Here is a 72,089-nt window from a genome sequence, read left to right on the forward strand (position 1 = left end):
GGCGGCTCCCGAGCTCGATGTGTGAGGCGTTGGTGGTTCCTCTCCTCAAACCAGGAAGGGACTCGTCCGACCCGGGGTCTTACCGCCCCTTATCGATGCTGACGGTGGACTATAAAATACTGAGCAGTATCTTGGCCTCGAGGCTGCTGGGACACATGAGTTCCCTGGTGCATGAGGACCAAGCGGGTTTTATCCCAAGGCGTAACACGACTATGAACATTCGCAGGTTGCTCCGTTTGCTAGGGGAACCGTTTGTGGATGCCCCGTCCCCGGTTGTCTTATCGGTGGACCTAGAGAAGGCCTTTGATAGCCTGGAGTGGGACTACCTTTACACGGTGCTGCGGAGATTCGGCCTCGGTGAGGGCTTCATCAGATGGACCGCGGTTCTCTATGCCTCTGCATCGGCCAGGGTCCGGGCGGGACCACTGATTTCCTCACAATATCCGGTAGAACGCGGCACGAGGCAGGGGTGTTCGTTGTCCCCACTTCTCTTTGCGCTGGCGGTGGAACCACTCGCGCTGCATCTTCGATCGGGAGCCTACTATATGGGCCTATGGACGCCTTCGGGCCCGCACTACGTCTTGCTGTATGCAGACGATCTGTTGCTCTTCCTAGAGGACCCGCTCGACGCTTTACATGGAGCGGCGACGGCACTTACGGAGTTTGGGGAGGTTTCGGGCCTCCGGGTGAATTGGTCCAAGACCTGTCTTTTCCCGGTTCGTAAGGGTGCCCCCGCCCCTACTTTAAGCAGGGAGATTAGATGGGAACCCGACTGCTTTAAGTACCTGGGGGTATTCGTCTATCACGACCCATCCGACCTCCTGGATGGGAACATTGCCCGCAGCACTCGAGCACTTCGAGGCTGCATGGACTTTTGGGCCACGCTGCCGCTCTCGGTGGCGGGACGGATCGCTCTGCTTAAAATGGTGGCGCTTCCCCGGCTATTATATTATTTCCGGACACTACCGATCTGGGTCCCACCGGCCACGTTTCGACTATTACGAACTATGATGGTCGGTTTCCTCTGGGGCTCGGGCCGCCGTCGGGTGGCCCTCAATACCCTGATGAGGCCGAAAGATGAGGGGGGGCTTGCGGTGCCGGACTTCGAAAAATATTATCTGGCGGCGCAGCTCCAGACCTTCACCCAGGAGATCGTCCGAGAATTCCGGGGCCCGGAAGACAGAAGGGGGACGGGCATGGCCAGGCATGTTCTCTCCTTCATAGCGCTGCGACAACGTTTGGCCCTGCGGGATCTGTCGCTGGAGGAGCGGACCGTCCGCCTGTGTTGGAATCGGGCTCACGCCTGAGGCCATCTGAGAACACCGTATGCGCCCGAAATACCTTTGGGGATGCTGACGGCCCTCCCCCATGGAGGCGATTGGTCACGATTGGCGGCCTGGGAGGACGCCGGCTTACAGCTAGTTGGGGATCTGTATGAGGACGGGGCGCTCTTGCCCTTCCAGGATCTTATTGACCGCTTCGAGATCCCCCGTGGTGACTTTCTGTTGCACTCGGCCATTGTCCGAGCGATCCAGGCACACTGGAAGAGCGGGCAGGAGGAACCCGCATTATCTCCGGTGTGCCAATACGTGATGATGTCTGCGGGCACGGTGAAGGCGGTCACTTGCCTTTACGGTAGATTGATCAACGAAGGGTTGGCTCCTCTCACTACTTTGAGAAACCGCTGGGAGGAGGACATTGGCAGGGAGATACCGGAGACGACCTGGTCCCAGTTAGTGCGGCGAGCCTGGAAGGGCACACGCCACGCCCGTTTTCAGCTGGTCCATTATTACGTTCTCCATAGAGCATATCTGACCCCAGTGAAAATTAAGCGATATTTTGCCACGAATTCGGCGGACTGCCCTAGGTGCCCAGCTCAGGAGGCGGACCTCCTCCACATGTTATGGGCCTGCCCGGGATTATCATCCTACTGGGTGGAAGTGGGGAAGACCCTGGAGGAGGTGACGGGGAGATCCTTATCATTTGATGCGGCGGTGGGACTCCTACACTGGTTCCCTCATACCCCCAAGAATAAAATTTCCAGCAAATTTATCGACCTAGGGCTCCTCCTTGCTAAGCGAGAGGTGACCAGGAACTGGAAGGCACGAGTTGGTCCGACAGGAAGCCGATGGCACAGCGAGCTCTTGAAGTGGGCGGCGGGGGAGAGCACACTGAGATACCAACTGGCTTGGAGGCAGCGTAATGAGAAGGCGCAGGAGGCAGCGTTGGAGTGGGAAATGTTAGTACAGGCCCTCAGGGATTATTGCGCCCCCAGCGACTCTGAAGGTGAAGAAGCGACTCGCCCCGAGTCCCGTTAAACATTTGCACCATTAGTCCTGTTGCTTTCCCCGTGGGTCCCATAGCAGATCCTGTTGCGGTAGTTCCCAGGCGCTGATGGCGGGGTTGGGTGGGGTTTACTTTGGTTAGTAGTATTTTGAGGGTGGGGGTTTTTCCTTTGGGTTTATAGACTTGTTTGGAAAAGCAGATGACGGACAGTGGATCATCCGGACCAGCTCTGACATCCTTCTGAGCCCCCATTGAATTTCGCCGCCCGACCCCAGGGTTGTGGGCTGGATGGCTGTGTACGGAACTTACGGTGCGGGGACAGAGGGTTGTATTTCGCTGATATTGCTTGTGATATAATGCTGGTCGATTTTGTAACGATTTACTAATTCCTGCAATAAAAATATATTTAAAAAAAAAAAAAATCAGGTATAATGTATGCAGAGGGGGCGTTCCCCCGCAAAAAGACTCGTAATAGTGACGCAGTGAAATCTATGAGATTTCACTGCGTCACTTTTAGGACGCTGTTGCGTCAAAATCTTGCGCCTGCCTCACAGCAGGCGTAAGACTGACGCAAGCCCTTTCACTTGGGGCTTTCCCCATGTGAAAGGACGCATTGCTGGAGCTGCGTCACTTTTGTGACACACTCCAGCAATGCGTCACTTTTGCGCTTACAGATACGTCAGAAATACTGACGTATCTGTAACTCCTTGCGACATGATGCGTCATACATTAAATATGACGCATCAGGAATGTCGTAAGGAGTGCGCAGTGAAAAGTGACGCATCGCTGTTTTGACGCAGCGATGCGTCACTTTTCATAAATGAGGCCCCAGGTTCCTTAGCTTCCCGCTCTGCAGCTCTGGTCATTATGCCACACCCTTGTGCTTTAGGGAGATTGCCTACTATCGCGTTGTGTGCATATGTTCCATTTTTGTACAGGTCTATTGCAGAGAGGGCTACTGTGCCCCTTATATTCTGTGCAGTGGGCCACAGTGATGCAACGCATCAGGTGTTAGTGGGAAAGGAGGGGTCTGGGGACACAGTGAGGAGCAGCTGGTTATAGAGTCTCCAGAAGTGTGCCCCAGGTGGTCTACCCCTCTCGTTCTTTAGTATGCCAAAGGCTAATAAGGTATCCGATACATTGGCTGAACTGTTCCGATCTCAAACTCAAAAAAATAAACGAAAAAGTAGAGTTTCACTGTAAATGAGTAAGATTTAGTGGCTGTCATTTTGTCAGCGGAAAAAGCTGAGGCACAGAGAAATGGGATGAACTATACACACCAGCCCCCTAGACACACGCCCCCTCTCTCTCTCACACACACATGCGCACATTCCCTCTAAGGCACGCACACTTGTTATTATTCTCTCTCACACACATGTGGCACCTTACACATATTCTCTTACTCACGAACATAGGTAGGCACACACACAACACATTCTTTCACACGTGTGTGCACACACATACTCTCACAAACCTATTCACTCTCGCCACCTCCATGCACACTCACTCTTATAAATGGACACACACCAGCCCCAGACACTCACACTCTCTCTCAAACACACACACACACACACACATATTCCCTGTCTGGCACGTACACATACTCTCACCCACGTTTACTGTTATTGTCTCCCACACATAGTCCCTTACAAGTCTTTCTCATGCACATATGTATGCGCACACACAACACATTAAACCATGTGCACACACACAACACAAATATTTTCTCTCACACACACTTCCTCTAATTCTCCCACATCTCACATAGATATATAGTCGATCACAGACACTCGGCCACATGCATACACACTGACACACTCATTCAAGCACGCACACACACACTCACACCTGAGCTCCCTCTCTCTCCAGGCACCAGTAACTCACCAGGGTCCCCAGATTCCGGTGTGAAAGTTGGAATATTTCGGTGGAGGTAAAAAGCACAAGGACACACTCTCATTCAAACACACACGCACTCTCGCACGCACACCTGAGCTCCCTCGCCTCTCCACGTGGCAGTAAGTCATCAGGGTTCCCAGATTCCGGAGTGAAAGTTGGGATATTTTGGTGGAGGTAAAAAGCACAAAGACACACTCTCCTTCAAACATGCACGCACACACGCACTCTCTCGCATGCACACCTGAGCTCCCTCGCCTCTCTACGCAGCAGTAAATCACCAGGGTTCCGAGATTCCAGGGTGAAAATTGGAATAGTTCGGTGGAGGTAAAAGCACAAGGACACACTCTCATTCAAACACTCAGGCACACACACACAAAGCTCTGGCAAATGAAACATTTACCATGACAAACGAAACATTTACCATGACAAACATTGTAATTACCAGCAATATGGTGTAAATAGAGGTGCATGTGTTTTTCAATTAATGCGCAATAGAAGAGATAAACAGTTCACGACACAGCAGAGGAACCAGAACTGTAATTTGGTGGTGCCATGTAAACACCCCCAAATAGTACACCATAGCACCTCTTGCTGCCTCGACAAACAACTGCCTTGCATAAACTTTTCACAAAACCACAAAGAAGCCTAAACCAAGCACCGGACAAAGAAAAGAAACCTCTTTGCCCATGACAAAAGTGCAGCTTCCCACCCTGCTCTCTTCCGCGGGCAGCACAGAGGAGTCTGAACCCATCCCCCTCACCTCCTTCCTCACGTCGACCAGTAGTAGTAGTGCTCAACTCTAATAAAAATGATTAAAGAGCAGCTGAACAGCGTCCGCCCCAGTCGGCGCACCGCTACCTGCCCAGCCCTTCAGCCTGACCAGATGACACTAGACTGGCTTAACTGACGCCACTGGCCGCGCTGAAAATAATTTATTGGACCAGCACCAGTATGGTCAGCGCGCGCTAGCGCTATTCATTTAATGGAGATTTTTAGCTCCAAAAGAGGAAGAATTGAGGCACTCACCTACTTTGCGTTGAGAGACACAGACAATTCATATAGGCGGTCTCATGATCATCTCTTCACGGGCGCAACGACTCTCGCGGCAATCACCGGCCCGCATATGAGCTCAGCAGCTTCATGAAGAGACAATGGTGGGATCCGAATCAGTCTAGCATCATGGTCGCCACAAGTTGTTGACTCATCTGCAGGATCATCATCTTAATGTCAATCATCACAGCACAACGCAGTGCGAGGAGCGCTGGAATGAGATTGCCAAAATGTTATTCAACTGCAGCCGCCGGAAGTCACTTCCTGCAGCTCCTATTTGTGTTGTGCAGCAAAACTCGTACCGGACGCCCATCGACTGCTGAGAGGGCGGCCCGCCACCCCCTATCATTTCATTGTTTCACTATGAAATGGATCCAAAAAGAAAATAATCCCGCGAGTGGTGCGCGCACCACAGCGAGACACGTGGTTTCAATTATTGCGCCCGTGCCTGGGCACGATAATTGAAACCACATGGACGGCTGTGCACGTAATAGACACCAATAGGCCGTGGGCAGAGCTAAGTGACCGCCTTTGGCCTATTGCGTGCCGTCTTGGTGAACCATACACACACAAAGACCAATCGCGTGGCATATAAGGAAAAGCAAACGCACAAGCGTGTGCGATTCCTAGGTCAATCTCCTAAACCCCGTTTATGCCTACTAAATGTCTTGCGCTGCGCGAGGAGTGCTGCGCACTGCACTGCTAGGCGCAAGACCTAACAAAACCCCTCCCTCACAGTCTCTCAATAACCCTTCTTCCTCAAGAGAGAGAGAGGAACAAAAGAATATTCCTTACTAACTGCACCATAAGTAATAAAGGCTAAAACTTTAGGTTCTTACCTGTGCTGCTTCTTCTTTTCTGCCAAGGGAACCGGTGGACAGGAACTCGGAAGACCCTGAAAGAAAAATATGTATTATAACTGCTTTGCCGTGGCGCACTTTTCGTTGTGGGGCAGGAGAATTTGGCGCGTGAGAGCCGTCCGACAGACACGTCCACTGTGTCCGACGCATGCAAGTGGATAAAGCCTATATAATATATTTATGTTTCTTTTGGGTACAAATAAAAGAGAGAATAACTTTTTCTGGTGTTTTCTGGACTGATTGTCCCTGTAATTGGTGACAGTGGCAAATGCAGCGAATCCATAATTATGCGGGAAATGCTGCAAAACATCCTAATTCCAGTGGCCCTGCCCGGATGTCACTGAGTAGTGGGTGTGGTGGATGCACCAGTGTCTGCCTGCTCCTTCGTACACTGCATCTGTGGGCGCTGCATGTACTGCCGACAGCCTTGCAAGCTGTATCACCGAGAGGCTCATCCTTGAGTAAGCGAGCAGGCACAGCACACATACTGAAACCATCCCTAGAATATAAATAGCATTATTTATTGCACACATCAGACATCCCCATGCCTTCCCTCCCTCTCTCTTTCTTAATGCAGCGAGCGAGCTGCATTACAATGATCCCATTAAAGATGACTGTTCGAGCCTGCTTAAACGACATGTCACACGAGTAATTTATTTCTCACAAATGTGAATATTTAAACAATGCAATATTCAGAAGCTGCCAGGCGTACTGATGTTCTATGAATTAATACATATATCAAAATTCTGAATGTGGAGTGGGGATCGAACGATATCAGGGTCTCTGGTGTAGTATTTCCCTGAATGTGGGGTGCTGCAGTCGCAGTCTGTGCAGGCAAGAGCGGTGGGGCCGGGTTGGGGGGGATTCGACAGCCGACCATAAGGAAAAATTAAATAAATAAATATTTTTCCTTAGTCGTTTGTCGAAACCCCCCCCCCACCCGGCTCCACCGCCCTCCGCTCTTACCTGAACGGGCCGTGGCTGGGGTGCTGCCCTGCTATTCGCCAACTCTCACCTGGTCATTAGTGTGTTATTGAACCGACAGGCCTGCCTTTACTGGAGAAGTGTGGCTCAATGGTTAGAGCAGGCAGACCTCGATGCAGAGCTCTTGCCAGGGACCAGGGTTCGATTCCTGTCTCTGCGGGTCTCGGGTTCATTAATTCCCCTGATCGGATATTCTCGCCTCAGTGCCTATTCTGATCATGGGTCCCACGCCGCAACTCTGGGCAATAGCTTGCTTAGCCTCCACAACGGCCCCCACAACGCGAGGGATGCCTGGTCTGCACCATGGGGGTGCCCAGGAGTGGACACTTCACAGGGAAAGCCAGGAAGGGTTCCCTTGCGGTATTCGTACAAGCACCGGGAAACCCACTGCGGGTAGCTGTGCGCTATACAAGTACAAAAACATTTACATTTACTTTCTGAGATTTGGACACACTATTTTGTATTTGCCACACAAGATTTTAGATCAGAGGAATGTTGTCAGATGGGATATAGAGAAGTAAGGGTGTGTTGATACTTGTACCCCCTGCAAAGCAGGCCCACCTTCCTGACTGAAGTGATAACATTCAGGAAGCTGATTTACGAATGGGAGCGTGGAAATGCAGACTTGCTACGAGTAATAGGTATTGATGTTATGTTATGTTACAGCTGCTTATATAGCGCAACGGCTGCCCCAGCGAAGGGGCGTCCCGGCGCTGGACCAGACAGGAGAGCGCGCAACATACCACAAGCTTTAGGGTCAGCATAGCAGAACAAGTGGGTCTTAATTGCCTTTCTAAAGGATAAAATGTCATTTATGCTTCAAATCCACAGTGGTAGTGCGTTCCATAGTTTAGCAGCCATATATTGGAAGGAACGTGTGAAATAAATATTATCTGGAAGTCCAGTAGAATGAAGTAGTTATGAAGGTATGAGGAATGGAGGAATAAGGGATAAAGTACATCTCACCATCATGAAATCAGATCTGGGGTTGGAAAGGTCTGAAGTCAACCGTCACTCAGGTATCATAGGTAGTTATCCAACTGAGGACCATCAACATAGTGTGTACCAAGACTTGGTGAAATGGGGCAATTTATAACATATTGCTGCGTGCATACAGCCCTTTTTTGGTGCGGCCATGATGCAAAATGTTATTTGTGATTTACAAAGTCACACAAATCAGATTTGCATGGGATTTTTCCCTAAAAAGTAGCACAAGGCAGCATATAGCTCTGCCTTATGTCACTTTGCGTTAGAAAGGTGTTCCATGGGTGTTCCCATGCATCCACCCATGGATATTGGCACATTTCCAGATTTACTAAAACTAGCAAACCTGGGAATGCATCAAAATGTTGTGCCTCCCTGTACCAGGCATAACAAGGAGAATTATTTTTATTTCTCCTCGGTTTGTCCTCTTTCTATGTGCGCTTAGCTAGCAAGCTAGTTGGATCGATCCTGTGTGCAGGGAAAAAAAAGGATAATAAGGAGAGTAAAAAGGTCCCTATGGTTAAGGTATGATCAGGAGGGTCTAACTAAACTAAATAAACTAAGGAAAGAATATAAAATGCTGGTAAGGACTAAAAAGAGAATTTTTAAAGAAAAATGTTGGGAGAATTTACTGGACACAATAGAAACAAAAAAGGTGAAAGGGTTCTGGAAGTTGATCCAGGATGCCTCAGGTCGGACTCCTGTAACTCTGAGCTGAGTAGTCGACGAGGATGCTTGGGAGGAGCACATAGGTCAATTATATATGGCTAGTAAGGTGCCAGTAATAAGCAAGGGTAAGGTCCTTAAAGGATTGAAGGTAAAAGAGCTAATTGCATCCTTCTCAGTAGAAAAAGAGAAGGAAATAATTAGGAAGCTAAATCTAACTCGAACTGCTGGGACGGATAATTAAAACTCAGCTAGACTGGTGGGCACAATTCCTTCCCAAGATGTTCTTAGCTGTTTTGGAGTCAGGGACTATTCCAAAATCCTGGAGGGGGCCGTTATTAGGCCTCTGCACAAGAAAGGTGATAGATTAATTAATCTGATAGATATTGGAGTGAAAGTATTTTCGAAAATAATTTTGGGCAGATTAAAAGACTGGGTGGATTCATATTTGATCGTACGGTCGAACAAGGCGGCTTAAAAGAGAGGCACTCAACTATAGATCATTGTTTTGCCTTATGGGCATTAGCACGTTATCTATCGAAAAGCAGGGCAGATTATACTGCTGCTTTGTTGATTTCCGTGCAGCATTCGACCTTGTAGACAGGGAGTGCCTTTGGAAAACACTAAGAAGGCATAATATTCTGGAGGAGCTCCTAGCAATAATTCAAGTGTTGCGTGAACAGAACTGGGCACAGGTCATTAAAGATATAAGAGGGGGTTTGGCTCTGGAAATAGATATAAATAATGGCCTTAGACAGGGTTGCGTTTTAGCCCCACTTCTATTCTCGATATTTCTCGCAGACCTACCATCTTCCTTGATGACCGATAGAAGTGCAAACCCAAAAGTTCGTGGAAATCATGTATCCTGTTTGCTGTATGCAGACGACTTAGTAATATTAGACCAAGCAGAGTTGGGTCTGCAAAGAAAGTTAAATGCGTTCAATACATACTGTGCATCTAAACGCCTTAGAGTGAATATGGATAAAACAAAAATTCTGTGCTTCGGTAAGAGAAATCAAAAATCTAATTGGACTTTGGGGCAAACGAAATTAGAAATTGTTAACCATATACATATCTTGGGATATGGTTTGACAAGTCTCTAAAATGGACTACGCACCTGGAGGCCCAGAAAGTTAAAGCCCTAGCTTCAGTCTGCGGGCTGAAAAATGTCAATAGTAGCTATGTTGACATGTCCCATAGACCCCTGTTGAAGGCATTCAATGCAATGATCCCCCCCACAAATGCAATATGGTGCAGAAATACTATGCTTATGAGGGGAAAGTACCTAGAACAGAGAAGAGGGGAAATGTTTAAAAGCACTATTGTCATTACCTAGCTCATCAATGTTACAGTCAATTAGGTTAGAGCTAGATGTGACTTTGTGGGATGTCCAGGTACAAGTAGGTTTGTTAAGGTTCTGGAAACGGCTGGGAACAGGAGAAGGGATGAAAGTGTCACGATGGTGTATGAGGAGATTCAGAAGAGTAAACTTAGGTGGGCGAATGAAATAGGAAAGAAACTGTACTCCATCTGTGATAATTTAAAAGTGGAAATGGACCCGCAGTCCCTGTATATTGCAGAATCAAAGAGTGAGCTTAAACTCTTAGGGAAGGAATTGCCCAAATCAAACGATATGGAGTATCTGTTAAAAAAGAGTCTGTGCAGCCCTTGATAAATAGATGGAGGAAAGAAAATTGGTATCCCCACTTAGACACCCTGCCAAATCTGGGGTTTAGGATGGAACTTTTTTTAGGGTGAGAACTGGGATTAACCCAGCTCGGTCAAATGACAAAATAAAAAAGCAATTGTTGGGTCCAGAGGGTAGATGCACTTGCAGGATTGGTACGAAATGTAATTGCTTGCATATATTAATAGACTGTCAAAAATTAGTAGTCCAGCGAAAACAGTTTTTACGACCCATATTTGTAAAATATAGCATTGGGTCCCGGCTGCAAGCAATTGAGCTCCTCACAGACATGTATCACCTTGATATCGCCATTGTGGTGGCAAAGTTTATCCAAGCTGTTAAAAAGTTGTTGATGGAATAGGAAATGGAGAATCAGATCGAGTAATGAGGAATAGAGAATTAAGTTTTATTCTTTTAATATCTTAAAACAGGTTTTAGTGAAGTCGATCTACCCTTAGGATGTTTTAATGTATTTTACTTGTTGTATGAAATTGTTTTTAATATAACTATGATGGAGGATATGGAACTTCATAGTCCTTAAGGGAACGAGATGCGGTTTTAGTAATTATTTTAAGAATTTTAAAATAAATGTGTATTCTTTGTGGTTTAAAGATCAATGATCTAAATAAACTTAAATGTTGTCTTGACTTGACTATGTGTGCTTAGAAAGTAAATTCTGTCAGTTACTTGGGACCGGGGTTGCTGAAATTCACAATGAAGTAAATGTTTGAGTATCTCTGATCGACTGGAGCCTTCTTTTGGTCACTTGTGCACGAGGGGACAAATGCACTTGGGTTCATAAGGTGCATGACAAATTATGAGAGATATATGGATTTTGAGCAAAATATAGAGGTCGCATATTTACACGCCCCTATTAACACCAGAACGTCACTTTTTACGATGATAGGAGCTTCGCCTGTATACAAGGCAGCGTTAAGCCACTTAACGTGGCTTAATGCTGTCTTATAAATAAGGTCCCCTTTCACTCTATACTTAGCGTGAAAGGGGAGGGCAATGGGTGTTGTGGTGGGTATTCCACCGTAACACCTATTGATTTGGACGCTGACCCATATTCACAAGGGTGGCGTTTATATAGGGCAGCACCAAAATTAAGACCAGGGAAAACCTGGCCTTACCCTGGCGCAACAAACAGAAATGTTTAATTTCTCCTCGGTTTTGCTGTTTCCATGTGTGCTACATTGTGCAGCACACATGGAAACAGCAAATCGTTATTGAGTGTTTATGTGCAGGAAGGTGTCCCTTCCTGCACATAAATAATCATTAAATAAAAAATGACATTTTGCAACTTCTGTGTGTGCTGCATTAAGCAGAACAGCACACATAGAAGTTACAAAACACCATTTCAGATTGTTTATGTGCAGGAAGGGACACCTTTCTGCACATAAAGAATCTTCCCCTGCAATGCAGACACCCTTGCACTATGGTGCAAGGCAGTGGTCGAAGTGGGGAAAAAAAGTAGGGGAACTGTGGGCGGAGAATCAGAGGGCGGGAATAACCTGAGGATTGGATCAGTGGGCGGAGATAGAGGTGTGGCCAGGATGCGCAAAACATCCCAATCTTTAGTATTTGTGTGGCATTTCACTGACCAGTTACAGCTTATTATGTTATGTAATTCAGCCAATGGATACACATGATTATTTAATGATTAATATGAGCTATTGACATTAGAAGCATATTCCACTTTGTGAATTTATTTTAATCACAGAATGTCCCAAAAAAATGCTTAAAAGTGGAAGCACAAGCCATTTGTTTCCGAGCCATGGAGTTTCTGTTGTCAGCAATAAACACAGAGATAATCAATTTTATGTGTGTAAATTACTGTATAGGTAATGTTACATAAGACAAAGGACTTCAAGGTGTAGGAGTCACATGATAACCATACTAGTAGACAGTATAGTTTAATAGTGATTGGCCTGGAGAAACACAAACTCAGAATTTAAAACTTACTACCATGATTGGGGGTTCTCTTTAAAAATCATTATTGATTTGTATCAAAAATAAGACTTTTTGCAACATTAGGATAAGCAAAGGCTTCGGGAAAAAACCATAACGCTCTAGTTTATACCTTGCAGTTTGCATGCAGCTCTTAGATGAAAGTTGGTAGCTCACTGTTTGTTAGGATTTTAACTTATAAACTGCAAGTAGCAAAAGGATCTCACTGACAAAAACAGTAACCCACTGACCTATTTACAATATGTGCACTTTGTGATGGGCCTGGTACATTTTCTTTGCAGCAGGCACATTAACCTTCTGCGCTATCTTTCCTTGAGTCAAAACTTCCACTAGACAAATCTCCGATCTCTCTCTAGGAAGAAGTTTACTCATCAGAGTTATCATGACATTTTTATTATTGCCGAAAATAGCTGGCGGCCAGGAAGGAGGCAGCAAGTGCTTTTAAAACCATAATTTACTCCGCCCCCACTGAAAGTCAGCGCCTGTTGCGGTCACACCAGTCGCACCGCCCTAGAGCCAGCTCTTCTCAGGGGTCCTGTGACCTCAGTGACAGAGTCACTGTTGCTCTAGGGCAGAGGTCTTCAAACTTTTGTAGGTTGAGCCCCCCATCTGAATTTATTTAGATGTCGGGCCCCCCCACCACTTGACAAAAAATTCTGGAACCTGGTATTCTACATAATCGACCTTCATCCGCATTTCCCAGTCCATATCTGGCTAATCATGTTAAACACAGTAAGAGTGTTTAGAAAACTGCAGGTTTGCGAGTTGGTGCGGTGAAATGACAGAGGCTTACTACACAGTCCAAAACTATATTTTACAAGATAAAATGTGTGCAAATTGTAACGGGTTCTCCACTTAATTTTTGCAAAGCCTCCTAAAAGAAACTTCTGTGGTCAATAAAATGAGTACCATTCAAAGGACTATGCTCTCCACTGAGAAGCACTGTAGAGTTACATTTATGTCACCGCATTTATTTAGGCTGTACTTGCATGTTTCCAAAGCCTCGTGCTTGTGTTTGGCATCGCAAGAACCTCCGGAACAAAGCCTTGTGCTTATGTTTAGTTTTTCATGCCGTACTTGCATGTTTTCAAAGCCTCGTTCTTGTGTTTGGCATCGCAGCATCCATGCATCCATCCACCCACCCACCCATCCATCCATCCATCCATCATGCACCCACCCATCCACCCATCCATCCATCATTCATCCATCCATCCATCCATCATGCATCCATCCATCCCCCCATACATCCACCACCCACACATCATGCATCCATGCACCCATCCTTCCACCCATCCATCATCCATCCATGCATCCATCATGCACCCATCCATCCATCATGCATCCATCCATCATTCATCCATCCACACATCATGCACCCATCCATCCATCCATCCCCCCATACATCCACCAGCCACACATCATACATCCATCCATCCATCCGCCATACATCCACATGCACCCATCCATCCATCCATCATGCATCCATCCATCATTCACCCATCCACCCATCATGCACCCACCCATCCATCCATCCCCCCATACATCCACCACCCACACATCATGCATCCATGCACCCATCCTTCCACCCATCCATCATCCATCCCTGCATCCATCATGCACCCATCCATCCATCCATCCATCCATCATGCATCCATCCATCATTCATCCATCCACCAATCATTCATCCATCCATCCCCCATACATTCACATGCACCCATCCATCCATTCATCATGCATCCATCCATCATTCACCCATCATGCACCCATCCATCCATCCCCCCATACATCCACCAATCAATCAACCAATCAATCAAAGCATTTATATAGCGCACTACTCACCCAGAGAGTCTCAAGGCGCTGGGGGAGGGGGGTCCACTACTGCTCGAACAGCCAGGTCTTGAGTTGCTTCCTGAAGCCGAGGTGGTCCTGGGTCAGGCGGAGGTGGGTCGGGAGGGAGTTCCATGTCTTGGCGGCGAGGTAGGAGAAGGACCGTCCCCCTGTGGTGGCTCTTCGGATGCGAGGGACGGCGGCGAGGGCGTGGCCGGTCGATCGAAACTGGCGTTTGGGAGCGTAGAAGTTGAGGCGGCTGTTGAGGTATCCTGGGCCTTGGTTGTGTAGGGCTTTGTGTGCGTGGGTGAGGAGTCGGAAGGTGATTCTCTTGTTGACCGGGAGCCAGTGCAGGTCTCTCAGGTGTCAGGAGATGTGGCTGCGACGGGGGATGTCCAGGATGAGTCGTGCTGAGGCGTTCTGGATCTGCTGGAGTCTCTTCTGGAGTTTGGCGGTGGTTCCGGCGTAGAGGGAGTTGCCGTATTCCAGACGGCTGGTGACGAGGGCCTGGGTGACCGTCTTCCTGGTCTCGGTGGGGATCCACCGGAAGATCTTACGTAGCATGCGCAGGATGTTGAAACACGACGAGGAGACGGCGTTGACTTGTCTGGTCATGGAGAGGGAAGAGTCCAGGATGAAGCCCAGGTTGCGTGCGTGGTCTGTTGGTTTGGGTGCGCTGCCTAGGGCGGGGGCCCACCAGGAGTCGTCCCAGGCGGAGGGTGAGGATCCCAGGATGAGGACTTCCGTCTTGTCCGAGTTCAGTTTCAGGTGGCTGTTCTTCATCCATTCGGATACCTCTTTCATCCCTTCGTGAAGGTTGGCTCTGGCGGTGGCGGGGTCGTTGGTGAGGGAGAGAATCAGCTGGGTGTCGTCGGCGTAGGAGAGGATGTTGAGGTTGTGCTGGCGTGCGATGTCTGCGAGGGGGCTCATGTAGACGTTGAAGAGGGTTGGACTGAGCGAGGAGCCTTGAGGAACGCCGCAGATGACTTCGGTGGCTTCAGATCTGAACGGGGGGAGGCGGACTCTCTGTGTCCTTCCGGCGAGGAAGGAGATGATCCACTCCAGTGCCTTCTTCTGGATTCCGACGTTGCTGAGTCGCTGCACTAGTGTACGGTGGCAGACAGTGTCGAAGGCCGCGGAGAGGTCTAGGAGGATGAGGGCTGCTGTTTCTCCGTTGTCAAGCAGTACTCGGATGTCATCGGTGGCTGCGATCAGGGCGGTCTCGTTGCTGTGGTTGGCCCGGAAGCCGGACTGCGAGAGGTCGAGGGATCCGTTCGTCTCGAGGAAGGCGGCCAGCTGCTTGTTGACGGTCTTCTCGATGACTTTAGCAGGAAACGGGAGCAGCGAGATGGGGCGGTAGTTCTTGAGGTCGGTGGGGTCGGCTGATGGCTTCTTTAGTAGAGCGCTGAGTTTGGCGTGCCTCCAGCTCTCCGGGAAGGTAGCGGTGTCGAAGGAGGTGTTGATGATGTCCCGCAAGTGGGGTGCGATGACACGTTGAAGACGTGGTGAGGGCAGGGGTCGGTAGGAGATCCGGAGTGGATGGAGTTCATCGTGCGGACGGTGTCTTCGGTGCTGATCGGGGTCCAGGCGCGGAGGGTGGTGGTGGGGGGCGGTGGTTCGGTCGTGGCGTGCGTTGGTTGAGTGCTGAAGCTGTTGTGTATGTCCGCGATCTTGTTGTGGAAGTAGGAGGCAAGGGAGTTGCAGAGGTCTTGCGAAGGGGTGATGTCGTTGTTTCCGGCGTTGGGGTTGGAGAGCTCTTTAACGATGTTGAAGAGTTCCTTGCTGTTGTGTGCGTTGTTGTCCAGTCGTTCCTTGAATGCGGTTTTCTTGGTGGCGTGGATGAGTAGGTGGTGTTTTCGGGTGGCTAGCTTGAGGGCAGTCATGTTGTCCGATGTTGGATCTCTGCGCCATGTTCTCTTGAGGGCTCGGCAGTTATTCTTGGAGCTCTTGAGTTCGTCGGAGAACCATGGGGATTTCTTGCTACCGGGTCTGCTAGGCGGGGTCTTCAGAGGGGCGAGGTCGTCTGCGCAGTTGCTGATCCACTTCGCGAGGTTGGTGGCCGCCTGGCTTGGGTTTGTTGTGCTGGTGGGAGGGTTCATGCTCAGGGAGGTCGCGAGCTGGTCGGCTGTGATCTTGTTCCAGCTTCTGCGTGCAACCTGTTGCTGGTGGTGGTGGATCGTGGTCCTTCTGAAGCTGAAGTGGACGCAGCTATGGTCCGTCCAGTGGAGTCCGGTGGCGTGGCTGAAGGTGATGTCCTTGCTGGATGAGAAGACGGGGTCGAGTGTGTGTCCGGCGTAGTGGGTGGGGGTGGTGAGCAGCTGCTTGAGTCCCAGGTTTGCGAGGTTGTCCAGCAGGGTGGTGGTGTTGCGGTCGTTGTTGTTCTCCAGGTGGAAGTTGAGGTCCCCGAGGAGGATGAAGTCAGCGGAGAGGGGGGCGTGCGGGCTGATGAAGTCGGCGATGTCTTCACTGAATTGTGTGCGTGGTCCCGGGGGTCTGTAGATGAGGGTGCCTCTGAGAGGGTGGTCTTGGGGTTGATGTGGACCTGGAAGTGCAGGTGCTCAGCGGGTGCAAGGGTGTCGTCGGTGTTGGTCGTGATGCGGATAGTGTTCCTGTGGATGATGGCGATGCCTCCTCCGGTCTGGTTAATGCGGTCCCTTCGAATGATCTTGTAGCCGTCTGGGATGGCGATGGCGATGGCGATGTCGGGCGCTGAAGAGGCGTCCATCCAGGTTTCCGTGAGGAAGGCGACGTCTGGTGAGGTTGTGTCGAGCAGGTTCCAGAGCTCGATGGCGTGTCTGTGGACGGAGCGGGTGTTGAGCAGGATGCATTTCAGGTGGCTGCTGCTGTTGCTCGTCTTGCTCTTGGTTGGTGCAGGAGTAGTGCTGGTCCGGATGCAGGTGAACTTGCAGGCGTTGCAGCAGAAGGGTTCGTGGGTGCGTCTCGGGGTGGCTCGGTAGCATCCTGGGATTCGGCCGGCGTTGAGTGCGTTGAGGGTGGCGGCGTCGTACGTCCGGCGGGTGGGCTGGGGTCTGCGGGGGCCAGGGGTCCTGGCACTGGGCGCGGTCCAGGCGCGGACGGGCGCAGACGGGCTTACCTTTGGCGCACCTTCGGCGCTCAATCGGCGCTCCCGCCACACATCATGCATCCATGCACCCATACATCCACCCATCCATCATCCATCCATGCATCCATCATGCACCCACCAATCCATCCATTCATCCATCCACCCATCATGCATTCATCCATCATGCATCCATCCATCCATATATTCCATCATTCAACCATCCATCCATCCATCCCCCCATACACCATCCACCCATCCATCATCCATGCATCCATCATGCACCCATCCATCCATCATGCATCCATACATCATTCATCCATCCACCCATCATGCATTCATCCATCATGCATCCATCCATCCATATATTCCATCATTCATCCATCCCCCCATACACCACCCACCCATCCATCATCCATCCATCCATGCATCCATCATGCACCCATCCATCCATCCATCAGGCATCCATCCACCCATCCATCCCATCACCCATACATCCACCACCAACCTCTTGGCACACAATAATGTAATGCAGAATGCTACTTATTTCATGCATAATTATAGTTATTTCACAAAGCCTTGTGCTTGTGTTTTGTTTTTCATGCCGTACTTGCATGTTTCCAAAGCCTCGACCAGAGCAGGAACCTCTTGTGCATTACAATAAGTTGACACTGCAGGAACCTAGCCTCGTGCTTGTGTTTGGCATTTGACACCGCCGTTGTCGCATGCATAGTAAATGCATGGGATTCAAACTATACTGCGATGTCAAAGTCGTGGTGTGATGGCACCTGCGATCTTTTGACATCGATGTAATGGGTGTTTCCGTCTTTTAAAGACCTTTTGACTTGTTAATGAGGTGTTGATAGTCTTCACCCCTTCTTGGGGCCCCTGCAGCTCCACTCTTCCTCGCCGCCGTGGGAAACAATGAAAGGTGAAATTTTATGGTGCTGGTGGAATGCGCGCTCCCCCTGAGATGGCGTCGCGCCCCACCAGGGGGGCGCGCCCCACAGTTTGAATAACTCTGCTCTAGGGTCTGCTACTTCGTAGGCCTGCCCGCAAGACTGGAGGTGAACTTCAGTATGGATTGTGGTGGGCAAGCATTCAAGGTGAACCCACACTTGCCACTGCTAGGGTCCACCTGATGGTGCTAACACACCAGGGCTTTTCTGGTGCCTTCTAGGGTCTGGCATGGGAATGTGCTCCCTCAGGAGAGTGGTCTGGAGGACAGGTCATGAAGGCTGAACCTGGTTCCCCAGTTCTTAAATTTAGCAGCTCTGCCCCCAGTGCCACGTCTGCTCCCTCACTGAACACCATACTGCCCCACTGAGAAAAACTCCTACTGCCTTCAACTACAATCCAATTTGACCTGCTATAAATAACTGGATGCGACTCAATTCAAATTACACACTAGGCAAGAGCAATATGATGCCTAAAAGAAAAGGTAACAACATCCTGGAAGAAGCAAACACTCATAAGGAATGAAAGATTTAATAAAGCATGTAAAATGTAAGCAGGAACATGGTGAACTTAACACTTTTACAGTCAATATTCTGAAATCAACGAGTTTTTTTGTCTGAAAAGTTAAGGACCTAACTACAGGGCCCAGAGAGGACCCATTTCATTGTCCACTGCTTATATGCTTACAAAACGTAAGCAGTATGGTTTCAAAAGACCACATTTGTGAACACAGAGTCGTGGTACACATTTTGTTTTCCAATCCACCCATCAACCAGGTATTGCGGTACCTCCAGGCAGGGCCAGTCCTAGGATTTTCGGGGCCCTGGGCAAAAGGGAATGTGGGAGGCCCCTGAAATCTACATAAGTGACACCTTCTGATCTCAGGGAAACTGCTTTGTGCAAACTCCACTTGGGCCGCAACTCCTCCTCTCAGCCACCTCAAGCACCTCTTGTACAGCCCATTTCGAACTGAAGGTGTGAGAATTGCTTGGGGGCTGAGTTAAACTTGTGTGGGCTAAAGTGCTGACAATGGGCGCCCTGCCGAGTTTCTGAACTGGCTGCCTGAGAGGTGTACCCTCCCCTAGGCCTTCCTACACTATCCCTTAGAGGCCCCGGGAGGGCCCCACCCCCCCTCCCATGAGCCCGTTTGTGAAGCATTTCTTTCACTCTGATCGGCAGACATACACGAGGAGAAGTGGGGAGTTAATTGAAAGACAAGAAAACAAAAGTAGCGCTTTAATGGCAAACTCTGTAAAGTGGCACTAATGTGTTGGGGTTTGAAAAAAATTATCTGGCCACTTTAAGAACACTCCATCTTGCTTTATTTAATTATTATTCAGAGTTTGAACATTTTATTTCCTAGGCTGCACTTTGGAATAGAAAAATGTCAAAGCGGCATTTCCAGCAAAAGTGTTTTTCTTTTTTGCATCCATTTCACAAGGGTACAAATGGACGACAGGAAGAGACGGTGAGAACCAATTCTTGATTCATGGTTTTCGGAAAAGTGAGAAGGAGTTAGAACGAGAGGGAATAGGAGTAAGCAAGCGGACACCTTCCTTGTTTTGTCTGGGCAGGAAGTAAGAGACAGAGACCTTTTCCTTCTCTGCTCCCCGCCCGTCCACGAACAGAATATTTCTGTCGTCCAGGGATGCATGTTCATAATAAAAAAGTAGGGGAACGGAATCTTCAGAATTAAAGAAGTAGGGGCACGCCGTGCCCTGCCGTTCCCGCCCACTTCGACCACTGGTGCAAGGGTGCCTGCGTTGGCACTAGGCAGCTATATTTAGTGCCAGTGCAGGGAAAAAAGCAGGGCTGAACCAAATTGTTGTAAATATGGTGCACCCCACATTTCTGAAGTAGCAGAGCGTGTCGTTAAGCCAAGGAGGCTCACACCGTGCTCCGCCACTTTGATTGTAAATATGCCCCAGAGTTTCTGAGCTTTCTAAAGTGGGGTAAATCAGCGGCTACAGACGGGATCCCTAACAGAATATATTTAAGAGATTTGTCCAAGGGGTAATTTCCTGCAATTAGCATTTTAAGGAAGCCAATCGGATATGGAGTCCTAAGAGTGGGGAATTTGTATGACCGATTAACCCAAATGGACTACAAATGATACCGCCAACTGATGCATGCTGGGAGGGGGGTTGGACGTGGGGCATTTGTGATCCTTTAAAATATATCAAAGAGTGGCTTCTTAGCAAAAACCAATTGTCTTCTGATCAAAGAGAATTCATGCCCTGGAAGTCAACAATAGATCATTGCTTTAGTGTTAACTGGACGGTTGAAAAGAAATATATAAGTGAAGAAAGGGAGCGTTTTTAGGTCTTCCATTCTTGTAATAATGCTTTGACACAACTGATAGTATTGTCACCCAGTGCAGTCTGTGCTGTTCCTTGAGGCACACTGTTAGGATTCTCGTCAGCAGCCTGTACTGTGATGGGGAACAGTCGGTACTCCTGTCCGGTGCAGGCTGTGACGTTTCCAGACACGTGAGTCATGCTATCTGGGGTCCCTCCTGTTTCTAGGAGCAGTCTGTGGTCCATATCAACGAACGCATTCTGCCATAGACACAAAAAAAAGAGAAACACTTTGATATATCAGGTCCTATATTCGTTGTTGCTGCCTGTTTTGTTCCCTGGAGCAGTCTGCATGTTTGTAGGAGCATCTGTACAGTAGTTAGAGCAGTCTCAGCATTATTCCTAGCAGCAAGGCCGGCTTTAGGGTGTATCCCCAGCAGCAGTCAATGCAGTTTCTCCTGCAGCAGACTGTGCGCTGTCCTCAGCAGCAGCAAATTAGTGCAGTTTCTCCTGCAGCAGTCTGTGCACTGTCCTCAGCAGCAGAAGTCAGTGCAGTTTCTCCTGCAGCAGTCTGTGCACTGTCCTCAGCAGCAGAAGTCAGTACAGTTTCTCCTGCAGCAGTTTCTGCACTGTCATCAGCATCAGCAGTCAGTGCAGTTTCTCCTACAGCAGGCTGTACGCTGTCATCAGTAGCAGCAGGCAGTGCCGTTTCTCCTGCAGCAGGCTATGCGCTGTACTCAGCAGCAGAAGTCAGTGCAGTTTCTCCTGCAGCAGGTTGTGCGCTGCCCTCAGCAGCAGCAATCAGTGCAGTTTCTCCTGCAGCAGGTTGTGCGCTGCCCTCAGCAGCAGCAGTCAGTGCAGTTTCTCCTGCAGCAGGTTGTACACTGCTCTCAGAAGTCAGTGCAGTTTCTCCCATAGCCGGCTGTGTACTATCCTCAACAGCAGCCATCAGTGAAGTTTTCCCTGCAGTAGGCTGTGCACTGTTTCTAGAAGTAGCCAGCGCAGTTTCTTCTGCAGCAGGCTGTACACAGCCCTAAGCAGCAGCCGTAAGTGCAGTTCCTCCTGCAGTAGGCTGAAAACTTTTTTAGCAGCAGAAGTCTGTGTTGTTTCTCCTGCAGCAGGCTGTGCATTGCCCTCAGCAGCAGCAGTCAGTGCAATTTCTCCTGCAGCAGGTTGTGCACTGCGCTCAGCAGCAGAAGTCAGTGCAGTTTCTCTCGAAGCCAGTTGTGCACTGCCCTCAGCAGCAGCAGTCAGTGCAATTTCTCCTGCAGCAGGTTGCGCACTGTCTCCGAATCAGCAGTCGTGTAGTTTTCCCTGCAGTAGACTGTGCACTGTCTCCAGCAGCATTCAGTGCAGTTTTTTCTGCAGCAGACTGTGCACTGCCCTCAGCAGCAGCAGTCAGTGCAGTTTCCCTCACAGTAGGTCGTGCACTGTCTCCAGCAACAGTCAGTGCAGTTTCTCCTGCAGCAGGCGGTGCTCTGGCTCATCAGCAGCAGTCAGTGCAGTTTTACCTGTAGTAGGCTGTGCTCTGTCTTCAGCAGCAGGTGGTGCAGTTTCTCCTGCAGCAGGCTGTGCACTTTTCCCAACAGCAGCAGTTGGTGCAGTTTTCCCTGCAGTAGGCTGTACCCTGTCTCCAGCAGCAGTCAGTGCAGTTTCCCCTGCAGCAAGCTGTGCACTGTCCCCAGCGCAGTCAGTGCAGTTTCTCCTGCAGCAGGCTGTGCACCTCCTTCAGCAGCAGCAGGTGGTGCAGTTTTCCCTGCAGTGGGCTGTGCACTGTCTCCAGCAGCAGTTGGTGCATTTTCTCCTGCAGCAGGCTGTACACTGCCCTAAGCAGCAGCCGTAAGTGCAGTTCCTCCTGCGGTAGGCTGAACACTTTTTTAGCAGCAGAAGTCTGTGCTGTTTCTCCTGCAGCAGGCTGTGCATTGCCCTCAGCAGCAGAAGTCTGTGCAATTTCTCCTGCAGCAGGTTGTGCACTGCGCTCATCAGCAGAAGTCAATGCAGTTTCTCTCGAAGCGAGTTGTGCACTGCCCTCAGCAGCAGCAGTCAGTGCAGTTTCTCCTTCAGCCGGCTGTGCACTGCCCTCAGCAGCAGTTTGTGCAGTTTCCCAGCAGCAGGCTGTGCGCTGCCCTCAGCAGCAGTCAGTGCAGTTTCCCTGCAGCAGGTTGTGCACTGCCCTCGGCAGCAGTCAGTGCAGTTTCCCTGAGGCAGGCTGTGCACTACGCTCGACAGCAGCAGTCAGTGCAGTTTCCCTGCAGCAGGCTGTGCGCTGCCCTCGGCATTAGTCAGTGCAGTTTCCCTGCAGCAGGCTGTGCGCAGCCCTCGGCAGCAGTCAGTGCAGTTTCCCAGCAGCAGGCTGTGCGCTGCCCTCAGCAGCAGTCAGTGCAGTTTCCCTGCAGCAGGCTGTGCACTGCCCTCGGCAGCAGTCAGTGCAGTTTCCCTGCAGCAGGCTGTGCGCTGCCCTCTGCTGCAGTCAGTGCAGAATCCCTGACGCAGGCTGTGCGCTGCCCTCGGCAGCAGTCAGTGCAGTTTCCCTGCAGCAGGCTGTGCGCTGCCCTCTGCTGCAGTCAGTGCAGTTTCCCTGAAGCAGGCTGTGCAATGCGCTCGACAGCAGCAGTCAGTGCAGTTTCCCTGCAGCAGGCTGTGCGCTGCCCTCTGCTGCAGTCAGTGCAGTTTCCCTGAAGCAGGCTGTGCACTGCGCTCGACAGCAGCAGTCAGTGCAGTTTCCCTGCAGCAGGCTGTGCTCTGCCCTCGGCAGCAGTCAGTGCAGTTTCCCAGCAGCAGGCTGTGCGCTGCCCACGGCAGCAGTCAGTGCAGTTTCCCTGCAGCAGGCTGTGCACTGCGCTCGACAGCAGCAGTCAGTGCAGTTTCCCTGCAGCAGGCTGTGCGCTGCCCTCGGAAGCAGTCAGTGCAGAATCCCTGATGCAGGCTGTGCGCTGCCCTCGGCAGCAGTCAGTGCAGTTTCCCTGCAGCAGGCTGTGCACTGCGCTTGACAGCAGCAGTCAGTGCAGTTTCCCTGCAGCAGGCTGTGCGCTGCCCTCTGCTGCAGTCAGTGCAGTTTCCCTGACGCAGGCTGTGCGCTGCCCTCGGCAGCAGTCAGTGCAGTTTCCCTGACGCAGGCAGTGCGCTGCCCTCAGCAGCAGTCAGTGCAGTTTCCCTGCAGCAGGCTGTGCGCTGCCCTCTGCTGCAGTCAGTGCAGTTTCCCTGACGCAGGCTGTGCGCTGCCCTCGGCAGCAGTCAGTGCAGTTTCCCTGCAGCAGGCTGTGCGCTGCCCTCATCAGTAGTCGGTGCAGTTTCCCAGCAGCAGGCTGTGCGCTGCCCTCAGCATCAGCAGTCAGTGCAGTTTCTCCTGCAGCAGGCTGTGCGTTGCCCTCTGCTGCAGTCAGTGCAGTTTCCCTGAAGCAGGCTGTGCACTGCGCTCGACAGCAGCAGTCAGTGCAGTTTCCCTGCAGCAGGCTGTGCGCTGCCCTCTGCTGCAGTCAGTGCAGTTTCCCTGAAGCAGGCTGTGCACTGCGCTCGACAGCAGCAGTCAGTGCAGTTTCCCTGCAGCAGGCTGTGCGCTGCCCTCTGCTGCAGTCAGTGCAGTTTCCCTGAAGCAGGCTGTGCACTGCGCTCGACAGCAGCAGTCAGTGCAGTTTCCCTGCAGCAGGCTGTGCTCTGCCCTCTGCAGCAGTCAGTGCAGTTTCCCAGCAGCAGGCTGTGCGCTGCCCACGGCAGCAGTCAGTGCAGTTTCCCTGCAGCAGGCTGTGCGCTGCCCTCTGCTGCAGTCAGTGCAGTTTCCCTGCAGCAGGCTGTGCGCTGCCCTCGGAAGCAGTCAGTGCAGAATCCCTGACGCAGGCTGTGCGCTGCCCTCGGCAGCAGTCAGTGCAGTTTCCCTGCAGCAGGCTGTGCACTGCGCTCGACAGCAGCAGTCAGTGCAGTTTCCCTGCAGCAGGCTGTGCGCTGCCCTCTGCTGCAGTCAGTGCAGTTTCCCTGACGCAGGCTGTGCGCTGCCCTCGGCAGCAGTCACTGCAGTTTCCCTGCAGCAGGCTGTGCACTGCGCTCGACAGCAGCAGTCAGTGCAGTTTCCCTGCAGCAGGCTGTGCGCTGCCCTCTGCTGCAGTCAGTGCAGTTTCCCTGCAGCAGGCTGTGCGCTGCCCTCTGCTGCAGTCAGTGCAGTTTCCCTGCAGCAGGCTGTGCGCTGCCCTCTGCTGCAGTCAGTGCAGTTTCCCTGACGCAGGCAGTGCGCTGCCCTCGGCAGCAGTCAGTGCAGTTTCCCTGCAGCAGGCTGTGCGCTGCCCTCTGCTGCAGTCAGTGCAGTTTCCCTGACGCAGGCTGTGCGCTGCCCTCATCAGTAGTCGGTGCAGTTTCCCAGCAGCAGGCTGTGCGCTGCCCTCAGCATCAGCAGTCAGTGCAGTTTCCCTGACGCAGGCTGTGCGCTGCCCTCAGCATCAGCAGTCAGTGCAGTTTCCCTGACGCAGGCTGTGCGCTGCCGGCTGCTCTCTGCTGTCCTTCCAGGCTGTGCGGCGTTATGAATTTACTGTAAACTGAGCCCTCCCCGTCGGGCTGTCTCCTAATTTCATCTCCGTGCACTCAGGGAAGGTCGGGGTCTCACTAGGGCCTCGGAGACGCCCCGGGGGCCCCTCCGCTCTCGATTCAATATCACTAAGTGCTTCAGGCAGACCTCGGAGCCTGGGGGTGGGGATGGGAGGGGAGAGGGGAGCAGAAGGGGGGCTGCTTCAAGGATGAGTCAGTGTCACCCGTGGGAGAAGGGAGGGGGGCAACACCTGCCGGAATATTCAGCCTTCCCCACCCCCAACCCGGACGTGTCCCAATACTGTGCCACCCACTCAGACGTCAATACTTCCGCTGCATTGACGGCTTCTTCTCCGACCTGGCTCTCTCGTCTGCAGGGTAGCACCGCCCACCTACACCTCACCATATCAGGTGCACCGCCTGCCATGACCGACGTGCATTGTGTGTGCAACGTATTATTTATTTTATTTTATTTTAATCGTTTTTATATAGCGCGGACTTTACCTGAAGGCGTCAGAGCGCTTCACAATAGGAACAGTAATGATACATGAGGAGAAAATTACAAGTGAACAAATTACAAAAGCAAACGTTAAGTTACATGAGACCAAAGTGACAAATGTGAGCAAACAAAATACATGAGGTAGCAAACGGTACATTACAGGAGGAAAAACTGGCATGTGCAAGTTACAAAGGCGTACAAAGTACAATTAGACGCATAATACTGCAATAAATGGCAGACACTCAAACACAAGAACAAACGTTACGTAGGCAATGGTGGTACTTGTGCAAGTATCTAACGCAAACAAAGTGTAAGAGGTAGCAAACAGTGTGTTACAAGAGAAAAGTGACGTGTGCATGTTACAAAAGAGTACCAAACACAGGTAGAAGGATAATGCTGCAATACTTGGCAGACACTCAAACCACAAGAACACACTGGGAAGACACTTCCATAGTCATGGAGAATAGAATTTTCTATAATGGAAGGTCTTCCATCAGATAATAGAGAGGGTGTGAATTAAATTTGGAAGTGTCTTTGAAGGAAGAGAACTTTGAGGTCAGTTTTGAAGGCCTGGGAGGTGGTGGTGGTCCGTAGCTGAGTCGGAAGTGAGTTCCAGATTCTCACCGTGTTGCCTGAAAAGGATTAGGCCATCGATCTTTCCTTCTTGAAAGTGGGAGGTTCAAGCAGTATGTGATGGTCTAGAGCCTCCAGAGAGTTTCAGTTTATTCACCAGGTAGCGAGGAGAGGAGGAAATCAAGGCTTTGTGGGTGATACAGGCAGTCTTGTAGATAGATCTTGCCTCGATGGGAAGCCAGCGGAGGGTGGATAACATGGGTGTGATGTGGTCGCTTCTTTTGGCCCCAAAAATGAAATGAGCTGCTGACTGGAGAACAGATTTAAGGGGGGACAGATGGGATTTGGGGAGGCCAGTAAGAAGAGAATTGCAGTAGTCCAGTCTGGAGAGGACCAGCGATTGGACCAGGGTTTTACGGTCTTGCTCCGGGAAGAAGCGATGAATTCCCCAAAGAAGGCACAGTTGGTATCAACCAGACTTTGCAATGGAATTGAGGTGGGAGATTAGATTGAGTATTTTGTCTAGTATGACACCAAGGGATTTTGCGCTGTCGACAATGATGGGTTTATTGTTAAGTAGATTCATCTGAACCATCGATGATTGAACCAGGGGAGAAGAAAGCGAGGAGGAATTCAGTTTTGGAGGGATTCAGAATCAGTTGATGAGTTGACATTCAGTTTTGAATGGAGTCCAGAGTAGAGCTTAGGACGGAGAGATCGTGAGTGGAGGCAACCTTGAGGTAGATCTGAGTGTCGTCTGCGTAGAGATGATAGTGGACCCCGGATTTACTTAGGAGATTTCCCAGTGATTCTAAATAGAGATTGAACAATGTGGGTGCAAGTATAGAGCCTTGAGGAACACCTTGACCTACCGCCAAAGGAGATGAAAGACTGTTCGCTATTTTGATCATTTGGGATCTATCAGAGAGGAAGGAAGCAAACCATTTAAGCACAGTGCCCTCCATGCCCATTCTCTGTTGGAGAGTGTTGAGGAGGTTGTTGTGATTGACAGTGTCAAAGGCTGCGGAAAGGTGAAGGATAATAAGAAGACAAGACCCCCCCCCGAATCGAGTATCCGCAGCGCATCATCAATCACTTGCAGCAGGGCTGTTTTAGTGCTGCAGTTTTGGATAAAGCCGAACTGCAAATTATCAAGGAGTTCATTGTCCTTGATATGACTAGAGAGTTGTTTCGCTGCACATCTTTCTGTGATCTTAGCAAGAAAGAGTAGGTTAGTGATGGGGCGGAAGTTGTTGAGGTCATTCGCATCAGCAGTGGGTTTTTTAAGCAGAGGGGTGACCTGCCCAGTTTTGAAGGAGACAGGAAGGGAGCCTTGACAGAGGGAGAGGTTGACCAGAGTGGAAAGAGAATGAGTAAAGAAGTCAATGGCAATGGCACTAGGGATGGGATCAAGAGAATGGTTGGAGGGTTTTGTTTCGAGGATGCAACTGAGGAGGGCATCTTCAGAGATGGGGTCAAAGTTCTGCGAAATGGCTTAGGATTTGCGCTCCTCTGGAGGGGTAGGATGAGCGACCTGATCCACCAGTGATTTCACTTTTTCTTCAAAGAAAATAGCGAAATCCGCTGCTTTCTTTGTAGAATCCTCCATCTTGGAGGTTGGGGGAGAGCAGTTAGGATTCTTGATGAGATCGAATAGATTTTGGGTCTATTTTTGACAGACTGGCACCCACCCTCAGTGCCAAGGTATGCGACAGGGGTCACTCTCGGTCCTGGAGTCTGACCGGAATCAGCCGCATATCCTCTGTGTCACTGACCGTGCCTGACTTGGATCCACCGTCCTCTCTTTGTGCTCTGGTTGGAGAGTAGGGTCAGGCCTCCACACTCATTGTATGGAATGTCTTACGGGAATCACACCTCCGTCCTTTGGGGCCAGGTGTCTAGTGGGAATAACCCCTCATTCAACTCGGTCCAGGGCATTTGACCAGAATTTCACAGCCAGGTTACGTGTCTCGGAAGAGTCTGGCCAGGATAGTCCTTCCATCATCAGTGCCTGGGATCCGGGGTCTGACTAGAATACATTCACTCCTCTGTGTGTTTGGGATGTCTGACCATGAAACACCACGTAGAAGTCACCATCTCGCTGCAGCTTTACACACCAAACCTTCTTGAATCACATCTCACCAAACCTTACTGCAAAGAGTCACACTGCTCCACCTAAGAAACACCACACCATAACACTGGAAGACCCCTCCACACCATGACCTATCACGAGAATTACCAGGACAATCCCTCCATCCTCTTTGTGAGATATCTGATTGGATCACCCCCATCTCTTCCAGATGTCTGACGGGATCACCCCTCCGTCCTCTGTGTTTGGGAGGCCGACCAGACTCATCGACAATTCTTTGCTCCCGGGTGTCTGACCCCGGTCACCTTCTGATCCTCGGTGTCTGACCATAATCACCTCCCCCTTGATAGAATTCACTTTTCGATGCTCTAATTACCCTATGATGACGTGTGAGTTAGCATCATATGACTAACTAATGCATTTCGTATATGCACTTATGCTGAATTCATATTCTTACTTATTACTTATATTCAAATGTATGCGTGACCATATTAGTTTCTTAGCTTAGCCTGTGTGCCACCATTTTGTGTAACTCTCTGTGCCTGCGGGCTCTGCTCGCTCATGCCCCTCCCGCAGGAATACAGAAATATACTAAGACAGCAGTTTTCGTTTCTCGGCTCACTGTGACCGAAACTAACAATTCTTGTTATCTGTAATGTTCTCATGCCCAGAGACGCCGAAGCCTAGCTCCATGGCCTTGAGCAGAGATAATAATGTATCCCTTGCAGGTGCAGATGCCTGCTGTATGAGAGCATTGTCCACTGGCCTGAGGCTCGGTAACTTTCCACAAGGGGCGTACCCCATTTACTGTATTGCATTATAATGTATTGCTGTGATGCAGAGAGTCAGTCCTCTCGTTCGCACTCCTAGGAGTGAGGTCGGACAGGGCCCTCTCATATGAGTGTTGTTTATGGCCTAATAAAGACTTTTGTTTATACTTCTCCACTGTCCGGCTGACTTCCTATAAGGTAATTATAGGTGAGTGCTGTAAGTCACTCCGGTGGATTTGAGCCACGCTTATCAGATGGCGCCCGAATAGGGACCCCGCGATAAGGATCTTTCTCACCCGTAAGTGGGTTGCAGAAGACCGGGGACCCGCTGGTTGGCACGGTGGGCCCGGGATCCCATTTGATGCCGAGCTTGGTTCTCGCAGCGCTGCCCCACCCTGCTGATCGGGAGAGGTCCCGGTTCGGATCTTACGCCGGGGTCCAGAAGGCGGAACTTGAAGCTGACCGTGTTGGTCCTGGCAGCCGGAGGTGGAGAACGGTAGAGGTCGGTGCCGCCTACGGAAGGTGAGTGGTCCACCTGTGATTGCTGCAGGAACGGGAGTGTTCCGGGAGACTAGAGTGTCTCCGATGGTTTGAGGAGCCGGTGTGCTCCTGGGGCTAGTGTGCTCCGGGGAACTCAGAGTACGAGTTGGTGCTCTGACAGACTTGACGGGGTTGGGGACGTATTTCGAGGTAATTGTTTGTAGCGATCCGACCGAATGGTACTGTGGTGAAGGCGTGGCTCATTGTGGGTAGACTCTGGTGCGCTTACCCTGAACTCCTAGTGTGGTGATTCAGTGGAGGTGTGATCCGGGTTTCCCGCGGTAAAGTGCGCAGCGATCCATAGTGCCACACGGGTGGCGGATCTGTTCCCCGTCCTCAGAACAGTTGGCGTACTGTTCGGTCTGCGGTAGAGTCCAGGTTCCCCAGGACTTGGTCGACGGGCCTTGTCCCATTTGGTAACACGTGTTTGGAGATATTGTATATGTGTACGTGGTTCTCTGATGTCCGTCTATATGTTTGTGTGTGAATGAACTCGAGTTGTGATTCAAGATAAAGTAAAGATGCCGTGTTTTAGTAAGTTACGATGTTTTGGATGCTGTTGTCGACCCTCAGATACTAGACTGGCCGAGAGCCAACCTGCACCCCCTGAAGGGACACCGAGTTTTGATATGTATGTTAAACATGGACTGGTCCCGATTTTGTTTGGTACTTTGTGGCATCGGTACACTGCTGATAATGTGGATTTACAATGGCCTTTGACGGGTTCTTTTGACGAAGCTAAATTGGATTATTTGCAAGACAAACTGTTTGCTAGGCGTAGCCGCCAGAGTATGTTTGACTCTTTGCGAGTATGGCAGAAAGAGGCCAGGAAACGTAAGATGCGAGAGGAGAAAGAGGAGTATAAAAAGTCCACCCAGACTATGGCGCAGAAAGCGAAGGAGCAGGTGGGGAATGAGAATGCACTACGCATGGAGCGCGCAGATAGACTTTGTAGGTTGAAGGAAAATAAAAGTTACGTAGTGAGAGAGGACGACCCAGACGAGATGGAGGACATTTTGAATGCCCGACCCCCTCCCCCTTATGCCCCGCAGCCCTTGTACCCCTCCTTGCCACTTTCGGCCCCTAGTAGTGCCATTCCAGGTCCTTCAGCGAGTGCCCCCCAACTATCCCTGCCCTCGACACCCCTCGTTTCTCTACTCCAGACCACTTCACCTGCCCCCTCACCATTTTCTTTAGCACTCCCTACTGTTTCAGCTAGTACCACCCCCAGTCAGGAGATGCCAACACCGAGTCGCGGCGCAGGTAGCGGATTGTTTTCACAGGTACGGAAGCTGCTTACACGTTCTACAGTTGGTTTAGATGAAAAAAGTATGGTGGCTAATCAGGCATGCCAATGGGCCAGGAATAATATTTATTCGTTCGAAGACATTTGGTCCACCATGAAAGATTTTGAGCCCTTGATGCAGCAGCACGCTTTGTGGCACATGGCTGGTGTATTGATACCGCTATGGGAGCAGGGATATGGAGGTGTGGCTCCGGCGGTTTTACGGGATATACAGGCTGGAGCGTACAGGACGAACACGGGGGTGAAGGAAGTGATGAGTAGTCTGCGCGCGCTATTGCAATACAGGAATGAATTGCCCTCTGTCGATACACCCCACTTCCCAGGTCTCCACCCAATGCGAGAGGTGCACCCTATTTTTCATCCTGAGGTCCCCGAGTTGTTAGACCCAGTCACGAGGGCTGTTACAAGGAACAGAATTGATGCGCATTTTCAGGAGCAATGGGTGTATACGCCATGGAAGAGAAGTGAGGTGTTGTCATTGAAGGCTCAGCTGCCGGATTCCAGAAAGAATCCGACCGCCTATTACAAAGAGCTTACGGAAGCGGCGTCTTCTACGGTGATGACGTTGGCCGATGTTGAATTGTTTTTCGGGCTTTTGGTCCCAGTTGATGTGTGGCGGCAGGTGAAAGGCACGGATCATAGGGAGGAATTGGGAGGTACATGGCAGGAGTTACAGGACTGGGACAAGGAGCGTAAGCCCGGGGAGAAGCCGAGGGCTGAAATATTAGCTTTACCGGGGCGCATAATAAAGTATATGCACTCCCTTATTCCCCCGAAAAAGGTGGATTGGGACAAGTTGACGGCTTGCAAGCAGAAAAAGGATGAGGCGGTCTCAGATTTCTTTACGAGGTTTGAGGAGACGTTCATGGATTTTAGTGGACAGGATGTGTCACAGGATGGAGGGTTACGACTCTTTGTTAACAGGTTTGTCACAAATTTATTGCCTGAAATATCAGCTAGACTGCAAGCGTCGGAGAGCACGTGGACGACGTCCTCTCCTTCGGGAATACTAAGTATGGCGCAATATTACGAGCACAGGGAAAATGAGAACAAGGACAAGCAGGAGAAGAAGGCTAAAGATTTGAAGACGAGGGTTTTGTTGCAGCAGGTGGCAAGAGGCAGAGGAAGAGGTGCGGCGCTGAGTCGCGGAGGTGGTTTTGGGAGAGGTGAGAGTAGGGAAAGGCTGGGACCGAACCAGTGCGCCAAGTGTAAGCAGGAAGGGCATTGGTGGCGAGACTGCCCGCTGCTCCAGTCAGGTACCGGTCCAGGAAGAGGACGAGGACGAGGTAGTGGTGATTTTGGGAGACAGGCTGCGCGATCAGAAGGAGGCGGGAGACCGGGAGGCAATTACTTTGACAACGGGACAGATAGACAACAGTCGCAGAGGAGCGGGGGCCAGTATTACAACGATGATTATTCGGTGGACGATTTGACAGGGTTCTCCCACAACTAGGACAGCGTAGGACAGAGCATGGGACCGGTACTTATGGAAGTTGATCAGAGGGGACCTTATGTCGAAGCCGACTTACTAGGGTCTCAACAGAAATTTCTAGTGGATACGGGTGCAATGAAAAGTTCAGTGGCTTGTTCTCGGGTCCCAGGGGCGGCTCTGTCTGGCAAGAATAACATATCCGTGGGTTTCGCAGGGACTCCGGTGATTAGCCCCATTTCTAAACCTCTTACGTTAACGATTGGTCCTTTTACTGTTGATTCACCGTTTTTATTGACATCAAATTGTGGAGAAAATTTGTTGGGGTTAGATTTATTGAAGAGATTGCATGCCACCATTTATTGTTCTCCGGATGGCGTGTACCTTACTCTAGGCCCCAATGTTGCCCGCCCACTGCAGTGCTTTTCAAAAGACGACCCGCTGCCACCTGAGTTTCGAGGCATACCCGACAGCTTGTGGGCTGTCAGTGATAATGATGTAGGGAGAATGGATATTGCCCCGGTGTCAATAAGAGTGAAGGTGGGAGCCAAATTGCCCAGAATTCCACAATACAGAATACCTAGGGAGGGTGAGAAGGCCTTGTTACAAATAATTCAAGATTTAATACAGTCTGGAGTAGTGGAAGAGACTGATTCGAATATATGTAACAGTCCTATTTTGCCTGTACTTAAAAGACGGTCACCTGATGCTACTGATAATACTCCTGATGTTTATAGATTTGTGATTGATTTGCGGCAAGTAAATAGAGTAGTGGAGCCACAGTATCCGGTGGTCTCGGACATCACTACAATATTGACTATGATTCCACCTTCGGCCAAATATTTCTCTGTCCTAGATTTGAAAAACGCTTTCTTCAGTATTCCAGTACATGAGGAAAGCCGTTATCTCTTCGGATTCTCATTGGCTGGCCGAAGCTTCCGCTTCAAGAGAATTCCTCAGGGGTACACTGAGAGTCCTAGTATATACAGTCAGGCTCTAAAGGCACAATTGGATGATCTGGAACTTCCACCTGGCAACGTAATGTTGCAGTACGTGGATGATATCCTAATAGCATCGGATGATGAGCAGGGTTGTCGGGATGCTACTGTAAAATTGTTACACCATTTGGCAAAAAGGGGGCATAAAGTGTCCCTTCCGAAATTTCAATACTGTCGAACGGAGGTCACCTACCTCGGTCACCTCCTTTCGAAAGTGGGGAGGAGATTGACGCCAGAGCGCATAAAGGCGATCACTAACATGCAGGTCCCTAACACGCAGCAAGAGGTGCGCGCGTTCCTAGGCATAACATCGTATTGTCGTCAGTGGATACCTAACTATGCGTTACTAACAAAACCCCTATTGTATCTGACTACCAAAGAAGTGCGCGAACCCCTACCCTGGACCCCCGCATGTCAGGAAGCGTTTGAGTCACTAAAAACGTCCTTGTGTTCTGCGCCAGTTCTTGGAACACCTGATTACCAGAAGCCTTTTGTTCTTTACGTGCACGAGGCGGAAGGTTGCGCGTTGTCTGTCTTAACTCAGTGTTTTGGGGGGAAGCAGAGACCGTGTGCGTACTTCTCTGCAATGCTCGATAATGTGGCAAGAGCGCTGCCGAGCTGTCTGAGAGCCACGGCGGCTGCTGCGGTCTCTATAAGACAATCGGCAGGGCTCGTGCTGGGATCAGATCTCACAGTAATGGTACCGCATGCTGTGGACATTTTACTGAACAGGACGCAGACGCAGCATTTAACAAGTGCTCGTCTGACGGGTTACGAGATGACTCTTTTTGCACCCCATGTAACAATTAAAAGGTGCGCCACATTGAACCCCGCCACCTTGTTACCTATCCCCACAGATACTGACACAAATGATGATGACATACATGACTGTTTGTATAGGACTGAGGAGGAGACAAAGGGGAGGGTGGATCTGACAGACAGGCCCATAGAAGAACCAGACGGGGAACTGTATGTCGATGGATCCTGTTTTAAATTACCAGACGGTACATCGACAGCAGCATATGCAATAACAACATTACAGACGGTGGTAGAGACTTCTAGAATACCTTACAATTCTGCTCAGGCTGCCGAGATTATTGCCTTAATGAGAGCATGCGAGTTGAGTGAGGGGTTGGATGTGAACATTTACACCGATAGCCAATACGCCTTTGGCGTGGCTCATAATTATGGGCGACTTTGGGCAGAACGGGGATTTCTGACGTCTCACGGACAACGAATACAACATGGCCCACTGATATTACGACTGCTAACGGCACTGACATTACCCAAAAGATTGGCTGTGATAAAATGTAGCGCACACAAGACAATAGTGGACGATGTCGGGCGAGGCAACGCTTTTGCCGATGAGACAGCAAAAGAGACTGCTAGAGAAAAATTACCACGAATGTTTGTGGCAGGGCCAGCACGATGGGTCCCAGATATTCATATGTTCGCAGACACGGTACAGAGTGTCAAGAACATACAGGGCAAAGCGACAGATGAGGAATTGAGAGCATGGAAGGATGGGCAGGGACGACTGGATGCGGATGAATGTTGGACGGATGTGACAGACAAGAGACGATGGATGTTACCGAATGCGTATGTCCTTCCAGTAGTGACAATGGCACACGGGCCTGCCCATGTGAGTGCCAAGGGCATTTGCAAATTGTTAGACCCGGTGTGGAGCAATAAAAATATCTCTAAGATGGCCACCAATTTGGTTCGTCAGTGTATGGTGTGTTTGAGACACAATCCTGGAAAGGGTACCCCTGTCCCAACTGGAAATTTTGCACCCCCCTCTTTCCCTTTTGAGGTGATTCAGATGGATTACATCGAAATGGAAAGAGTCAATAACTTGAAGTACGTCCTTGTAGTCGTATGTGCTTTTAGTAGGTGGGTGGAGGCGTTCCCAACGAAAGACTGTACGGCCATGTCCACTGCGAAAATGTTGATAAAGGAGTATTTCTCCCGCTTCGGGTTACCTAGGGTGATCTGGAGTGATAATGGCACGTCCTTTAATGCAGAATTGGTGAAACAAATTAGTAAAGGTTTGCATATATCGCAGAAATTTCATTCAGCCTTACACCCTCAGGCAGCAGGACTCGTGGAGCGGTTTAATGGTACGCTCAAGCTCAAGATGGCCAAAATATGTGAGAGTACAGGTCTCCGTTGGCCAGATGCACTTCCCTTAGCTTTGCTTTCCACGAGAGTCACTGTAAATGCAAAAATGGGCGTCTCCCCACATGAAGTGGTATTCGGCCGCCCGGCCAATATCTGGGGGGTGCCTAGGCCTAAATGCTTCACTGAAATACCTTACCCTTTGTTGACAGATTATCTGTATGCTTTGACTAAAGATCTCCGTTCTATTCATCAGCAGGTAGCAGACACTCTGAAGCCGCTGCCAGAGGGGCCTGGACACACCATCCACCCGGGGGACTGGGTCGTCGTCCGAAGATATCAGCGGAAGTCCTGTTTGGAGCCGAGATGGTCAGAGCCTCGTCAGGTGCTCCTCACTACGCGCACGGCACTTCGGATTGACGGCAGAAAAGCGTGGACCCATGCCTCTCATGTGAAGAGGGTCCCGCTCCCGTTGCCCTATGATCAATGGGTACAAGATGGCATCGCTGACCAGGAGTTCGAACATATCCCGAGGTATGTTCCTTTCTCGGATGCTTCACTGATTGGAGAAGAGCGAAGCGGAATTGAGAATACTGTGAGCTCTACCACTCCTTTTGTTGCTAGCAAAGAGATATCGGAAAGTTCAGCATCTGCCACTGATACACCTGCTTTGTTTTCTGACCCCGAAGTGCCAGGGAGCACTCGCTATAATTTGCGGCCCCGAAGAAAATAAGTACAGTGCTGGAATATGATGGACTAAATACTGGAAGAAGGGCTTAGTGGACATTCTGAAAAAGAAGATTTAGTGGTAGGGATGGACTTGTAAGAGCCCTGGTGTTTAGCCGAAGATTGTGTTCTTTGAGACTATAGAGTGGCGCGGGGCCCGAATTAAGTGCTTCCCTTGTTTCAAAGTGTTGACCAGCGACGTTGGAGTAGGTATGGACGGTAAAAGCCTGCCTGTGAGGCTTTGAAGGACACAGGGAGAAGATCCCTTTTTAAGGGTTGAAGAACCCCTCTGGCCGGTTGAGGATTGTCTGGGACTATTTTTTTAGTAACAGTGTGATTTTTATCTTTTTGATTTTTGATACTTTTGTACGATTATTAGAAATGTATCCCTTTGGGCGGCCCATCCCTGATGAAGAGCAGCCTTTTGCAGCTCCCCCGAGACGTGAGCCTGATTCCCCCTGGTTGGCCCTTCCCCGAAAGGGTAAAATAGTAGTCATCATAATTGTTTTAATTGCCTTTCTGGTGACTCTTGGTATACTGTTTTTCCTAGATAAACATTATCCCGTTCATACATTTGCACCCACACCTACTGCTGTTCCGGAACATAAAATGATAACTGTCGATTATGGTGAGAGGATGATACGCAAAAATTATAAAGACAATGTTTTTATTAAGACTTTGCATCATGCACATGCCACTACCAACATGACAGATTGCTGGGTTTGTGGGCTTTTGCCTTCTGCTGCTTATAAGAAAGATAGATTTCTTGCCCTTCCTTTGACTCCGGTAAATAGTTGTGTGGGATGGTACACCCTTATAGGTCTTGTTAAATATTTCCAACAGCCAGATTCCTTGACTCCACGGCTGCAGAATAGGGGGTGGACAATGACAATGCGAGTACGCCCTTTGCCTTCAGCTTCCCTTGGACGAATATATACTGACGGACGTTTTGACCAGACTTTTATAGAGACATGTGAGAAAAAGTTGGGTCGATTCTTGACACCTAATGATACTGATCGACTCAGGGATAGTTTCATGAAATTGAACGCCACTTTGTCTTATAGGCATCCCCCTAAGAGTAACGACAGCTCCAAGTCTTTGATACCCCTGGCTGTGGTGGGTCCTCCTCCATTTTTCTGCATAGGGGGAAGGGGTCCCAGCAAGGTTGGAAATAGCTCTTGTAATGTGACTGCTTCAATACGCCTGCCCGTTATCCCCTCTTTGATTGCCCCACCCAGTGTCTATTTTGTTTGCGGTGAAAATGGATACTTATGGTTGCCCGAGGGTTGGGGTGGGGTGTGCTACCTGGCTTATATGATTCCTCCCGTGTATGTGGCCCCCTCTGATTACCACAGAACTCATCGACGATTCCCCAGTCCTCAGGTGCAGCCGCAAGAGCAGCGTAAAAGGAGGGAACTTCAGGTAGAGGACGTTGATCAGACAGATACCTCGTATCAGCAATGGACTGATTTTTCTAAGGGTCTGCTTCCTTTCTGGGGTCCTATATTCAACAGTAGAGCTATTAGACGACTCTCTAGGGTAATGGAAAAGGTGGTTCTGGTTGAGGCTGACATTACGACTAACATCTCTGTTGAGGTTCAGGCTATGAGATTATTTACGATCCAGAATAGGATGGTCTTTGACGTCATACTAGCTGATAGGGGCGGGGCCTGTCGCGTCATCGGGACCTCTTGCTGTGTTTATATCCCTGACTCCGCCCCGACTGTTAACTTGGCAGTGCAAAAATTGCATAGATTAGCGACTGAACTGCACCAAGATAATGGGACATGGTCTCTCCAAGGGTGGCTCTGGGGTGCCTTCTCTTCCTGGGGCTGGAAAATACTGATGGGTTTGGTTGGAGTGGTGAGTGTAATTCTGTCATGCTGCCTTTGCATATATTGCCTCCCTCCATGTTGTTCAATGTGTGCTGCAAATATACGTCCGAAAAAGAAGTTACATGGTCAATATGCCACTTCTATGATTACTGAAATTCCTGCTGATGCAAGTTGGTTAATGTTTATTGCAGAAGATGTTCTAGACTGAAGTAGTAAAGTCCTGCCCCTAGAATGGATGTCGGCACTACCTTTGGCAAATAAATGAGGCTATAGTTAGCCAATGATGCTAAAAGGAGGGTCTGATAGAATTCACTTTTCGATGCTCTAATTACCCTATGATGACGTGTGAGTTAGCATCATATGACTAACTAATGCATTTCGTATATGCACTTATGCTGAATTCATATTCTTACTTATTACTTATATTCAAATGTATGCGTGACCATATTAGTTTCTTAGCTTAGCCTGTGTGCCACCATTTTGTGTAACTCTCTGTGCCTGCGGGCTCTGCTCGCTCATGCCCCTCCCGCAGGAATACAGAAATATACTAAGACAGCAGTTTTCGTTTCTCGGCTCACTGTGACCGAAACTAACAATTCTTGTTATCTGTAATGTTCTCATGCCCAGAGACGCCGAAGCCTAGCTCCATGGCCTTGAGCAGAGATAATAATGTATCCCTTGCAGGTGCAGATGCCTGCTGTATGAGAGCATTGTCCACTGGCCTGAGGCTCGGTAACTTTCCACAAGGGGCGTACCCCATTTACTGTATTGCATTATAATGTATTGCTGTGATGCAGAGAGTCAGTCCTCTCGTTCGCACTCCTAGGAGTGAGGTCGGACAGGGCCCTCTCATATGAGTGTTGTTTATGGCCTAATAAAGACTTTTGTTTATACTTCTCCACTGTCCGGCTGACTTCCTATAAGGTAATTATAGGTGAGTGCTGTAAGTCACTCCGGTGGATTTGAGCCACGCTTATCACCCTGCTTTGTGTCCCTATATCTGACAAGTGTGGCCAGATCCAAAAGCTGTTCTGCGCCAAATGTGGCCATCTTGACAGATTAACAACCACATCCTCTGTGTTCCGGTGTCTGACAAGTGTGACCTCCCCATCCTCTGTGTCCCGCCATCTGACCAGGAGAACCTGTCCTGGTGCTTGACCAGAGTCGCCACCACATCTTCCATGTCCCTGTGGCTGAAAAAGATTTCACCTACCTCCCCATACTTTGTGTCTCTGTGTCTGGCATGGGTAACCTCCACTGTCTGTGTCCAGGTGTCTGACCAGCTTCATCTCCCCAGGCTCTGTGTCCCTGTGCCTGACTAGGGTCTCCTCGCTCTCCTCTGTTTCTCGGTGTCTGAATGGTCACCTCACGATGCTCAGTGTCCGGGTCCTCATAACTAGGCCGATTCTTTATACAGACCAGGGAGAAAGCCAGGCCTAAAGCTCCCTGGATTCCAGCTTACACTCAGGTCATATTTACGACTTTAGTGGCACAGGAAGTCACTGTGCTGCGCTGCCCCGCTTCACAGGAAAAAGGGCAGGAATACGTCATATTTATCCAGTTCATCGCATTCCCGTCCTTTCCCTTGTGCTTGCGCCGTTTTGGCAGCCTACCACCAACGCAGGCACCCTTGCAACATGGTGCAAGGGTGCCCGTGCAGTAGAAAGAAATATTTTTGTGCAGGAAGGGGCATCTTCCTGTGTAAAAAGAATCCTGAGATAGAAAGAGGAAAAACAAGGAGAAATAAACATATTTCCCATCGTTATGCCTCATCTCGGGAGGCGTATCTTTTCGGCGTATTCCTAGGTTTACCAGGTTTGGAACATCTGGGAATGCATCAAAAACCATGGGAGGGTAGTGGGAACACCCATTGCACTGCCTAGGGTAAGCCTCCCTTGCGCAGAATAATGCAATGCAGTAATTTGCGTCACGTTCCATTATTCCATATTTTTGAAGCTATTCAAAGCCCCAAAGTGGCTTTGCGTGGCTTCAAAAATATGACTTACAGGGTTGTGTCACGCTTGTACAACGTTGCGTGGTGCAAACATGATGCAAAGCTCTCATAAATATGTCCCTCAGTCTTCAGTCCGGGTTGCACGACTACTGCTCCAAAGCTCATAGTAATTTAGGATCTCTGGTCTTGCAGGCCTCAGGAGAGTGTTTTATCTCATCTCATTCCTGCGTGTGGCCAGATCCAAAAGCTGTTCTGCGCCAAATGTGGCCATCTTGACAGATTAACAACCACAATCTAGTTTCATAAGAGAATCTTGCATGCTTTACTTCTAAACAGAGAGGGCTTTATTACTTTCAGAAACATAAATATAATATTTTTAGGAGAGAGAGCTCCATACCGGGAGGTGATTTAAAATAAAGCAGCTAAGAGCTTAAGAGGTGGTGCAGGACATTTATTAGTTGAGAGTTTTATCGGCAGCGGTGTAACCACTGCTGTGGTGGGTTCCAGGCAGGGCCACTGGAATTCTGCGATTCTGTTACTGCAGCATTTTTTGCATGATTATAGATTTGCCACATAATCCATCATCTGCTCATAATTTGCAGATTTTTAACAAAAGCACATTTTGATTGTAGTTCAAACTGATCAAAAGTTGTAAAAAAATGTGGCCATGTGTTGCTGAGGAGCAGAAGACGCTTTGCACAGTTTGACTGTTCACCTTTCAGTTGCATATTGCAGCATCTTGGTGTTAAACTAAGTGTAATTGTATTTACATTGCACTTACTACCCCTGATGAGGCGTCAAAGCGCTTTTCGGCGAGTAGCACGCTACTCTGGAACCCAAAAAGAATTAGTGGTGGGTTAGTATAGGGAACTCAATGTTCATTTGAGCGGTGGACATTGGAGTCCATTAGTTGGATTGAATAGGATAATGGAGGGGTAGAAGAGGGAAGGCTCTAGAAGATGTTATTTTGGAGATCATACTAATAAGACCCCTGATGTGGCATCAAAGTGCTTTTCAGCGAGCAGCACGCGGCTCCGAAACCCAAAGAGAATTTGTAGTGGGTTAATATAAGGTAATATGTGTGAATTTGAACAGTGGACATGAGAGTCTGTCTGCTTGTTGGATCGACAAGGATAATGAGGGATAGAAGAGGGGTATAGAAAGTGTTTTTAGGCGATTATAGTTGTAAGATGAGGCTCGGGATGACTAAAAGGAAAGATGGAGGAGGGATGAGCCTCTAGAAAGGGATTAGGGAAATCGTTGCAGTAAAATTAGGTTTGGGGTACATAAGGGAAGAGCTTAGAAAGGGTTGTTTGGGAGAGCATAATAGTAAAACGAGGTTTGGGGAGGCAAGCAGGGATGGGGGAAGAGTCTAGAAATGTTTATTTTCTGGAACATAGTAGTAGAATGATGTTTGGGATGAGTCAGAGAGTAGAGGTATAGGATATATGATATATATTTATGATGCTTTTGATAATGTAATTTCTTTACGTTTGTTTCTAATTTTTGTTTTAGGTTTTCTTTGTACCAGTAAAATTAATGAGGTCAAATCTTTGTCCAAATATTGTTAAAATGTGTAAAAACAACAAACTAATGAACTGATGCTATCACAAAATGTGCTGCATAATGGTGCATAATTTGCCTTCTCTTGCCACTTAATTTAGTGAACCGTGCCGCATAATTTGCATAATTTGTTATTTCCTTGCAGCATAATTGCAGTGGCCCTGGTTACAGGTTAATTGCTCCTGGTTTGCTAGTTGCACTTTTACCCACAGGTTGGTTTTCTTCTTGATCTGCGTTACCACAGATCAGTCAGGGGCATAGCTATCACAACTGCAGCAGGTACCTTGGCACTGGGCACAGTGGTCTGGGGGGCCCAATGCACCCCTTTAATAGCTGATTTTAGGTCTCGCCTGGCGTTAGCAGTGCACATGCGTTGCTCTCGCCATGCGAGGGCTTCTTGGAAACAATACGGATTCCAAAGCTTTCAGAGGCGGAGTTGAAGCGCCGCCCATCTTTTTCATTAGTTGGCGTCATTCTCCTTGTAAAACGCAGGCTCACGATTGAAAAGGAGGCTTCTTAGTCCCTCCTTGTTACCGCCCTGCCCACCGGGATTGGGTCTCTCACTTGTGGCGTTACACAATCTCCTTCATTAGCTGGGACGCACTATATTTTTTGCACAATGCCGACAGCTTGTCGTGATCGCGGACACTCTTAAACGTGCCTGGATTGACAAAGGGCAGTGCTTGGATTGTGCTGCTTTTTAAAAAAATACAGATATTATGTGCATAAATGTGAAAAACGTGCTGCTCTATGTAGCCGCTTCTTAGAAGGGACGGTGGGAGAAATCTCAGATTGTGTGTAAAGGCCAATGCTTTTGCTGCACAGTAGATCGTGCGCGTGTCCTTAAATGCCGTACTCTCCATACGGGGGAGAGTGGACTCCAGTTCCTTTTTTTAAAAGTTATATTGTGACATTTGCATGCCCACATTTTCTTAAAACGTGTTTTCTTTATTTGTGTATGCCAAACAAAAAGCAAATTTGTTCATGTTTCTTTAGAAAGCGGAGGCCGAAAATTAAATGAATGGATGTAAGCATTAAGTGTTGCCACCACAATGGGGCTTTTTGTTGCTCTCGCCTCTTCTGTTGTTGGTAAATTGAATTAGTTTTTAAAAGGCAACCAAGAAGGTTTTTTTTGTGTGTGCTTTATTGGCTGTCAACATCCCCTTAACGAGCATTGCCTTAATATTTTTGCTTCAATTTCATTAAAATATGTGCCATTTTATAATTGTATCACAAGTTTGCATGTATACACTGAGCGCCTAACTCACAAAAGGTCCGGAAAAGATGTCTAACTTGGGGAATTTGTAAGTTACTTTGGCACTTGAGAGTAAGTTAGACTTTTTGCTAATCAATAACATTTCCATCTTGGCATACATATTTTCATGCTTAACATACATCTCAGGAAAGTTTTGATGTCCACAAACCACGTCTAAAGTGTCATTCACACACAGAATTTTAGTTCTCATGCAAGCAGTGTCAGAAAATCTATTTTGTGTTCATTGTTTAAATAGCAATAGGTTTTATAATTAGTTTGTTCTTTTCATAAACTTTTATTTATTGAGAATTACTCTTACTCAGTTGAATATTTCAGTACCAAACTTGTAGATCGTTTGGTAAATATTCATTCATACAGTAGCATGAAAATAGCTACTAGTACAAACACCATTTCTCCTGTAATTATGGTAGTCGTGGTAAGATTTTATAGCACTATCCATTAAGACATTCATCTGTAGGTGAGGATATTGATGGCTAGAAGTCCCTCATCCTTTGGTGAGTCTGCATCTACCTCATGGCCGGTAAGTAAATAAAAAAGGAGGTATGATGAAAGGTGAGTGAGCACATTTGTGTCATAACACTACCAGCGGCCGCATCATTACATTGGCACGTGAACACATCGCCAAGTATGTGTTTACCCATAAAATTACACAGACACCTTTTATTTATTTTCTTCCTTTTTATTTAAATGTACTGATCCAAGATGTCAGACGCCACTTGGATATGTAAATAATAATAATAAAAAACATATCAGTACATGAAAGCACTTTTCTGAAAGGGGACCAATGTGGCGGCTGCCGGTTCCTCCAAAAACATACACATAAAAATGTTTCATTTTTATGGCCCGTGAGGTGTGGAAGAATAACAGAGAAGTGAGTGGGTGAGGCAACGGAGTAGCGGGTGTGGGGAGCAAGCAGGTGAGGGTAAGCAACAGGGAGTGGGCAGGGGGCTAAATAAAAACTAATACATCTAGGTGGACGGCACAATACAGAGCGCGGGGCGGTCAGGTATTTGGAGAAGGAGCTGTACTCTCAGGAGAGAGCAAGAAAACCCATGGACTCTGAGTGCTGAAAGAGAAAGGGAAAAAAACCTAGCTGAATGTGAGTAGTTGAAGGATACCAGTCATCTGATTAAAAGGTACGTAACAAGCCTATGCTCCATGAAAAGAAAAAGCCCAAGAAGAGGAAGGAATGTCATGGAACAAGAAGCAAGCAAATGAGTGACAAGAAAATCAACTAGTGTTAAGAAAAGGACGGGCTCTAAGCCCACTGTAAGTTTTTGGTATGGTCCATTAAAGATCTTCTGCAAAAAGTCATGTAAAAGATGTCTGTAAACAGGCCTGGCTCCAGGAATTTTTATTTGGGTGGGCCAAGGGTGCATTTGGGTGGCCCACTGCGGGCTTAATTTGTCACATATGTGTCTGGCAGGCCTGCTTCAGGGCCCTGCTTTGTCTCTTCTTAGTCTTACAAGGCCCAGTAAAATGTACTCTTTTCCAAATCTTTCTAAATATTATCACTCTCAAAAAGGGTTTTTTCCATGTAATGTTCCTTTGATGGGAAGAGGAGGTTTCTGAGGTGGGAGTTTCAGGCAAGTGACACTTCTCGGGCTCCCTCTGTGCGAGCCTTCATTCCAGGCCTCTTCATTACTACCTCCACCTGACCCCGGACTCTGTAACACACTCACATTCTTACAGGCATGATTATCCACTACTCCTCTCCACAGTGCACCTTATCTCACAGCTGACCTTGGGCCCCAGCCCCATATCAGGCACCATCAGGCTCCACTTTCATTTTTCCCAGTAAAAGCGTTAGTAAAGTCACCTTCAAACATAAAACATTGAATATAGCAGTAAATATAATAAGCATACACTTTGAAGTATGTTCCACAGTAGCCCTTATGACCCGACTGCTAATTAAATAAATAAAAACAGAAAGGCCACGACAGGGCCGACTTTAGCCCTGATGCAAAAGCCTTTTTTGGTGACACACCAATAACCTCTTTCTCCGTAAATACCTTTACTACCACCTTCCTACAGTGCCCCTTATCCCCCCATGGCCCTCCTATTGACCTCCCCCTCAGATTCCCTCACTGCCTCTCGCCACAAGGGCCCCTCATCTCCCCATAGCCCCTCCCCCTCATGACCTCCTCCTTGGGTTCAGCGGCGTCACTAGGGTTGAGGTCACCCGGTGAGGTAACTCATGGTGTCACCCGTGCAGTCTGCACCCCCTGCACCCCCCTAGTTACGTCACTGCCACTTAGGACAACTGGCGCTAAGGCTCTTCATGACCACGGGTAACACTGCCACAGGGAGGTTCGAAATAAACAAATGTCATAGTGCGCAGTACCTATAACAGCCTCTCGAGTCTTCTGGCTGGGCTTCTCAAGGGTTAAACACCTGGGCCTGGTTCATGTAGCGTGATAACTCTCCACAATCACTGGTAGTGGTGACGTAACGCTGCCACAGATGCTTCGAATGGAATGACAAATTATGCAGTGCGCATGCGCACAATGACATGCATGCGAACTAAAAAGGCAGAAGACCGGGGAGCTTAAAAATATATGCAATGACGAGAAAGAGCCTAGTGCGGTTGCGTGGGATGATGCGCATGCGCAGAAACGTGGGGGAGCGCATACCATTGGGTAGCTGGGAACGATGGTACACCTGGCATTTACGTCTGTTTCAAAAAGAGGATTTAGAATTAACGCCGTACCTCCACCTTCCTCCGTACTCCCCTCTACCCGGTACCTCCGCACTTCGCTCTGCCCCTACCGCCACAGTTCCCTGTACCCCTACCTTAGTCTCCCCTGTGCCCCTACCTTGGCACTCCTGTGTACCCTGACCTCCACACCGCCCTGTACCCTGCCTCCGCACTCCCTACCTGCGTCTCTGCCTGGGCTCCGGGCGCAGGGCTCCCCGTGCAGGCTGGTCCGTGGGCAGGGCGGGGGTCCCATTATTTTGCGTTTTGGTGTCACCCCATGTGATGGTGTCACCCGGTGCGGTCTGCACCCCTGCACCCCCCTAGTGACACCACTGCTCGGACTCCCTCACTGCCACCATCCACCAGTGCCCCTCATCTCTTCCTTGCTCCCCCTCCACCCCAGGACCTCTTCCTCGAATTCCCAAACTGTCACCCTCTACCAGTGCCCCTCATCGCTCCATAGCCCCTCCCACTACCTCCTCCTCGGATTCCCTCACTGCCACCCTCCACCAGCACCCCTCATCGCTCCGTAGCCACCCTCTCATATGCATTTCATTTGTTGTATATCCCTACTCATATCAGTGTAGTGTGTGTCAGTACTTTGCACTACGCACACATTATACAGAGACAATGAATCATACAAGTATGTAAATCAGTCTACAGGGGATGTCACATAAGCCAATGAGGATTGCAAGGTGTAGGAATCACATGTCATCCATACTGGTGAGTAGTATATTTTAAAAGGGTTTGGTCTGGGGAAACACAACCTTAGGATTTAAAGAGTATTCCATGGGGGTCAGCTTTACTGATAAAACTTTATATCTGCCCAAACATACTCATTTTAGCAACATTAGAATAATGAAAGACTGAGGAAGTTCTAACTATATCACAAAACAAAAAAAGCAAAATTCTAACTACACCATTCATGTTTGCAAGCAGCTCTTTGAGGACAGTTCATTAGTCACTGTCCTGTGTTAGGAATGTAACTTCTGAACTGCAAGTAATACAAGGATCTCTGTGACAAAGGCAGTAACCCACTGACCTTCCACATAAAATCCAGTTCATCTGCATTTAAAAACTACTAACAGACAAATGATTGCTGTCCAGCAGGATCATTAATCACCAGCGTTATCTGGGCATTTTATATTGTCTTATTGTTGTCCTGCATCAGCCATGATAATGATAAAAACTGTTTAAATGAAGTGCACACAAAGTATGTGTCCTGCTGAGCCTGTGCAGAATTTTTAAAGAAAAATAAATAGTAACACATTCTCTTACCTGCTGCTCCATTAGTCAAACTTTGTGTCACAGCCTGATGTGATAAGCAGCTGCTGGGGCCAGGAAAGGTGAATAGGAATAAACAAGCTCCTTAGGAAGAAACAAGCTCCTTTTCTCCTGTGCTGCATAAAAAAAGAAGTATCCACACAGCAGAACAGTAGGCAAAGGTTATCCTTGTCAAAGAAAAGATTTGTTGCCTTTCGCCATGTGGAGAGGAAGGGGTGAAAAAATAAACAAAGCCTCGTTAACATGTAAATGGTCTTTTAAAGACCGGTGAAGTACTCAGTGTGGCTGAAATAATCTCAAAAATTGTATGTGTGCGTGCCTGCGCCCGGGTAAGCTGTCTCAGCCCGGGCGCGCGCACACACACACACACACACACAGACAGCCCTTTGAGCCCAATGCCGGGACCTGTCTGTAAATGAGACCATAAAAGCCATATATAGTTAAAATGTCTGTCCCCAACCACTAGATGGCGGAATAATGAGCAGCGTGTGAAAACAGAATATCTTCCAAACTACTGTACATTAAAGTAAGTACATTTTTCGCTCTGGTATATATCAGCCTCCCAGGTTGCAAATTTGGCGTTGCTGGGAAGAGATCTTCCTTTTCTACCCCATTGCCCCCACCCTTACCCTTCTTCTCTCCCTCTCACTAGATAACCTGGGAGGTAAACAGACTGTCTTCTGCATGCAGATAGCTAGTGTCATTATATATGCCCTCCCAAAATAAATTAGCGTTATTATAACCCATCTCTCTAGATAGAGTGTGGGGGTTGCAGAGAGAGGAAGTAGGAGCCTAGCCAGCTGAAATTCTGTAAATAATCAGGGCCTAAAGTGTCAGTTATTTTTAGTGTCCTACATATGTCACTCATCCGATCCAAATATGATTTGAATTAGCATTATTCTATGTTTTAGAAAAATCTAATTTATTATATGGCTAATAACGGGTCCTTGTTTTCATCTTTAAGAAATTTGATTTGAAGACAGTGCACTATAGGTGCCCAGGGCATAGGTGCATCCAAGGCCTACCAGGGGCTGCAGCATATATTTTGCCACCCCTGGCTGGACCTTAAATTGACACAACTGGCTGATCACTCAGCTGGGGCAAGGTGGTGTAATCACCCCTTGCTTAGATATAGTATACCTATATCTAAACCTATATCTGGACACATATGTACCTATAAGTCACTCCTATGGCAGGCCTTATCAATCCTGGAGGCAGAGTGCTTGGTTTTATGTGAGATGGTGCTCTAGCATGAGCTGAGCCTGTCTGCAGCTGTCGGGACCAACTCCCTTAGCTGTTCCGGGATAATGCCATACCATATACTCTTAAGTGCATTATAATCCATCGCGGTTATGTGCTAACTTTGGTTTGGCTTTATCAAAACATGTTGTGTAAGGTGTCATACAATTTGGAATTCTATCCCCTTGCCAGTCCTGGCAACGGGGATAGCATTCCACCCCTCTAGAGGGAGAAGACATGTTACATTGCTAAAACGTGGTTGATTTCTAAAAGAGCCTCAGCATCACAAAATGGATGCTGCTGCCACCGACACGAGTCTGACCTCCTGCTGCTGACCTAAACTTGGCAGAGGAGGCCTGGACAAAGGGTTTCCTGTCGCAGGGAGATGCTACACCTCCCCAGACAGGAGATAGTGTATTGGGGCAGGGTGGGTTGAATGAAACCAGACACTGCCTGGGGAGCACAAGGCTTCCCCTTGCAAAATACGGTCAAATCGGTTCTGGGGCACTCCAGCCCCAGTCCCAGCGCGACCCTGTAGAAAGGGAAAGGGGTGTAACCACCACCTTCCTGGGTCCCACCCATAGGAGGGACCTTACAGGTGATCCAGCCCACTAGATTGGTATAAGAGTGGGATCAGTGCTAGTGCACTCAGATTATCCTGACTGAAACTTATGAAACGAAGCTCTGGACCCTTCGACATCCTACTCGACGTAGAAGACTGAAGAATCAAGGAGTGACCACCCTGTGCAAACAGGCACCATCCAGCAACTCGACGTTTGCTTTGGTGCGGTTCCCGCCGGAACTCGAGCGACAGAGATCGACAAGACCCAGCGTGCCAGCCTTCTAACAGTCGATCCACAGTCCCTGCAGAGCTGAGACCCGTGGAGGCGACCTGAAGCGTGGGGCCCGCCATCTTGGAAAGACCATGAGGCGCTGACCGTGCAGCTCCCAAGGCTCCCTCGAAGCTGTGCATTGGGGTTTGAGAAGCCCCAGCCCTGAGCCACTCTTGCACCGAAGCTCACCCCTCTACACTCACCGAGTGCTGCGTGGGGCCCTTCTGCATCTTTGGCTCAATGCGTTGGTCCGGTTGCTTGCCCGTTGGCTAGCAGCCCCAGTACCGAAGAACCTTTGAATTTGACCTGCCAGTCCGGTTGCTCTGGACTGGCCCTCGCTCCCCTGAAAAAGAGCACCCGCTCTGACCTTCCTGGTCCGAGTAAGAAGCGATCTTCGAATCCTGTGTGGGTTGCGCTTGCCAAGGTTTGTTTGCTCCAATCCAGAAGCCGACACCGTCGACAGTGAGAGCCTTTGTGGGACAGCTCGTGATCCACTCCTGGACATCCTCGGTGCACCAGAGTTCACGTGGCAGCGGAGACCAGCTTCACGACATCGACCTGATTGCGCCCGACATTGCCTGGTTCCACTGCTGAGTGACCCAGACTCTGTCCCCTCTGCTTTCAGGTAATCTACATCTTCGATCTACCTTTGGATCGCACCAGATACTTCTCTTCTGGCCGCCTGCAGCATCTTCATCTCCAGGCTCCATAGATCTACACGACGAAAGCCGACACTACTTTGCACCTGTGCACCCGCTTCCTGTGGGTGAGGTAACTCATGAACGCCGGTGCTCCTGTACTGGTATACACCTCTAGTGTCTAAATCTAAATGCTTGTGCTTCTAGACTCATAAAGAGTATAGAGGATTATTCTAGTAATAAATACATATATTTTTATAATATATAACTTGTGTGGTGTCCTTTCATTTGATATTACAGGATTGTGATTGGTAAAACAGCTTGCTTAACACGACCTCTTGAGTTAAGCCTTTAAGGCTGTTTAGTTCATGCTACCCTTAGGATAGCTTGTCTATAAGGTTGACTTACAACCAGACACCATAAGGGATTGTTTGGACTGATACAAGGTGCCCCCAGAATTGGAGACATCATATATCAGGCCAACCTCTCACATTGGTGCACAGCGGTGCGGATTTGAGCTTGCCGTTGTTTTACCATTGCAATCTTTTTATCAAATTGAAAGATCACATCAAGTACCTTAGGTACATATAAACAAAGCTTAGCATATTTAAGTGCTACTGAACTTAGTAGTTGTAGATCAAAGAGCTTAGCACACCCTGCCTACAACTCACTAGCAAGGTACAGTAGGAAAACACTTAGTGTAGGTAAGTGCACCACTTACACCTCACTAGCAGTCATGGCTGGCACAGAGGGAGCTTCAAGCTCTCCACCTGTGATGATTGACCTTACCAAGGCACCTTCCAGCTATGACAACCTCAGCCATAAGGACTTGAGTGCCTTGTGCACTTCAAGGGGGCTGAGAAAGGGTCACAACCCTACCATTCCAATCCTGATAGCCATCCTGGAGAAGGATGATCTTCAGAAAGCTAGTGTAGCTCCCTTAGGGTCAGGAAATTGAGTGGATCCCCCAGAGAATGAGAACACCCCCCCAGATGTAGGAGATGGGGAGGTTGACCCTGAATCAAATGGTGAAGAGTCAGATCAGACTCAAGGGGATATCCAGGTACAAGTGGGGAGGCTTAACCAAGCCAACTTGGACCTACTTGGAAATGGAGAGGGCCAGCACCTCCCCAGAGTACATACCAGAATTGTTCCAGGCAATAGAAGATTGAGATCCCCCTCAAGGGATTCTCACATCTCTAGTGCCTCAAGGGAATCTCAAAGGGGAATGACTTCCCCCCAAAGAAGAGAGCATAAGGCCAGGATGAGGGCTGTCCAACTCCAGATAGAGAGGGAAGAGGTAGCCTTGGCCCAAGCTAAACTTGCTTTGGCAAGGGAACAAAAATTGAGTGGATTAGATTCCACTGGTGGCAGCAACATAATTCCTAGAGAGAAAGACCGGTCCTATGATACTAGAAATCTGACAAAGATTGTGCCCCCCTACAAGGAAGGGGATTACATCCACAAGTGGATAACTGCTCTTGAGAGAGCCTGCATGGTACAACGGGTTCCTGAAGAACAGTGGGCAGCAATCTTATGGTACTCCTTTTCTGAGAAAGGGAGGGATAAGCTCCTCACAGTTAGACATGAGGATGCTAAAAATTACAATGTCCTGAAGAGTGCTCTAATAGATGGGTTTGGCTTAACCACTGAACAGTACAGGTTAAGGTTCAGAGACACCCAGAAGACACAGACTCAGGACTGGACTGATTTTGTAGATTGTGCTACTAAGGCTCTGGAGGGCTGGTTATTGGGCAGCAAAGTACATGACTATACAGGATTGTATAGTTTGATTATGAGGGAGCAGATCCTAAGTAGTTGTCAGAACCAGCTTTTAGACCAGCACCTGGTGGACTCAGATTTGACCTCTCCCCAAGAATTGGGAAAGAGGGCAGATAAATGGGTCAGAACCAGGATTAGGCCTAGAAATCAGGGTAATGACCAGAAGAAGGAGTCTACCAAGCCTCAAGACAAGGGTGGGGATAAATCAAAAGAGAAGACTTCCCCAGGGCCCCAAAACTCCACAGATGGGGGTGGGTCCCAAGACACTTCCTCTACAGTGAAAAGCCATACTGCCATGCCTGTAAACAGACTGGCCATTGGAAATCAGACAGCTGTTGTCCAAAGAATGGCAATAAAGAAAATATACCTCCAAAACAACTCCAACACCTCCTGTTACTGTTAGCAGTAATCCCCCGGGAAGTGGGAGCACCCCCAGGAATCTGGGTGGGTTTACTTTTGGAACACAGGTGGACCCTGGCCTACCCAGGTCCCCAACCACTCTTATCTGTGAAAATGGCATGGGGTTTGCCAACTTCACTGATTGCCCAAACACTTTGAGCAATTATAGACAGGAGCCCCTCATCAATGGTTTGAAAGTTGAGGCCTTTAGAGACACAGGGGCTAGCATCACCATGGTGGCTGAGTGTCTAGTGCCCTCAAGGCAACTTTTACCTGGTGCCACATACCAGGTGACAAACATTGATGGAATACAAACCAATCATCCCATGGCAGTAGTAAGTCTCAGCTAGGGAGGCGTCACTGGCCCAAATTGAGTAGCAGTGTCAGCAAACCTGCCTGTAGACTGCCTACTTGTAAATGATTTGGAAATATCAGCCTGGGCTGAGGTTGAACAGGAAATCCATTCTAGAATGGTAAATGTCCATGGAAAGGTTAGTGGGGCTGTGATGGCCACAGCCCCAATCCAAGATGTCCTTCCTGAAAAGGTTGGTAGGGCTGTGCAAGTCTCAGCCCCATCTTTAGCAGAAGCCCTTCCTGAACAAGTTAGCAGAGCTGTTATGATAACAGCCCATACCCAAACTGAGTCTCCTCCTGAAAAGGTTGGTGGGGCTGTGATGGCCACAGCCCAAACTCAAACTGATTCATGTGTTGTGAAGCCTGAAATGATGGATCACTCCACACAAACAGAGAGCATTGAGGAGGAAGAGAAATCTCCCTCCCACCAGACATTAGGACAGGATCAGCCTCCTCAGGGAACTGATCTTACCCCTGATGAAGGAACTGTCCCAGAGGTTGTTAGGCCTAGCCTTACAGAGCCCCTGATGGCAGTGGACCCTTCTCAGGTGGGACCCAGTCTGGAGCAGGTAACCTGCCCCTCTCTACCTTGCCTTAGTCAGCCCAGGGCTGCAGAGGACAAGAAGGACAGTGAGCCCCAGAGGGCCCCCTGTCAAATAAAGCACCCCCATCAACAGATTAGGGGCACCGAAGCTAGCAGCCCTAGCTAGGTGAAAACTTTACAAACTCCTGAGGGATCCCCCTTAAAAGTAGTTAGGGACCTCCCACAGATGGATTCTGTTGGGCACAGCCAAACCTGGGACCCAAAGGGCCCAAACCTGAACTGTCCCTCCAGTAAGCCAACAAAAGGGACCCAGCCTCCAGCTTTAGGTAGCCAGAGGTTGACCCTGAGAGCACAGTGCAACTCAGTTGATGAAAGAAAGGCACACATGGTGGAAGATAATTGGAGGAAGCTGAGCCCTAAATTAGTGGAGCCTCACTTCAGTACTCCATATCAACACCAGCCTTTTACTTTGCAAAAACACACCCAAGGTAGTGATTCCCTATGGTGGAGACCCTCTAATACCCCAAGGGTGAGGGATTGTTTAGTGGACCATGACACAGGGGGTAACCATGCTAGTGCAGGTACTTCCTTATATGGCCACTCAGGCAATATAGGCTTACCTGGTTAAGGATAGCCTTATCTCCTTTCGTTTGGGGGGGGTTGTATAGGAAGGTGGACACCTGACTATGGGTACCCCAGATATTTTGCCTTGTGTTTAGCTGGTTTTCGACTTACTTGGCCTGGTTCACGGCTAATCAGGGCCCCAGGCTATCTGCTCTCTCTATAAAATGGACTCCATGCACCCTAGGTGCATAACCAATCTGATACTGGACACCTTATCAGCCCCTGTACAGTGCACTATAGGTGCCCAGGGCATAGGTGCATACAAGGCCTACCAGGGGCTGCAGCATATCTTTTGCCACCCCTGGCTGGACCTTAAATTGACACAACTGGCTGATCACTCAGCTGGGGCAAGGTGGTGTAATCACCCCTTGCTTAGATATAGTATACCTATATCTAAACCTATATCTGGACACATATGTACCTATCAGTCACTCCTATGGCAGGCCTTATCAATCCTGGAGGCAGAGTGCTTGGTTTTATGTGAGATGGTGCTCTAGCATGAGCTGAGCCTGTCTGCAGCTGCGGGACCAACTCCCTTAGCTGTTCCGGGATAATGCCATACCATATACTCTTAAGTGCATTATAATCCATCGCGGTTATGTGCTAACTTTGGTTTGGCTTTATCAAAACATGTCGTGTAAGGTGTCATACGATTTGGAATACTATCCACTCGCCAGTCCTGGGGACGGGGATAGCATTCCACCCCTCTAGAGGGAGAAGACATGTTACTCGATGTAGAAGACTGAAGAATCTCCCTTGTGGTCAAGGAGTGACCACCCTGTGCGAACAGGCACCATCCAGCACCTCGACGTTTGCTTTGTTGCAGTTCCCGCCAGAACTCGAGCGACAGAGATCGACAAGACCCAGCGTGCCTGCCTTCTAAGAGCCTGATCCACAGTCCCTGCAGAGCTGAGACCCGTGGAGGCGACCTGAAGCGTGGGGCCCGCCATCTTGGAAAGACCACGAGGCACTGACCGTGCAGCTCCCAAGGCTCCCTCGAAGCTGTGCATTGGGGTTTGAGAAGCCCCAGCCCTGAGCCACTCTTGCACCGAAGCTCACCCCTCTACACTCACTGAGTGCTGCGTGGGGCCCTTCTGCATCTTTTGGCTCAACGCGTTGGTCTGGTCGCTTGCCTGTTGGCTAGTGGCCCCAGTACCGACGAACCCTTGAAATTGACCTACCAGTCCGGTTGCTCTGGACTAGCCCTCGCTCCCCTGAAAAGGAGCACCCGCTCTGACCTTCCTGGTCCGAGTAAGAAGCGATCTTTGAATCCTGCGTGGGTTGCGCTTGCCAAGGTTTGTTTGCTCTAATCCGGAAGCCGACACCGCCGACAGCGAGAGCCTTCGTGGGACAGCTCGTGATCCACTCCTGGACATCCTCGGTGCCCCAGAGTCCACGTGGCAGCGGAGACAAGCTTCACGACATCGACCTGATTGCGCCCGACATTGCCTGGTTCCTTCCTGGTTCCACCTGGTCACTGCTGAGTGACCCAGACTCTGTCCCCTCTGCTTTCAGGTCATCTACATCTTCGATCCACCCTTGGATCGCACCGGACACTTCTCTTCTGGCCGCCTGCAGCATCTTCATCTCCAGGCTCCATAGATCTACACGACGAAAGCCGACACTACTTTGCACCTGTGCACCCGCTTCCTGTGGGTGAGGTAATTCATGAACGCCCGTGCTCCTGTACTGGTATACACCTCTAGTGTCTAAGTCTAAAGTTTTGTCCTTCTAGGTCAGTCGGAAGACTCTTAAAACAGTAACTCGATAACTTTTACGCATCATTGACTTTGCATTGGTGCATGTGTGTGCTTTCAGCGCTGCACCCGAGTCCCGCGGGCTTTTCCCGACTTCAGCATTGCTAGTCCTGATTAGTCCCAGTGTTTCCCCAGGCCCTAGGACTGACCACTGTTCGATTAGTGATACTTATACCACTATTTTAGTATATGGTTTGAGTGGCCCCTGGGCCTCATCCATAATTGTGCAACTTTCATATGTTTTACTGTGCTTTTGTTTAAACGCTTGTGCCTCTGCACTCATAAAGAGTATAGAGGATTATTCTAGTAATAAATACATATATTTTTATAATATATAACTTGTGTGGTGTCCTTTCATTTGACATTACAGGATTGTGATTGGTAAAACAGCTTGCTTAACACGACCTCTTGAGTTAAGCCTTTAAGGCTGCTTAGTCCATGCTACCCTTAGGATAGCTTGTCTATAAGGTTGACTTTACAACCACCACCATAAGGGATTGTTTGGACTGACACAAGGTGCCCCCAGAATTGGAGACATCATATATCAGGCCAACTTCTCACAGTATGCATTGTAATGACTGCGTTGTAATGACATGCGTTGTAGTGGTATGCGTTGTATTGTCATGCGTTGTAATGGTTGCATTGTAGTGTCATGCGTTGTAATGGATGTTGCATTGTTAAAGTTTCGTTGTAAGGGTAGTGCGTTGTAAAAGTTGCTTTGTAAAGGTTGTTTCCCATCACTATGTGCCAACTCTTCAGAGGACCCAACTCCTGTAAAGAAACCCAAATGCTGCCTCTGCTTCCACTGTGCAGAAATTTGAGAATTTTAAAGGTAGCAAATCTAGCAGTGCCCCCACCCATGTGATCCCAAGCTTTAAAAAAAAAAAATTGTACTGCCATTTGTAATCCTACACAGCCATATATTGAAGACATGAAATATTAATACAATATAAGTGGAAGAAGATTCAGCTAGGTACTATCCAACCAGGCAGCAAACATGTGTCAGGCGGCAATGTTACATCACATTAATAATCGGGGGAACAAACAAAATATGCAGCTTTGTAATCAATTAAACCTCAGTCGCGCCCTTCCACTTCTCTGATGAGGGCAGCAGCTTAGTAGTGTCCCCTGTTTCACATATCAAAGATGTATCTTATACGCCATATAACCCATTCCTTGGGGCCTACTAATTACTAGTGTACACCGTAATAAGTACTTGTTACTCCATGGATCAGGCGTGCCATAGATATCTCTGGTTAATGACAAGTATAACAAGCATTGGCATAGCCAACAGGTCTCGCCTTTGGGACATTATAAGTGTTTAGGATATTGTGCTGCATAATTAAATACTTTTAAGGTCCCAAAGGCGAGGTCTATTGGCTTTGCCAATGCTTGTTTCCTTTGCTATCCTTGCATCAGGCCGGCGGCACCTTTGCTGTGTCACTGAGCTGTGCTGCTTCACAGGTTCAGCGCTACGATGGGCTTCTGGGAGCTTTGCAGTGATGCAAGTCTGTCTGGATGAGAGGGTTTACATTCTGACCCGCTGTTATGGAGTTGCTGGGAATGCTGGTCGTGCTGCATGCATCTCTCTCTGCAGGCCTGCTGTGCTTGTGAAGGATGGAGCCGGGCTCCTGTCCACAGGCCCCTGCGCTGCACTTGTGGGAGACATTTGATGTCATTCTTGGCAGCCGCTCCACACTGCGGCATTAGCCAGCCTAGGTCCGGAAACTGTCTTGATGGCATCGATTTTCTCGTGGTAGGTATAAAATGTGTCTTTGCAGTGGGCACACTGCTGCCACTTTCGCAGATCCATTCTGCCGACATTTCTCGCTGCGTGTTCTCCAGTTCGGCGTCTGGTATCACGTGTGCCCATGACATAGCGGTTTCTTCTTTGTTGAGGGTCTGTGGGTGTTCGACTCAAAAACTGAGATACCAACAGCATTCCCAGCGTAGGGTTCTGGCTCTTCCAAAAATCAGTGTGAAGGCCACCGTTGAGCAGATGGACAGGGAGGGCCTGAGGTTTCATGGCTGTGGTAGTACCCGGCAAGGATGCGCGGACGGGTTCAATCACACTGTGCCAAGGGTTTGACTGGCAATCACACAGGGCAGTGACAGGTTCCAAATACGCAGTGCTGTGATAGAAGTTTCTTATCACACAGAGCTGTGCTGACGGGTTCTAATTACACCAGGCTGTGCTGACCGGTTCTAATGACACCAGCTGTGCTGATGGGTTCTAATTACACCAGGCTGTGCTGACGGGTTCGAATTACAACAGGCTGTGCTGACAGGTTCTAATTACACTAGGTTGTGCTGACGAGTTCTAGTCACACAGAGCTGTGCTGATGAGTTCTAGTCACACAGAGCTGTGCTGACATGTTCTAATTACACAGAGCTGTGCTGACGGGTTCTAGTCACACAAAGCTGTGCTGACATGTTCTAGTAACACAGAGCTGTGCTGATGGGTTCTAGTCACACAGAGCTCGGCTGACGGGTTCTAATTACACCAGGCTGTGCTGACGAGTTCTAGTCACACAGAGCTGTGCTGATGGGTTCTAGTCACAAAGAGCTGTGCTGACACGTTCTAATTACACAGAGCTGTGCTGACGGGTTCTAGTCACACAAAGCTGTGCTGATATGTTCTAGTAACACAGAGCTGTGCTGCTGAGTTCTAGTCACTCAGAGCTGTGCTGCCATGTTCTAATTACACAGAGCTGTGTTGATGGGTTTTAATTACACAGAGCTGTCTTGACAGGTTCTAATTACACACAGAACTGTGCTGACGGGGCCAAGTCACACAAAGCTGTGGTGATGTGTTCTAGTAACACAGAGCTGTGCTGACATGTACTAGTAACACAGATCAGTGCTGACAGGTTCTAATTACACAGAGCTGTGCTGACGGGTTCTAATCACACACAGCTGTGCTGGCGGGTTCTAATTACACAGAGCTGTGCTGACGATTTCTAGTCGCTCAGAGCTGTGCTGCCATGTTCTAATTACACCAGGATTTGTTGACGGGTTCTAATTACACAGAGCTGTGCTGACAGGTTCTAATTACACCAAGAACTGTGCTGACGGGGTCTAGTCACAACATGTTGTAGTAACACAGAGCTGTGCTGACATGTTCTAGTAACACAGATCAGTGCTGACAGGTTCTAATTACACAGAGCTGTGCTGGCGGGGTCTAGTCACACTAAGCTGTGCTGACATGTTCTAGTAACACAAAGTAGTGCTGACAGGTTCTAATTACACAGAGCTTTGCTGACGGGTTCTAATCACACACAGCTGTGCTGACGGGTTCTAATTACACCAGACTGTAATGATGAGTTCTAGTCACACAGAGCTGTGCTGATGGGTTCTAGTCACACAGTGTTCACACAGAGCTGTGCTGACGGGTTCTAGTCACAAAGAGCTGTGCTGGCGGGTTCTAGTCACACAGATGTGTGCTGACATTTTCTAACTACACAGAGCTGTGCTGACAGGTTCTAGTCACACAAATCTGTGCTGACGGGGTCTGATTACACAGAGCTGTGCTGGCGGGTTCAAGTCACACAAAGCTGTACTGACATGTTATAGTAACAAAGAGCTGTGCTGACGGGTTCTAGACACACAGAGCTATGCTGACATTTTCTAATTACACAGAGCTGTGCTGATGGGTTCTAGTCACACAAATCTGTGCTGACATATTTAAGTAACGCAGAGCAGTGCTGACAGGTTCTAATTACACAGAGCTGTGCTGACGGGTTCTAATCACAAACAGAGCCGTGTGGACGGGTTCTAATTACACAGAGCTGGGCTGACAGGTTCTATTCACACAAAGCTGTACTGACATGTTCTCGTAACACAGAGCTGTGCTGACGGGTTCTAGTCACACAGAGCTGTGCTGACATGTTCTAGTAACACAGAGCTGTGCTGACAGGGTCTAGTCACACAAAGCTGTGCTGACATGGTCTAGTCACACAAAGCTGTGCTGACATTGTCTAGTAACACAGAGCAGTGCAGACAGGTTCTAATTACACAGAGCTGTGCTGACGGGGTCTAGTCACACAAAGATGTGCTGACATGTTCTAGTAACACAAAGCAGTGCTGACAGGTTCTAATTACACAGAGCTGTGCCGACGGGTTCTAATCACACACAGCTGTGCGGACGAGTTCTAATTACACAGAGCTGTGCTGGAGGGTTCTAGTCACACAGAGCTGTGGTGACGGGTTCTAGTCTCACAGAGCTGTGCTGACGGGTTCTAGTTACACCAGATTGTAATGATGAGTTCTAGTCACACAGAGCTGTGCTGACGGGTTCTAGTCATACAGAGCGGTGCTGACGGGTTCTGTTCACACAGACCTGTGCTGACCGGTTCTAATTACACCAGGCTGTGCTGACGAGTTCTAGTCACACAGAGCTGTGCTGATGGGTTCCAGTCACACATAGCTGTGCTGACATGTTCTAATTACACAGAGCTGTGCTGATGGGTTCTAGTCACACAGAGCTCGGCTGACGGGTTCTAATTACACCAGGCTCTGCTGACGAGTTCTAGTCACACAGAGATGTGCTGATGGGTTCTAGTCACACAGAGCTGTGCTGACATGTTCTAATTACACAGAGCTGTGCTGACGGGTTCTAGTCACACAAAGATGTGCTGACATGTTCTAGTAACACAGAGCTGTGCTGCTGAGTTCTAATCACTCAGAGCTGGGCTGCCATGTTCTAATTACACAGAGCTGTGTTGACGGGTTCTAATTACACAGAGCTGTGCTGACAGGTTCTAATTACACAGAGCTGTGCTGACAGGTTCTAATTACACACAGAGCTGTGCCGACAGGGTCTAGTCACACAAAGCTGTGCTGACATGGTCTAGTAACACAGAGCAGTGCTTACAGGTTCTAATTACACAGAGCTGTCTGTGCTGACGGGGTCTAGTCACACAAAGCTGTGCTGACATGTTCTAGTAACACGGAGCAGTGCTGGCAGGTTCTAATTACACAGAGCTGTGCTGACGGGTTCTAATCACACACAGCTTTGCTGACAAGTTCTAATTACACAGAGCTGTGCTGATGGGTTCTAGTCACACAGAGCTTTGATGAGGGGTTCTCATTACATCAGGCTGTGCTGACGGGTTCTAGTCACACAGAGCGGTGCTGATGGGTTCTGTTCACACAGAGCTCTGCTGATGGGTTCTAATTACACCAGGCTGTGCTGACGAGTTCTAGTCACACAGAGCTGTGCTGACCGGTTCTAGTCACACAGAGCTGTGCTGACATGTTCTAATTACACAGAGCTGTGCTGACGGGTTCTAGTCACACAAATCTGTGCTGACATGTTCTAGTAAGCAGTGCTGACATGTTCTAATTACACCAGCTGTGCTGATGGGTTCTAATTACACCAGGCTGTGCTGACGGGTTCGAATTACACCAGGCTGTGCTGACAGGTTCTAATTACACCAGGTTGTGCTGACGAGTTCTAGTCACACAGAGCTGTGCTCATGAGTTCTAGTCACACAGAGCTGTGCTGACATGTTCTAATTACACAGAGCTGTGCTGACGGGTTCTAGTCACACAAAGCTGTGCTGACATGTTCTAGTAACACAGAGCTGTGCTGATGGGTTCTAGTCACACAGAGCTCGGCTGACGGGTTCTAATTACACCAGGCTGTGCTGACGAGTTCTAGTCACACAGAGCTGTGCTGATGGGTTCTAGTCACAAAGAGCTGTGCTAACATGTTCTAATTACACAGAGCTGTGCTGACGGGTTCTAGTCACACAAAGCTGTGCTGATATGTTCTAGTAACACAGAGCTGTGCTGCTGAGTTCTAGTCACTCAGAGCTGTGTTACCATGTTCTTATTACACAGAGCTGTGTTGACGGGTTTTAATTACACAGAGCTGTCTTGACAGGTTCTAATTACACACAGAACTGTGCTGACGGGGTCAAGTCACACAAAGCTGTGGTGATGTGTTCTAGTAACACAGAGCTGTGCTGACATGCACTAGTAACACAGATCAGTGCTGACAGGTTCTAATTACACAGAGCTGTGCTGACGGGTTCTAATCACACACAGCTGTGCTGGCGGGTTCTAATTACACAGAGCTGTGCTGACGAGTTCTAGTCGCACAGAGCTGTGCTGCCATGTTCTAAATACACCAGGATTTGTTGACGGGTTCTAATTACACAGAGCTGTGCTGACAGGTTCTAATTACACACAGAACTGTGCTGACGGGGTCTAGTCACAACATGTTGTAGTAACACAGAGCTGTGCTGACATGTTCTAGTAACACAGATCAGTGCTGACAGGTTCTACTTACACAGAGCCGTGCGGGCGGGGTCAAGTCACACTAAGCTGTGCTGACATGTTCTAGTAACACAAAGTAGTGCTGACAGGTTCTAATTACACCAGACTGTAATGATGAGTTCTAGTCACACAGAGCTGTGCTGATGGGTTCTAGTCACACAGTGTTCACACAGAGCTGTGCTGACGGGTTCTAGTCACAAAGAGCTGTGCTGGCGGGTTCTAGTCACACAGATGTGTGCTGACATTTTCTAACTACACAGAGCTGTGCTGACAGGTTCTAGTCACACAAATCTGTGCTGACGGGGTCTGATTACACAGAGCTGTGCTGGCGGGTTCAAGTCACACAAAGCTGTACTGACATGTTATAGTAACAAAGAGCTGTGCTGACGGGTTCTAGACACACAGAGCTATGCTGACATTTTCTAATTACACAGAGCTGTGCTGATGGGTTCTAGTCACACAAATCTGTGCTGACATATTTAAGTAACGCAGAGCAGTGCTGACAGGTTCTAATTACACAGAGCTGTGCTGACGGGTTCTAATCACAAACAGAGCTGTGTGGATGGGTTCTAATTACACAGAGCTGGGCTGACGGGTTCTATTCACACAAAGCTGTACTGACATGTTCTCGTAACACAGAGCTGTGCTGACGGGTTCTAGTCACACAGAGCTGTGCTGACATGTTCTAGTAACACAGAGCTGTGCTGACAGGGTCTAGTCACACAAAGCTGTGCTGACATGGTCTAGTCACACAAAGCTGTGCTGACATTGTCTAGTAACACAGAGCAGTGCAGACAGGTTCTAATTACACAGAGCTGTGCTGACGGGGTCTAGTCACACAAAGATGTGCTGACATGTTCTAGTAACACAAAGCAGTGCTGACAGGTTCTAATTACACAGAGCTGTGCCGACGGGTTCTAATGACACACAGCTGTGCGGACGAGTTCTAATTACACAGAGCTGTGCTGGAGGGTTCTAGTCACACAGAGCTGTGGTGACGGGTTCTAGTCTCACAGAGCTGTGCTGACGGGTTCTAGTTACACCAGATTGTAATGATGAGTTCTAGTCACACAGAGCTGTGCTGACGGGTTCTAGTCACACAGAGCGGTGCTGACGGGTTCTGTTCACACAGACCTGTGCTGACCGGTTCTAATTACACCAGGCTGTGCTGACGAGTTCTAGTCACACAGAGCTGTGCTGATGGGTTCCAGTCACACATAGCTGTGCTGACATGTTCTAATTACACAGAGCTGTGCTGATGGGTTCTAGTCACACAGAGCTCGGCTGACGGGTTCTAATTACACCAGGCTCTGCTGACGAGTTCTAGTCACACAGAGATGTGCTGATGGGTTCTAGTCACACAGAGCTGTGCTGACATGTTCTAATTACACAGAGCTGTGCTGACGGGTTCTAGTCACACAAAGATGTGCTGACATGTTCTAGTAACACAGAGCTGTGCTGCTGAGTTCTAATCACTCAGAGCTGGGCTGCCATGTTCTAATTACACAGAGCTGTGTTGACGGGTTCTAATTACACAGAGCTGTGCTGACAGGTTCTAATTACACAGAGCTGTGCTGACAGGTTCTAATTACACACAGAGCTGTGCCGACAGGGTCTAGTCACACAAAGCTGTGCTGACATGGTCTAGTAACACAGAGCAGTGCTTACAGGTTCTAGATACACAGAGCTGTCTGTGCTGACGGGGTCTAGTCACACAAAGCTGTGCTGACATGTTCTAGTAACACGGAGCAGTGCTGGCAGGTTCTAATTACACAGAGCTGTGCTGACGGGTTCTAATCACACACAGCTTTGCTGACAAGTTCTAATTACACAGAGCTGTGCTGATGGGTTCTAGTCACACAGAGCTTTGATGAGGGGTTCTAATTACATCAGGCTGTGCTGACGGGTTCTAGTCACACAGAGCGGTGCTGATGGGTTCTGTTCACACAGAGCTCTGCTGATGGGTTCTAATTACACCAGGCTGTGCTGACGAGTTCTAGTCACACAGAGCTGTGCTGACCGGTTCTAGTCACACAGAGCTGTGCTGACATGTTCTAATTACACAGAGCTGTGCTGACGGGTTCTAGTCACACAAAGATGTGCTGACATGTTCTAGTAACACAGAGCTGTGCTGCTGAGTTCTAATCACTCAGAGCTGGGCTGCCATGTTCTAATTACACAGAGCTGTGTTGACGGGTTCTAATTACACAAATCTGTGCTGACATGTTCTAGTAAGCAGTGCTGACATGTTCTAATTACACCAGCTGTGCTGATGGGTTCTAATTACACCAGGCTGTGCTGACGGGTTCGAATTACACCAGGCTGTGCTGACAGGTTCAAATTACACCAGGTTGTGCTGACGAGTTCTAGTCACACAGAGCTGTGCTGATGAGTTCTAGTCACACAGAGCTGTGCTGACATGTTCTAATTACACAGAGCTGTGCTGACGGGTTCTAGTCACACAAAGCTGTGCTGACATGTTCTAGTAACACAGAGCTGTGCTGATGGGTTCTAGTCACACAGAGCTCGGCTGACGGGTTCTAATTACACCAGGCTGTGCTGACGAGTTCTAGTCACACAGAGCTGTGCTGATGGGTTCTAGTCACAAAGAGCTGTGCTAACATGTTCTAATTACACAGAGCTGTGCTGACGGGTTCTAGTCACACAAAGCTGTGCTGATATGTTCTAGTAACACAGAGCTGTGCTGCTGAGTTCTAGTCACTCAGAGCTGTGTTACCATGTTCTTATTACACAGAGCTGTGTTGACGGGTTTTAATTACACAGAGCTGTCTTGACAGGTTCTAATTACACACAGAACTGTGCTGACGGGGTCAAGTCACACAAAGCTGTGGTGATGTGTTCTAGTAACACAGAGCTGTGCTGACATGTACTAGTAACACAGATCAGTGCTGACAGGTTCTAATTACACAGAGCTGTGCTGACGGGTTCTAATCACACACAGCTGTGCTGGCGGGTTCTAATTACACAGAGCTGTGCTGACGAGTTCTAGTCGCACAGAGCTGTGCTGCCATGTTCTAAATACACCAGGATTTGTTGACGGGTTCTAATTACACAGAGCTGTGCTGACAGGTTCTAATTACATACAGAACTGTGCTGACGGGGTCTAGTCACAACATGTTGTAGTAACACAGAGCTGTGCTGACATGTTCTAGTAACACAGATCAGTGCTGACAGGTTCTAATTACACAGAGCTGTGCGGGCGGGGTCTAGTCACACTAAGCTGTGCTGACATGTTCTAGTAACACAAAGTAGTGCTGACAGGTTCTAATTACACAGAGCTTTGCTGACGGGTTCTAATCACACACAGCTGTGCTGACGGGTTCTAATTACACCAGACTGTAATGATGAGTTCTAGTCACACAGAGCTGTGCTGGCGGGTTCTAATTACACAGAGCTGTGCTGACGAGTTCTAGTCGCACAGAGCTGTGCTGCCATGTTCTAAATACACCAGGATTTGTTGACGGGTTCTAATTACACAGAGCTGTGCTGACAGGTTCTAATTACACACAGAACTGTGCTGACGGGGTCTAGTCACAACATGTTGTAGTAACACAGAGCTGTGCTGACATGTTCTAGTAACACAGATCAGTGCTGACAGGTTCTACTTACACAGAGCCGTGCGGGCGGGGTCAAGTCACACTAAGCTGTGCTGACATGTTCTAGTAACACAAAGTAGTGCTGACAGGTTCTAATTACACCAGACTGTAATGATGAGTTCTAGTCACACAGAGCTGTGCTGATGGGTTCTAGTCACACAGTGTTCACACAGAGCTGTGCTGACGGGTTCTAGTCACAAAGAGCTGTGCTGGCGGGTTCTAGTCACACAGATGTGTGCTGACATTTTCTAACTACACAGAGCTGTGCTGACAGGTTCTAGTCACACAAATCTGTGCTGACGGGGTCTGATTACACAGAGCTGTGCTGGCGGGTTCAAGTCACACAAAGCTGTACTGACATGTTATAGTAACAAAGAGCTGTGCTGACGGGTTCTAGACACACAGAGCTATGCTGACATTTTCTAATTACACAGAGCTGTGCTGATGGGTTCTAGTCACACAAATCTGTGCTGACATATTTAAGTAACGCAGAGCAGTGCTGACAGGTTCTAATTACACAGAGCTGTGCTGACGGGTTCTAATCACAAACAGAGCTGTGTGGACGGGTTCTAATTACACAGAGCTGGGCTGACGGGTTCTATTCACACAAAGCTGTACTGACATGTTCTCGTAACACAGAGCTGTGCTGACGGGTTCTAGTCACACAGAGCTGTGCTGACATGTTCTAGTAACACAGAGCTGTGCTGACAGGGTCTAGTCACACAAAGCTGTGCTGACATGGTCTAGTCACACAAAGCTGTGCTGACATTGTCTAGTAACACAGAGCAGTGCAGACAGGTTCTAATTACACAGAGCTGTGCTGACGGGGTCTAGTCACACAAAGATGTGCTGACATGTTCTAGTAACACAAAGCAGTGCTGACAGGTTCTAATTACACAGAGCTGTGCCGACGGGTTCTAATGACACACAGCTGTGCGGACGAGTTCTAATTACACAGAGCTGTGCTGGAGGGTTCTAGTCACAAAGAGCTGTGGTGACGGGTTCTAGTCTCACAGAGCTGTGCTGACGGGTTCTAGTTACACCAGATTGTAATGATGAGTTCTAGTCACACAGAGCTGTGCTGACGGGTTCTAGTCACACAGAGCGGTGCTGACGGGTTCTGTTCACACAGACCTGTGCTGACCGGTTCTAATTACACCAGGCTGTGCTGACGAGTTCTAGTCACACAGAGCTGTGCTGATGGGTTCCAGTCACACATAGCTGTGCTGACATGTTCTAATTACACAGAGCTGTGCTGATTAGTTCTAGTCACACAGAGCTCGGCTGACGGGTTCTAATTACACCAGGCTCTGCTGACGAGTTCTAGTCACACAGAGATGTGCTGATGGGTTCTAGTCACACAGAGCTGTGCTGACATGTTCTAATTACACAGAGCTGTGCTGACGGGTTCTAGTCACACAAAGATGTGCTGACATGTTCTAGTAACACAGAGCTGTGCTGCTGAGTTCTAATCACTCAGAGCTGGGCTGCCATGTTCTAATTACACAGAGCTGTGTTGACGGGTTCTAATTACACAGAGCTGTGCTGACAGGTTCTAATTACACAGAGCTGTGCTGACAGGTTCTAATTACACACAGAGCTGTGCCGACAGGGTCTAGTCACACAAAGCTGTGCTGACATGGTCTAGTAACACAGAGCAGTGCTGACAGGTTCTAATTACACAGAGCTGTCTGTGCTGACGGGGTCTAGTCACACAAAGCTGTGCTGACATGTTCTAGTAACACGGAGCAGTGCTGGCAGGTTCTAATCACACACAGCTTTGCTGACAAGTTCTAATTACACAGAGCTGTGCTGATGGGTTCTAGTCACACAGAGCTTTGATGAGGGGTTCTAATTACATCAGGCTGTGCTGACGGGTTCTAGTCACACAGAGCGGTGCTGATGGGTTCTGTTCACACAGAGCTCTGCTGATGGGTTCTAATTACACCAGGCTGTGCTGACGAGTTCTAGTCACACAGAGCTGTGCTGACCGGTTCTAGTCACACAGAGCTGTGCTGACATGTTCTAATTACACAGAGCTGTGCTGACGGGTTCTAGTCACACAAATCTGTGCTGACATGTTCTAGTAAGCAGTGCTGACATGTTCTAATTACACAGATCTGTGCTAACGGGTTCTAATCACACACAGAGCTGTGCGGACGGGTTCTAATTACACAGAGCTGTGCTGACGGGTTCTAGTCACACAACGCTGTACTGACTTGTTCTGGTAACACGAAGCTGTGCTGATGGGTTCTAGTCAAACAGAGCTGTGCTGACATGTTCTAATTACACAGAGCTGTGCTGACGGGTTCTCGTCACACAAATCTGTGATGACAAGTTTATGTAACGCAGTGCTGACAGGTTCTAATTACACAGAGTAGTGCTGACGGGTTCTAATCACACACAGAGCTGTGCTGATGGGTGTTAATAACACAGAGATGTGCTGACGGGTTCTAATAACACAAAGCTGTGCTGACATGTTCTAGTAACACAGAGCAGTGCTGACAGGTTTTAATTACACAGAGCTATGCTGACTGGGTCTAGTCACACAAAGCTGTGTTGACCTGTTCTAGTAACAGAGAGCAGTGCTGACAGGTTCTAATTACACAGAGCTGTGCTGACGGGTGTTAATCACACACAGCTGTGCTGATGGGTTCTAATTACACAGAGCTGTGCTGACGAGTTCTAGTCACACAGAGCTGTGCTGACGGGTTTTAGTCACACAGAGCTGTGCTGCCATGTTCTCATTACACAGAGCTGTGTTGACAGCTTTTAGTAAGATGGAGCTATCCTGATGGGTTCTCGTCACACAGACATGTGCTGACAGGTTCTTTTCACACACATTTGTTCTATTTAGAAAATAGGGTTTGATGCAGTCGAGAGCAGTCCCCTCAATGCCGACTTCATGGTCTTTGGACTGAAGTCTCATGATGAACTGTGTCGAAGACAGCTGAAAGGTCCAAGATAAGCAATGCAGTTACCCCGTTACAGTCTACTGTGTTTTTAAGGTCATACCAGATGGCGATGAAGGCGTATTCTGGGTCTCTTCCCGGACGGAAATCCGTTTGGAAGTTGGAAAGTATGAAGTTATCTTCAATGAATTGTGAAATCTGGGTGAATGCTGCTCTTTCTATCAGTTTGCTCAGGAAAGGTCCATTTGTAATAGATCCTTTCCTAATGGGTATATACATGCCTTTTCTAAGTCTTTTGGAAAGACTCCTGTAGTTAATGGATTATTTATGATTGTTCCGAATGTTGTGACAGTAGAAGTAGTTAAAGGAATGTTCTTGAAGATTTGTGGTGGTCAAGGGGCAGGCACAAATTCACTTTGTGATCATGCCTGGACTGGCCGTAGCGGGCACCGGGCAATCCCCCGGTGCGCCGCATGGGTGGGGCCGGTTTTGGGCCCCTGGGGGCCAATTTTGTTATAGGGCCGTTTTCGCTGCATAGCTGCAAAATCAGCCCTGTAACAAAATCGGCCAAAAAGCGGCCGTGGCAAAGAGCTCGGCGGCACCCCCAACCCCTGTGGGTGGGGGATGGTGCGGCCGAGCACTTTGCCAGGGCCGGTTTTGGTTCCCAGTCCGGCTCTGTTTGTGATAGTTGTTTGAAGGAAGGTAGAGGATGGGCTAGTCTACTCTTGGAGGGGATTGATGGAAATGGATTGGTGCTAGTGGTTTTCCTTTCTTATAAATAGGAGTCCAACATGTCTGCCATGGTTATGTAAAGTTTAGCCAGTTTGTCAGTAAATTCATGGGAATTGGGATGAGTTCCTTCTGTGCATTTAGGTTTACAATGTACATTTAATGGACAGCCTCTGACCCGACAGTCTTGGGAAGATGTAGACATAACACAAATACAAAGCTCTAAACAAATGCTACAGTACAAACAGGGTCACTGGAATCCTGTGGTTTTACAACCATGGTGTTTTCCGCATAATTGTGCATATTCGTCACTTAATCCATCAATGCTGAATAATGTGCCGATTTTTACAACAACAACAAAATATTTCTAGCTCAAATGGATCAAAAGTTACTAAAAAAGTGGTGGCGTGTTCCCGTGCAGTTGAAGGCCCTTCGCAAAGTTGAAAAGTCTCCTTTCAGTTGCTTATTGCTGCATTTGGTTGTTAGACAGGTACTGATTAGGTGAACTCTTCCCCCAAACAATGTTCCCGTGAGTAAAAAATTACAGAATAATGAAATAAACCTAACACAAAAGGTGCCACATTATGCCACATAATTTGCCTTTTCTTCTGCCTCGTTTGTTTCTCCCTTGCTGCATAGTTCCAGTGGCCTTGAGTACAATACAAGCCAAGAAGCTGCACTGGAGCAGCATAGATCGGAAGTGGGCCTGGCTGTGCTGACGTCAGAGGGATGAGCTGACCGGCAGCATCTGAGGAAGCAGGCGCTGCATAATTCAGCATAACATTTCTATTGATTGCCGGGCTGATGGATTGGGGGCAGGGGAGCAGCCACCAGCTGGCGCCAGACGCTCCCATTGCACAGTCCCCGCAGATAGATCATGTGGAAAAGTCACCGAGGCACTTCAGGCGGATTGCAGACAAGGAGGGGCGAGACGTGCTCCCGTTTGAAGGGCGCGTGCCGGTAGGAAAGACAGAAGGGATGCAGGGTTGGGCAGAGAGAGGGAAAAGGAGTTTGGGGGAATAAAGGAAACAGGGATCCGGAAAGGGAGAAGGAGACAGCGGCGATCGGGGGACGGAGGATAAGGATTAGAGACAAAGACTGAGTGCGAGAGGAGGGGAGGAGAGAGAGCGAGCAAACGGGAAATGAAGGAAAAAATAGATAATCCATTGTAGCCAACCACTAATAGACAGTTAAGGGCTGTTGAGAGCAGCCTCGCACCACCCGGCCTGGGGTACGCTAATACAGTTACAACAAAAGGACTGGGCTGTTCCTGGGGTTTGTGTGCAAGTCACTGGAGTGTGGATATGGAGTGGTGGTTAAATGGTAACCTACCACTGGGTATCCATTTTGCTGTATATCTGGCCTCACACACTTTTGCAGGTGTCATGCTTCATCATGGGCAATGCTCCTAGTTGGGCAGGCGGTGCAGTTCCCAACGGGCAACACCTCAAAGAGGGGCTCTTTGGCGGAGATCTTTTTATCCAAATACCTATGGGTGAAGTGCGGGTGAGGGGCCAGAGTGTTGTAGATGGAAATGTGAATTAAAATGAAGCAAGGGTACCGGAAGCAACTTTATTCGGGTGGTCCCATGCGTCAACTAAAAACAGTAGTTAGTCTGGGCGGTCTGGACTGTAATGTTTTCACGCTCAAAACTATACTAAGAAGTGTAGATAGTGGTCGACATGTTTCTCGCTAAAGGTACATTGACCGGCGATTCATCAGGACCTATCAAAAAGTACTCGCAGTCTATAATTTAGCTGATCTATCTAGGTATCAGTGTTATATTCATAATTGGGAATGAAGTACCTGCATTTACATTGTTCCTTGCCTAAAGGTCAATTTTTAAATGTAACAGCAGAATCTGGCAGGATGAACATGTAACAGCAGAATCTGGCGGGATGAACATCGGTGAGTCAAGCCTCTGTAGCTAAGGATAGGACTATCCGGTCGGGGCGGAGAGGGGTAGGTAGAGGTACGCGGACACGGGAGCATGAACCTTAGCTACAGAGGCTTGACTCACCGATATTCATCCCGCCAGGTTCTGCCTCAGTTGTGAGGTGAGGTGTCAGCCGGTACTCTCTCAAAAAGCTGTAGATGGCTCTTTCAACGGGTGATCCGTATTGTCTTGTTGAGCGTACACATAAATCTCTTTACTTCCCCGTTGGCCTGAGGCCAGTGGGGAGTCACTTTCCTGTGGTTAATCCCCCAGCTCCTTAGGCAGTCCACAAACTCCTGTTCCTGGAAGAGTGGACCATTGTCTGTTTTGACCATCTCGAATATTCCGTGCGTAGCGATGGTTTTTTCGAACTTGGCAATGGTTATCCTCGGTGATGACAGGGTGAGGGCGATTTGACGGCCCTGCTGCTTGACACCAGGCGCAGGTCCGGACGGTCTGTTCAACCATTGCATCCATTCTCGGAAACCATACTTTGGCCCTCAGCCGACTCTTGGTTTTCACCATGCCTTGGTGCCCCCGGTGTGCCAGGTCAACTGCTTGCTGAGCCAGGCTAAAGGACATTACCAATCGTTGTCCTCGCAGGAGGCAGCCCCGGCTGTGGACCGACAGTTCATCTTTGACCCGCATCATGGATTCTAGTGCCCCTTTCGCTTGCGGTGTCCGCCTGTTCAGGGTGGCTTGGATCGGGTGCCAGTCATTCATTTGGACCGCCTCGACGACCAGTTGTAGACACTCATCTCCCCGGGTGGCTTCGATGATCGATTCCAGACTCATTGGCAGGGGCCGAGCTCTCTCCAGTATCAGCCGCACGTACTCTTCGGTGTCATCCGCCTCCTCTCTTTCCGCTTGTGTGGCCATTCGGGGATGTCTTGAGAGGTAGTCTGCGGGATTCGACGATTATACTCTACCCGGTAGTCATAGCCTTTGAGCTGAAGTATCCACTTCTCAATCCGTGGTGGAGGTTTGGACACTGAGCCTTGGAATAGTGGTATAAGCGGTTTGTGGTCCGTCGACACTGTGAAGGGATGACCATGCACATAGACATGGAAGTACCGACAAGCCCAGTGGATCTGCAAATATCTCTGCTCTGTGTCTGTTAAAGGGCAGCTTGCATATGCAATCGGGCCCATTCTCCATTGCCTTGTAGTTGAGTGAGTGCTGCTCCTAGCCCATACGGGCTGGCGTCCACTGCGACGTTGGTGGATCTGGACGGGTCAAAATAGAACATGAATAAGCTCTCGCAACTACATGTGTGTATATCAAAACAAGGTTCAATGACCAACAGTAAAAGGAAACGCAGACGCAGGTTCTTTGGTGTGATACTTCTTGTTACAGCAAGATGTTAACTTTACTCCAGACTTAAGAATGATATCAATCGCCGACACGTGTTTCGTCGTGTGCGGGTGAGTCAAACACGACTCTTCAGGGCTGATAATACAAAACAATGTAGGCAAATTTTAGTCTAGACATGTACAGTTTGATACTGCATATGGTGACAAAAGTGCAGCCGACATGCAGTCTGACGTGCGTTTGTGTCGCACATGATAGGTGAAAATTGGTGACGGTACTTGCATACTCAGGCAAGTGATCGGTCTATGGTGCTAATGTGCACGTAGTGAGTGAGAGAAAATTAAAGACCTTGGTGTGGTCATGATTCACTCGTACACAGTGGTCCTAAAAATAAGAGGGTGTCCGTCGTGATGGTGAATAAAAACGTGAGATG

Source organism: Lissotriton vulgaris, chromosome 1_1, assembly GCF_964263255.1.
Source record: "Lissotriton vulgaris chromosome 1_1, aLisVul1.2, whole genome shotgun sequence".
NCBI lineage: Eukaryota > Metazoa > Chordata > Amphibia > Caudata > Salamandridae > Lissotriton > Lissotriton vulgaris.